Genomic DNA, 65961 nt, shown 5'->3' with positions numbered 1-65961 from the left:
TGTTTTTCTCATGGTAATGCATGGGGTTATGTGTTATTAGGAGGAAGACCAAAGAGGTGAGGTGTCCTCCTATTCTATCAAGGGTACACGCTGTCAACATGACTTAGACCTTGACAACTGGCTGAGGTGGTGGTTGCCAGGTCGTCTAAAGTTAATCTTCCCTCCCCCGTACTGTCATACTGCACCATGTGCAGCCCGCACTTAAGGGATGGGAGTTATGCTCTCCTGTATCTTTTTTTTTTTTTTGAGACGGAGTTTCGCTCTACCTCCTGAGTTCAAGCAATTCTCCTGCCTTAGCCTCCCGCGTAGCTGGGACTACAGGCGCGTGCCACCATGCCCAGCTAATTTTTGTATTTTTTTTTAGTAGAGATGGGGTTTCACCATGTTGACCAGGATGGTCTCAATCTCTTGACCTCGTGATCCACCCACCTCGGCCTCTCAAAGTGCTGGGATTACTGGCGTGAGCCACCGTGCCCGGCCTCTGTATCTTATTTTTGTAATCGTGTTTTAGTACTTTGAATTAAAGCAATTAGAAAATCTGGTTCAAAGGTCAGTTTGTCACAATACTATATTTAATGGCTATCAAAGCTGAAAGAGTTCTTGATTATGGTGATAATTTCACAGGTGTAGATAAGTGTCAAAACTTACCAGATTGGACACTTTCAATACATGCAGTCAATTATATTTCAATCAAGCTGCTTTTAGTTTTTTGGCTTGTGTGTGTGTGTATGTGTGTGTGTGTGTGTGTGTGTGTGTGTGATGGAGTCTCACTCTGTCACCTGTGCTGGAGTGCAGTGATGCAATGTCAGCTCACTGCAGCCTCCACCTCCCCGGTTCAAGAGATTCTCCTGCCTCAACCTCCCATGTAGCTGGGACTACAGGTGCCCACCACCACACCCAGGTAATTTTTGTATTTTTCGTAGAGACGGGGTTTTGTCTTGTTGGCCAGGCTGGTCTCAAACTCTTGACCTCAAGTGATCCATTCACCTCAGCCTCCCATTTGGGACTACAGGCATGAGGCATACTGCACCTGGCCACAAAAAATAATATTTGTATTTCATGATCAGAAAAATTAACATATATTACACCATGAGAGGAGCTACATTAGAAACACCGGTGCTTTCATCCAAACCTACCATGCTCTAAAGGTTGTTTTTTACGATATCTTCTAAGAGTATTTACTAACAGAGCCGTGGATTATAGTATTGCCATATCCTTTTCTGTGTATCCTTTCAGCCACTTTTACTGTGGCAAGAAAAAGTGATTCCACCATGGTTTCGGGCCTTTTGCCTTTAGCATTTAATGAAGAAATCTCAGGCTGTGCATTTGTCATTTCTTAATGAAACTTTGTAAATTACTAAATCGAGGTGCATGACTTTAAGCACTGAAGAGATTGTAGTAGCTTGTCTACATGTACTGGACATTTAAATTTTAAGTCTCATTAATCACATTGGCCTCATAATATTAGTTAATACCTCAAGACCACACTTAGAGTGAAGAATATCACTATTAATAGTAATTGTAAATCCATGGTCTTAATAACTTAAACTTTTTGGGGAATGACTTCTTAGATGGCAATTGCTTTCAGCTGAGGACTGAGCTCAGCATGTAAACAAGTGAGTCGGTGGACTTCGATTTTAATGAAACCTGTGTATACCCTACGCAGCACCCTGGGTCAGGAAGCAGGCTGAGCCAAAACTACACGTATTAGATGGAAGGAGGGATGAATTTGGACGTGCAGATGATGTGGATAGGGCAGAGGAAGTCAGAGAAACACAGAGCATCACACAAGTGGCCCATGGTGAAATGTGTTTCCAGAACACTCTGAGGACACGCTCCCACACTTGACTCACATTTCTGTGCATCTGCATTTACCCAGCTTAGGGATACTCCAGTGTCTTTTGAACAGCCCTCCTAGATTGGGAGACTTTCCATCTTTTGAGTCCTGCCTACCTCAGGCAGAAACCAGAACTCTCCTTCTCAGCTTCCTTGCAGGTAGGGCACAAACATGTAACTGAGGACTTAAGGAGATGCACTTGCAAGAGACTTAAGAGGGAACAAAGAAAGGACACAGGCACTGCAGTGACCCCACTTTCTGGTGGGGTGGAGGTGGAAGTGACCTGCTCCTGGGGCAGCAGCGGCAGCAGCGCTGGTGAGTGGGGGCTGGGCTCAGGGGATCAGCTCTGGCGGCACCTCCTTGGGTGGGAGCAGTGGGAGCGTCCCTGAAGCCTTGTGGTGTGGCTGGGGCCTCGTTTCTGGCTCTGTTCCTCCCACACATTCTGTGAACCTCCTAACAATTTTTAAATAATTTCCTTTTTTCTCCCTCAAATTAGCTATTCTGTTTTTTGTGAGATGCAAGTTGACAAAAATTCCATTAAGTGCCAATTTACTGAACTCTAATGGAAAAGTTGTACCTGTTGCCTTCATTTGATAAAGAAGGCAGGTTTAAAAAGAAGTGATGTGAGAACAAGAATTCTCAGTGTCAAAAAGAAAATACAGATCCCAGCTAGAATAAGTCAGTACTCCGTGATCCTAAATTAGAATTGGGAGTATCAATAGGAACAGGATGGGTGTTTTATCTCTTTTCAAAAGTCCTGGCTTTCACTACTAAAAGCCCCAGAAACAAAGACTAGGTAGAAATGAACATACCCTTGGAAGATCATTTTTCACAAGAAGATATTAGGTTGTCTTAAAGAAATGGCTGATTGCATGTGTGGGCAGGAAATGCACAAGGTAAATCTGCAACGTCATACCAGAAAGCAAACAAAAAGATCAAAGATGATAAGAATTGTGTCAAAAGGACTCAGCTGACTTAAAGAAGGTCCCAATGGCCAAACAGGGGACACTTTGAACATTAATAAGAATAAAAACAACAACGAACACAGATATATCAAAGCTCTTAAGTCCAAGAGTTCATAATAATACAAAAGCAAGCAAACAAACACCAACTGGTGCCTTTGGAAGGTGTTAAAGAATTAACTATTTTACACCAGCTAAATAAAGGGAGAGGGAGGGTGAGGTGGGTAGATGACCTGAGGTCAGGAGTTCGAGTCCAGCCTGGCCAACATGATGAAATCCCGTCTCTACTACAAAATACAAAACAATTAGCCAGTCATGGTGGCATGGACCTGCAGTCTCAGCCACTTGGGAGGGTGAGGCAGGAGAAACGCTTGAACCTGGGAAGCAGAGGTTGCAGTGAGCCAACATCATGCCATTGCACTCCAGCCTGGGCGACAGAGCGACTGAAAGCAAACAAACGAATGAACAAACAAATAAATAATTAAATAGAGGCTCAAGCATTTATCCTTCCTTTCCTATACAAACCTTATCACCGGGTAACCAAACAGATGATGAGAAATTTCACTTTCTAGAAGTATTCCAGAAAGTGAATAAGCAAGGGATGAAAAATTGAAATCTTGCTGTTCCCATTTCCTCATGAATTTAGAATTCAAGCACAGAGCTCACAATATGAGACAACCAGACATGTCATGTGTTGAAGAACACACCTCCCACTGTGAAGTCATCTTCCTTCCCAAAAAAGCAAGCCTTTATCTGCTTGTGCCTCTAGATCTGACAGTTTGCAGGGATTACAAAGGACAAGGAACCCATGACATAGACTCCACTATGAGAACACAATCAGCAAAATCCTAACTGCAGGAAAGTCTCCAGAACAAATGATCTAGTGTTTTCAGTAAATAAACTGTTAAGAGGTGTGAAAAGATGAAGTGGGAATCTATAGATTAAAAGTGACCAGCTGGGCACGGTGGCTCACTCTCGTAATCCCAGCACTTTGGGAGGCTGAGGCAGGTGGATCATTTGAGGTCAGGAGTTTGAGACCAGCCTGGCCAACACGGCGAAAGCTCTCTCTATTAAAAATACAAAAATTAGCTAGATGTGGTGGCGTGAGCCTGTAATCCCAGCTACTCGGAAGGCAGAGGCAGGAGAATTGCTTGAACCCAGGAGGCAGAGGTTGCAGTGAGCTGAGATCGCGCCATTGCACTCCAGCCTGGGTGACAGAGCCAAACTCTGTCTCAAAATAAAATAAAATAAAATAAAAACAAGGTGACTTACGCCTGCAATCCCAGTACTTTGGGAAGCCAAGGAAGGTGGATCACAAGGTCGGGAGTTTGGTACCTGCCTGGCCAGCATGGCAAAACCCCGTCTCTACTAAAAATACAAAGAATTAGCCAGGTGTGGTGGCGTGCATTTGTAGTCCCAGCTACTTGGGAGGCTGAGGCAGGAGAATCACTTGAACCCAGGAGGCGGAGGTTGCAGTGAGCCAAGATTGCACCACTGCACTCCAGCCTGGGCAACAGAGTGAGACTCCGTCAAAAAAAAAGAGAGAGAAAAGAAAAGAAAAAGAAGCAGCACTTTGAGTGGCTGAGGTGAGAGGATTACTTGAGCCCGGGAGTTCAAGACCAGCCTGGGCCACAGGACGAGATCCTTTACCACTGGGTGGGGGAATCTTTCTATGCAAGATGGCCAAAAAACCAAACAAACAAAAGTTAGCTTGGCATGGTGACTCACGCCTGTGGTTCCAGTAACTCTGGAGGCTGAGGTGGGAGCACTGCTTGAGCCTGAGAGGTTGAGGCTGCAGTGAGCCCGTGATTGTGTCACTGTGCTCCAGCCTGGGCAACAGAGAGAGACCAATTCAAAAACCAAACCAAACCACACCAAACCAAAAACCAAGGAAGTAGTAAACTGCCATCCATGTCAGTAGAGTGGTCACTCTTACTAGTGGGAGGAGGGATTGTTTTGGGGACGGGCACATGGAGGGCTTGACAATGTTCTATCTCCTCTCACATCTGGTCTTCTAAGGAGCTGCCTTATGATAATCCAGTAAGCTGGATATTTGTTTTATGCTGTTTTTATGTTTGCACCACATTTAACAATAAAAAATTGGTGACAACAGAAAACCAGAAAACATTTACTTACGTTTTTCCATATTCGTGTAGTCTTTGAATAATTTAACAAAGACTGATTGAGTGCATGCTGGGGATGCTAACTGACACTGGTCCTTGCCTTCAGGAGCTTTGTGCCTGGAGAGGGGACCTTTCTCCGCCACCACAAGGCCTGGAGTGGGGCAGCGAAGATGGAGAGCTTGCAGGGCTGTGTGTCGCCCAGGGAAAAGATGATAGTGCTGTGGGACAGGGACACAGCAGGAGGAAAGAGGAGACTCAGACAGATTCTAAACATTTTTGAAGGTAGAACCGACCGATTGTTGATTTGCTTGTGTTTGTTGTTTGTGGGTGGGTGGGATAAGGGAAGAAAAGAAGTCAATGATGTCTTCAGGAACTGGTTGACTAAATGGATGATGAAGCCCTTTGCTAAGATGGCTAGATCCAGAGTGCCATAAACAAACAGGCATTCCTGGCACTCAAACCTGCTATGCTGCTATAAAAGGAGGGGTCATCTTGTCCCCCACATCCCCAGAACATCTTCTTTTGTTTAAAGATGGGGTCTCACTTATGTTGCCCAGTCTGGAATACAGTGGCCATTCACAGGTGTGATCATAGCTCACTGCAGTCTATAAGTCCAGGGCTCAGAGATCTTCCTGCCTCGGCCTCCTGAGTAGCTGGGACCACAGGTGCACATCACCAAGCCTGGCCTCCTAGAGCACAATCTTTTATCTCATAGAGCTGAATGGGTGTCTTGTCCACAGAAGTGCTCAGTGCTGTCATTTGAATGCTATACATATGCAATGCATCAGCTGCAAATCCAGATGAAGAGGAAGCCACACAGAGGCCAAGACCCTCCCCTAGGACTACTGTGCCACACCAGCTCATTGAAGTGCAGGAGCCAGGAGGAAGTGTAGCCATCAACTATTACATCAAACCCATTTGGTTTAATCCTCATTAAATTATGATATGCTGGCCGGGTGTGGTGGCTCATGCCTGTAATCTTAGCACTTTGGGAGGCCAAGATGGGTGGATTACCTGAGTTTAGGAGTTCAAGACCAGCCTAGCCAACATGGAGAAAACCCACTTCCACTAAAAATACAAAAATTAGCTGGGTATGGTGGCGGGCACCTGTAATCCCTACTGGAAAGGCTGAGGCAGGAGAATCACTTGAACCTGGGATGTGGAGGTTGCAGTGAACTGAAATTGCACTATTACACTCCAGCCTGGGCACCAACAGGGAAACTCTATCGAAAGAAAAGAAAGAGAACATCTTAAAAAATAAATAAATAAAAAATAAAAGCCGGGTGCGGTGGCTCACGCCTGTAAATCCCAGCACTTTAGTAGGCTGAGGTGGGCGAATCACCTGAGGTCAGGAGTTCATGACCAGCCTGGTCATCATGGTGAAACCCCATCTTAAAAAAAAAAAAAAATGAAAGAGAGAGAGAGAAAGAAAGAAAGAGAGACAGAGAAAGCAAAAGAAAGAAAGAGAGAAAGAAAGAAAGAAAAAAGAGAAAGAAAGCAAGAAAGAAGGAAGGAAGGAAGAAAGGCAGGGAGACAGAAAGAAATTGTGGTACGCTTTTGTTCCTGAATTCAGTGAAGAGACTCAGCGGCAGAGAGCCTGAGCAAGGGCTTACTCGACAGACACCGATCAGCTCCATGGATTGTCCTCGCTCACTCTGTCTCTAAATAGCATTTTCAGCACTCTTATGTGTATCAGGAAAATCAAAATACTCCATGCCATAAGCCCTAATTTATGGAAGAGATTAATTATTAACTTCTGAGGAAAGATAATAATATTAACTTTGCTGTTTTAGCTGAATTTGGGTCTCACCAAGGGGAAGGGGGCAGGTCAGTGGGGATGGGGTGGGAAGGACCGTGAAGGAAAAGGCAGCATGGCCTCCAGGATACCAAACATCCGGCACTTAGAAAGTACATTTTCCCCACGAAGCGAATTTGACAGGGAAGCATGAGGGCTGTGCCAGCACAAAAGCAGAAGCGGTCCCAGGTGTCGAACCCACATAAACCTTGTTGTTCCAGCGGGTTTAAGCACATTCATGGATGCCAGCTCCATAACCGGTTCATGTGGCTTTATTCTGTTCTGTTCTCAACCTCTCCCACACCTTTTGCTGTTTGCACTTTTCTTCCTTATTGAAGGAGTGTGAGTTGTCTGCGGGCCTGGCACAAGCTGCTGGGGCTGGATTTGGCCCTGGTCTCCCTTTCCTGGGTGGCAGCAGAGCACTGCCTGTTTTACACTTGGGCTGGGTCTACCTGACATGGCCCCACTGGCTCCCACGTTGTCACCAGCTTCAGCCAATGTCTTTTAGCCTGTGGGCAGGTCCACATTTGCATACCCTCTAAGTGGCCCCGGCCCCAAGGACATGGGGGCTTGTTGGATACACCCTTGAGGGGCCCCAGGGACACAGATGTGGATTTCCCAGCAGGCAGTCCCAGAATCAGGAAGAGGATGGCCCCTTGGAGAGAGGAGAGATGACAGATTTGTGATGCTGGGGCCGGGAAATGGCCAGTGAGGGTTGGTGGGGAAGGCACAGTGGGTGGTGAAGGAAGGGTTATCTGGTCATGAGTCATTCTTTCTATAACAGAGAAATGACACTGGCCTCAGGCCGAAATCTGCGCTTGAGTTGGATTTGCTCCTCCTCAGTGTGAGAATCTGGTCCTATTCTTCAGGCTATCTGCTCTTGGCTCCCTTCATTTACCATTTAGGAACAAAAACACTGACATTTCATAATTTTGGGGGATTAGATCAAATGGGATTAATGTGACAACATACAGTTCCAGCGCTTCCTCCATCCCAGAAGTGCACATAGGGTGCATCCAGCAAAGCACCCCAGTGCAGTCATCCTAGGGGAAGGGTCTTGTCCTGCATCACTTTCTCTTTAACTGCATTTGTAGTCAATGCATCGCATTCATACGTCATCCAAATGATGCTGAGTGCCCAGCTCTGCGAGATAACAGATGATGCCCTAGGAAGTGGGGAGATGACGTGAGTCTCTGCGTTTACGGCAGCACGGCAGGTCTGTGTGTCAGGAGTACTGTCTCACTGATGGCACATCCGATCTGGCTTACTTTCCATCACTCACATTAGTTGAAGGATGCTGTGCCATTGGTAATCCAAAGGAAAAATTATTTTTATATATTTTTTCTTTTCTTTTTTAGAGATGAGGTCTCGATCTGTCTCCCAGGCTGGAGTGTAGTGGCACAATCTTGGCTCACTGTAACCTCCGCTTCCCAGGTTCAAGCGATTCTTCTGCCTCAGCTTCTCAAGTAGCTGGACTATAGGTGTGCACCACCACGCCCAGCTAAGTTTTGTATTTTTTAGTAGAGATGGGATTTCACCACATGTTGGCCAGGCTGGTCTTGAACTCCTGACCTCAGATGATCTGCGCACCTTGGCCTCCCAAAGTGCTGGGATTACAGATGTGAGCCACTGTGCCCAGCCTTTTTTAAAAAAATATTTTCTCCTTAGCATTGGAATGCTTTATGTGATGGAAGGCGGCAGATTCATTCTTCTTTCAATTAAATTGACCCAATGTATTGTGCTAGTCATTATGATAGGCTGTGAGGGTGCAAAGGCAGTAAGACGCAGACAGAAAATGCAATGAAACGGCGCTGGTTCCACGAGAGAGAGACAGAGCGAGTTCTGGTTGAGAGGGAAGGAAACTCCTGGGAGGAGGTAGCATATCAGTCAGGACGCTCGAGGTTTGCAGCAATAACAAACAACTCAACTCTAGGTGGCTTAAGGTCCCAAAAGCTGACTGACTCTTCGTTCATGCTACATATCCAGTGTGTGTCATTGCAGTCACTTAGGGTCACAGGTCACAGAGGTCTAATCTCAGAAGAGAGTAGGGAATTGTGCAGTGCCTCCTTATGCCGCTATGTACAAGTGGTGTGTCCCCTTATTGGACATTTTTTTGGCTACTGCTAGCCATACTGCCATACCTAACTTCAAAGAAGAGAGAGTAACACCCTGGCCCGTGCCCAGAGACAGACAGCTAGAAACACTCAATGAACAACACCAAAAAACCCCATCGGCCACTTCGACCCAATATGCAGAGGTGAGTGTGAAAAAGAAGGGCTTCCAGGACAGGAGAAGCTTTAGGAAAGGGGCCAAGGTCAGAAAGGCTGGCCAGAGGGAGAGGCTCCAATCAGGAATGCTGGGAGGCCCGGTGCCAAGGGTGGACAGGGCAGAGTGTGAAGCCAGCCTAAGGAGGTTGGATTTGATTGGAGCTACGGAAAGTCAGAAAGGAGCTGTGGTTTCAGATTTACCTGACTGCTTTGTGTAGCAGAGATCAGAGTGGGGCAGCCCAGAGGCAGATCTTTCTTACACAAAACCAGGCAAAGGGCCCTGAGGGCTTGAATAGGGGTCTTCTGAATGCGCAGGAAAGAAAGGACTATACCTATCAGCTGAGTTCTGACCAGATTTGGAACTAACTGGATAGGAGATGTAAGCAGGGTGAAGAATCAAAGGTGATTCCAGAATTTGAGCCTGGGAGAATGATGCCATTAGAATGAGAGAAAACAGTGGAAGATGGGCAAGTCAGGGAAGGAAGCTGGGGCTTGTTGATCTCAAAACAGGGATTTTTATTTTGTTCACTCCCGTTTCCCTGTACCCAGGACCGTGCCAGCGCATCGTATGTGCTGGTAGTGTTCACTGGCTGTGGAATACAGAACAGAAATGGAGGCGTCCCCAGGCAGAACTGGCACTCCTTGGTGGTGTCTGTGCTGGGAGGGAGGTTTTCGTATCTGAAGCCGTAAGATGAGACGTGCTCCCAAGAGAAAAAGCTTAAAGCAGAAAGGGATGAAACTGAAGGGAGAACTTTGGGAATCACGACATTTAGAGCTAGAAAGTAGGACCTGAATCCAGGGAAAGGGGTCTTCTGAGGAAGTATCAGATGCTGCAAGTGGGCGGGCGGTTCTGGTTTCTCTTTGGTTTTGGGGTGTTCATAAATGCGATTTAGTCTTGTAGCAAGGTGAGCAAGTGAAGGGGAGAGACCAGAGAAGCATGAGGGAGGAGGGACAAGATGGTTGGCATCCAGGAGGTGGATGAAGGGCTGCCCTCCGGGGGCAGGGCCCCTACGAAGGCGAGAGGGGTGGGTGAACGCTGTCTTGGTGGTGGTGACGGCCCTTGCGACCACAACCCGAGTGAGGCTCCCTCACGTTCAGGCCCTGAGCGGAGGGGAGGAGCCTCCCCCAGGGCCGGCGGGGGCGGGCAGGCGAGCCGGGCAGGTGCGCAGGCGAGTACGGCGGGAGGGGCGGGCCGAGGCCACACCCTGAAACTACCTGCGCCGGCCGGGTCGGAGCGTGAGAGCCGGAGCCAGAGCAGGAGCGAGAGGGAGCGGAAGAGAGAGAGCGCGCCAGAGACAGGGCACCGCGGCCGGCCCGGAACCCCGCCGCCTGCGCCCCGCTCCCCGCGCCCCGCGCCCCGCGCCCCGAGGGCCATGGGAGCCGGCTGCCAGCAGGGACCACGCCTCTGAGACCCGCGATCGGCCTCGGGGACCATGAGGAGCGATCAGGCCCATAAGGGCGGAGGGGGCCCGAAAGACTTCGGTGCTGGACTCAAGTACAGCTCGCGGCACGAGGTGAGCGCAGGCCGGGGACCCGGGGCTCGGTGAAGCTCCGCGCGCCTGACCCTGCAGCGCGGCGCCGGGCTCAGCCGGCTCCCCTGGAGTGCCAGTCGGTGGCCGGGCGCTGGGCGCACAGGTGGAATTTCCTGTTCGGCGGGTGCCAGGCCGTGGGCGGGCGGGGCTGGCCGGACCTTTGGTACCGGACAGGCTGCGCCCCGCCAGCGGGGAGGCGGGAAGACCCTGGGCCTGCCTGCGCTCTCCATCCTTCCTCTGGCGCTGTTAGCGCACATCTTGAAGAAACCTGGGGCTCGGAGTGGGGTTATTTGGGCGGAAGTAAAGTTCCAGGGGGTTTTGGAGTCTCAGTCATCCGTGGCCTCTGCAGAAAGTTTCTTTTGTCTTTCTCCTTCCCGGTCAAAAGGCACCTTAGGACCTTTCAGAGGACAACTGGGAGGCCAGGGCTTTGGCTGCTGGAGCTAAGGACTCCAGAGCTGGGATTGCCTGGGCTTCGCGACAGGGGATGAGCCCTTTGGGAAGGCGGCTCTCTGGGAAGAGTTGTGGGAACACATACACGTCTCGAGCCTTTTGCAAGGTACAGAAACAGGAAGCTCTTCTTTGGCAGAAAGAACAATGAAAGACCTATTGAAAGATCTCAAAAAGACTACATGTTCCTGTATGGAGTTGGGGATGGGTCGCTAGTCACTTCATTGAGGACCCACTTAGGTGGTAGTGCCCGGGCGGGACCAGCAGCCAGGTCTCTACCCTCTCTGTCCAGCGCAGATCCCCAGGTTTCCTGGAAAGCCAAAGCATACGAGGTCAGGGCGGCGCTGAGAGGCAGGGGCTGTTTGGCAGAGAGTTTTGCTCCTCTGCAAATGATGGCCTCCCTGTCCTGCCGACCCTCACTTTCTCCCCTCCTCCCGGGTGCCCCTGGGTTCCATAACCTCCGCCGTTGCTCCCAAATCAAACCTGATTTTGGTGCTATCTGAGATCAATTCCTTTTCTCCAAGAAGCATCCCGACTCAGGGAGCTGGCAGAAAATCAGACGCTTGGGCTTTGCGGGCTGCCCTGCACAGACAGGACCTGGGGCTGGCCTCTGTTGTTTTCTCCACTTTTCACCCTCAACAAGGAAGGAAGCTTCCAGTGCATTTGGAAGCTTGGGCCCTTGCCCTGGCAGTGTCTGTGCCCTGCCGTGAGGCAGATTCACCTTCTCGTCCTTGCTCTAATTGCTATATTTGTGAGTCCTTGTTAATTGCCTATCTGAGGCTCTAGACTCCTGCCTCCTCAACAGAGAGCCTGCTGTTTGGAATTTGTTATTTCAGGGCAGTCCCACGTCCCCACCCTACGTTTGTTCTTCATCACTTCCCTTTCTGAGACTCCCCTGCCCACAGCGGGAAAGCAGGGTCTTCCTGGTCGTGCATCCCAGCCTCTTTGAGCCATCTTGCCTCCCGACAGCGGCCAGGCTGGGGCTCACCTTTCACTCTGCCCCAGGATCCCACATTGAACAGACTTCTGCTGTCACCTGCAAGCCCCGGTTTTCGCTTCCTCCTCCTCTGTGAAGCTCATTTGCTCTCTGCACCCTCAGGCTGTTCCTTCGCTCTGCTTCTGTGATTTTCCTTCTCATGGCTTGCTCTTTGTCTTTTCTCCCGCCGGGCTTTACTGAGCTAACTCGGTACCTTGTCCTGGGCCAGGCATGGCTGAAGGGAAGGCTCTCGGAGACTAGTAAGATGTGGTTGTTTCCTTTAAAAACATCCGGTCTGGAGAGCTAGCTAAGAGACGAGTACCACAGTTAGCTGCGAGGTGGAGTATCCAGAGGAAAGTGACCATAGCTCATTTCCACGTCTTACAGATTCCTCCCACCCCGGGCCTCACCGGAAATCTCAGTCCCTGGGATCATCTTATAGTGTGTGTTTGCAGCTGGCATCTCCATCTCTGGCCCGCAGGTGTGGCTGCTGCCCCTGGGTTTGCTGTCTGGGTCAGCAGAGCCTGGCTCACAAGGGTGCTGTTCTTCCTGGGTTCCTTGTCCCCAGCTGCGTCCATCCCTGCACCCCTGTTTGGTGGTACTTGTATCTGACTGTCCCCTTCCCAAGGCCGATGGTGTGACCCCCAGCCCCACCCCCACTGTTCCCATCAAGTGTTCTCCATGGCCTCCAGAGCCCTGATGCACATTACATCTGGGGATGGTGTGAGCCCAGCCTGCAAGCAAGCGGGGGCACAGATGCCACTCTTTATGGCCATTAAAGAGAACCAGGAAGCTTACCTCCCTAGGGTCTTGATTGTTGAATATTTGATGGTGACTATGAAGCTGCCTTGATGTCCACTGGTTCCTTCTCAGGTCACGATTGCCCTAGTAAGACTGAGCATCCCTTAGGCATCAGAGACCAGGGTTGGAAAATTGGATGTTGTGTGGTCAAAATCAGATGTCTGGGGGCTAGGCTGTACAATTCTGCCTATTCAGAGAGTCATCTGCTTGTTAATTGGTCAACCATTCAGGCATTCATTCACATAACAAATATCTGCTAGGTAACCCACTGACTGAGCCTGTGGCAGGTGCTGGGAACTAGCAGTGGGGAAGATCCTAGACTCGCAGCCCTTGCCTTTGGGGCCACCGAGGGTGGTGTGGGATACAGGGAGCTAAATTCTGACTCATGAGTACTAGCTTCTCCATAAGCCCTGGGTGAGCACATGGCATCTCTCTAACCCAGGCTGGAAGGGCCTGGTTGGCCAATAGGGGCTGAAGGCACCTGTGATGTGGGGCAGGAGGTAACATGTGGCTGAGACCCGGGGCCACCTCGTCTAGCCACGCGATCTCAGAGATGTTACCCAATATCTCTAAGCCTTGGTTTCTGTGGCTGTAAAATGGGGATGACATATATGTGCCATGTTTGTTGAAAGGATTAAGAAGGATATTTTCCATGAAAGCCCTTTGTAAGTTGCAGTGTGGTGTTCAAATGATGCAGCTTGAGTTTTCGAGTTGAAAGTGATTTGAGACAAGCAGGAAGGTGATATAGTATCAGCAGGAGACGCATGTCGAGAAACCGAGAGCCCAGGTTGTCAGTGGGGCGCTGACCTTGCAGAGGAGTCTTCCCGCCCTGCCAAACACAGGGAAATGCCCCAAGGATTCAAGGAACCACTTGCCAGCAACAGAGACCTCTTCCTAAGACCTTCTGGTTTTCATTCCCCCCAACCCTGCGCTTAACCTAGCTTCTAGGAGACAGATCTTTCTATGAAAAGAAAATGCGTACCAGCTGTGTATCCCTTTCTCCCTTTCATCCCCTGCCCCTGCCACCTCAGAAAATTAAAGTTCTATTTTGTTTCATTTTTAAGAGATGGGGGTCTCACTATGTTGCCCACGCTGGACTCAAACTCTTGGACTCAGGCGATCAATCCTCCTTGTCTCAGCCTTCTAAGTAGTTGACGTTACAGACGTGGCCACTGTGCCTGCATTAAACTTTAGAGAACTGCCTTCTTTGTTCTCTACAGCGTGTGCTGGGCAGGTGTGTGCAGTGGGTGAGGGAGAGGGTCAGGAAGGCAGAAAGCAGCAGGAAGCTAGGATCGTCCTGTAGGTGCGGCCCCAGCTGCTGGAGTAGACAGGAAGTCTGCCTTCTCTGGGGCTTTGTGGACCCTTCCCTCTGCCTTGGCCCTGGGAACACCTGGAAATTCCTCGTTTAGGAGTTGGGAAAACTGAGGAAGAGAAGATGCCCCTAGCCCGATGGCTGCCTTCACCTGCTCTCAGTGGAAATGGTCAGGGGGTGGATCTGCTCAGAGCCGGCTTGTTGGCCCGATGCCACGTTGTCACAGGCTGCAGCAGGACAACCAGTCACAGCTCTCTTTTGCTACCTGGCCCTTACCCTGCTCCCTGGGAACCAGCCTGCCTACTGCTGTGGCCAGTGGCCTCTGTCCCTGGAACACTTCGGTCCTGGAGTTCCCTGATGTCTGTTCCTTCTCTGGTCTGTGGTTCTGCCCAGACTGGTGGCTCATGTCTCTCTTAAGAGAGAAGTTGTCTTTGGAAGAGGAAGGGAAATGTGACAGAGCCCTCAGGAGCCAGGTCCTGAAGACGGTGTTGCTTCTAACATTGTGCGGTGATTACTAGAGTGTCTAGGATACTAATCATCATTAGCATTTATTGAGCATGGCTGGCCCTTTGTCTTTTTTCCTGCCAAGCTTCATTGAACTAACTCTGTGCCTAGTCCTGGGTCAGGCATGGCTGAAGGGAAGTAAGATATGGTCTTACTGGTCTTTGAGACCAAGTATTACCCCTCTCAGAGACAAGTGCTATTATCATTCCTTTTTTTTTAGACAGGGTTTCCCTCTGTCACCAAGGCTGGAGTGCAGTGGTGCAGTCATGGCTTACTGCCACCTTAATCTCCTGGGCTCAAGCAGTTCTACTGCCTCAGCTTCCTGAGTAGCTGGGACTGCAGGTGGGCACCACCATGCCTGGCTAATTTTTGTAGAGGCAGGGTTTTGCTATGTTGCCCACGCTGGGCTTGAACTCCTGAGCTCAAGTGATCTGCCTGCCTCAGCCTCCCAAAGCGCTGGGACTACAGGTGTGAGCCACCACACCCCGCCTTATTATTATTACTTTTTTATAGGTGAGGACAATGGAGCACAGAGAGGCTAAGTAACTTGCCTGAGATCACAGAGCAAAATAGTGCAGGAATCCGGATCGGAGCCCAGGTAGTCTGGCCCTGCTGTATCCTATGTGGACTGTGACATGTGGGACAGGGCTGTCAGCCCACAGGACTCAGGAGGGGATGACATACTAAAGGTTGAGAATTCATCTGATTTGGGTAAGAAACTGGATTTCTCTTCTCAGGATGTTTCTGAGATGCCTGGGACTAAATTATAGAAACCATTTGGTAGGATGGGAATAGAAACTTCTGGAATTCTCCGAGGTCGTAGCCTGGCCTGGTTGGCAGTGGTGAGAAGTGTGTTTGGCATTTGCTCATAGCTCTTGGGCAGTAGTTGCCCTTTTTGTTAAGAACCTTTCCAGAAGCAGCTCCCTGCTAAAAATTCTGTCTCAGGTGCTCCTATTATCAGAATTTGCCTGTTTGGCCTGGGCTTTGCAATATTTCGGGATTTTTTTCCCTTGAATCCTGTGATAGTTGGCTAACTGATCAAACTCTTGGATCTTTTGACGCTTTTTGGCCCACGTTGGTGATGCGGAGGTGGTGGTGGGGCTGATGACGGTGGTGGTGACGGTAAAAGGTGAAGAAGAATGTGACGACAGTCATTTCTGCCTTTCACTAAATATCTACATTTCAATTCATGACCTCACTTTACCCTGACAACAGCCATGTGGGGAGGCTGGGCTGGTGGCTTTCACCTGTAATCCCAGCACTTTGGGAGGCCGAAGTGGGTGAATCACAAGGTCAGGAGTTCAAGACCAGCTTTGCCAACATGGCAAAACCCTGTCTCTACTAAAAACACAAAAAATTAGCCAGGGGTGGTGGCGGGTGCCTGTTATCCCAGCTACTCGAGAGGCTGAGGCAGGAGAATTGCTTGAATCTGGGAAGGGGAAGTTGCAGTGAGTTGAGATGATGCCATTGCACTCCAGCCTGGGTGACAGAGCAAGACTCCATCTCAAAAACAAAACAAAACAAAACCAGCTATGTGGGTAAAAAGAATGCCCACTTCACAGATGAGAATACCGAGGCTCAAAGGGTTTGTGTAAAGGCAGTAAGAAGTAGAGCAAGAACTCAAACTTAGATCTGCACAACTTCAAAGCCTGTGAGCTCATCACGATGCCATTATAAAACTGTATTCCAGAGATGGTGGTGATGGTTATGTATCCCCAGAAAATGGTTAGAACATGTTATTCACCAGAGAGCTGTGAGCACATAAAAAGGAAGTGGCGATCACCTGGCGCCAGTGCTGGTGCGCTGCAAACATCATAGAAAACCAACTTGTCTGGTTTCCCCTTTTGATGCGGTTTCTTAGCTGGTGGACCAGGAGCACAGCTGGAGATGCAATTTCAACAGGCTTTACATTGATGTCGCTTTATGTATTATACATATGATTAAAAATTATGGGGGAGGTTTTAAAATGAAAAACGATTCACCCACTCATGCCAACAAATCATTTTTCACACCTCTTTCCCTTCCTTACTGTCTGTGGTTCAGCGTATTGAGTTGGTGGTTGTGCACATATCCCTTGTATCGTGGGCAAGGTGTTTGATTGGCTCCTGTCTGCTGGGCCCGAAGCCCTGGGTGCTGGAGGATGGAAGGTCTGGTAGGCTTGTGTCTGTTTGAATGGCTGTGCCTAAGTGGGGACCGTTCCTGAGTCCACATCACTTTGGGTGGTGATCTCAGGCTGCCCCTCACTCCTTCCTGGGTTCTGTGCCATTTGTTGTTTAGTAACAGCTCAGATGAAGACCTGGGACATTTGTCTATCAGCTCGTTAGATGACACCAGCTGGGAGGGAAAGGCCGATACCTTGTATGACTTGATTATGAGTCAGAGCATCTGGACAGCCTGCCTGATAGGCTGCACTGAGCAGCATGTATCCATCTGGGTCAGGAGTCAGTGCTGTGCTCATTGCACCACCTCCCTCAAACGTGGAACAGAAACCAGGAGATCCAGGGTTCTGAGTTGACAGCGAGCCCAGGAGAGACCAGGCGTGGAAGTGTGACTGCCCAGAGTTGAAGTGTGTTTTCTTCCCCTCCTGTTTTTATTTGGTTATACCTTTGAAAAATTATCATCAAAAGAGTTAATATGTACATATTTAAAGAAAACTTGGGCCTGGTGTGGTGGCTTATGTCTGTAATCTTAGCACTTTGGGAGGCCCAGGCGGGTGGATCGTGAGGTCAGAAGATTGAGACCATCCTGGCCAACAAGGTGAAGCCCCACCTGTCTCTACTAAAATACAAAATATTAGCCAGGTGTGGTGATGTGCACCTGTAGTCCTAGCTACTTGGGAGGCTGAGGCAGGGGAATCTTTGAAGCCGGGAAGTGGAGATTGCAGTGAGCCGAGATCACACCACTGTACTCCACCCTGGGTGACAGAGTAAGACTCTGTAAAAAAAAAACATTTAGGAAGGTTTTTTTTTGGTCACACAATATAGAAATGTGCAATGTAAAATGTGAAATTCCTCTAAAATTTCCTCTCCCAGATTTTAGAACCTCTGTAAATTGTTTGGTTGATATTCTCCCACAAGTCTTATGTGCGTGTTCTGCTGTTTGTGTGCACATCTATTCTCCTCCAAATGGAGTAGTCACTAATTCCACTCTGCAGTAAAGCCATGATTGTGGTTAATGAACTTATTAAACATTCATTAGATATCATACCTCATGATTGCATTGTGGAGCAAGACAAACCTCCTTCCCTCCCCTGTCACAGGAGGCTGGAAGGGAAGGTGTTGGGGAGGGATCTCCCAGAGTTACTCCAAGGAAATTCCTCAGCTGAGTTTGAAGGGCAGAAGTGACTATTTTTTCCTTTCTGAGACAGGGCCTCACTCTGTCGCTGAGGTTGGAGTGCAGTGGCACAATCTCGGCTCACTGCAACCTCTACCTCCTGCTTTCAAGCAATTCTCCTGCCTCAGCCTCCCAAGTAGCTGAAATTACAGGTGTGTGCCACCGCACGCGGCTAATTTTTGTATTTTTGGTAGAGACGGGGCTTCACCATATTGACCAGGCTGGTCTTGAATTCCTGGCCTCAAGTGATCTACCTGCCTTGGCCTCCCAAGGTGCTGGGATTGCAGGCATGAGCCACTGTGCCCAGACTATTTTCTTTTTTTTTTTTGGAGATGGAATTTTACTGTTGTTGCCCAGATGGGATTACAGGCATGTGCCACCATGCCTGGCTAATTTTTGTAGTTTTGTGGAGACAGGGTTTCTCCATATTGGTCAGGCTGGTCTCAAACTCCCGACCTCAGGTGATCCACCCTCCTCGGCCTCCCTGTCTGCTGTTGCCCAGACAGGGGTGCAATGGCGCGATCTCGGCTCACCCAAACCTCCACCTCCCAGGTTCAAGTGATTCTCCTGCCTCAGCCTCTTGAGTAGATGGGATTACAGGTGTGAGCCACCGTTCTTGATCCTATTTTTTTCATTTAACGTTCTGTCTTAGATAGCTTTTCCACTTTATTATCTACTTTTTGAAAAAATGTTTCTGATTGCCTCATGGGCTTTCATCAAGGGAACACATCATTCTTTCTTTCTTCCTATAATTGTTTTATTGTTTGAGTGTGTTACTTGAATGCATTATTGGACAATTAATGGAAAAAGAGCACAGACAGAATGAGGGAGGTAATTAGCAGGCAGCCCCTGTGGAGGCCACGATGATTAGACCTCTTGTGGGTTATGCTGGTGAAATCTGGAAACAGTGCCTTCAAGGGAATATGGCTAAGGGTGAGATTGAATCAGATGGCCAGAGGTTTAGAAAACATTTTGTTTGAATAATCAGAGGAGTTGAGGATGTTTAGCCAGAGGAGGTGCAGACCGAGAGAGCCACCAGCACCAATGTAGACCTTCCACTGGAGTGTCTCCTGAGCTGGAGAAACTGGGCTGCTTCTGTTGCAGTGCTAATTAGTGCAGCTGTGATTGCGGTGCTGATCACGGTGGAAGGAAGAGTTTCCTAATACTGGTACTAAGGAAAACGCTATTTCCTCCAAAAGAATCATCCCGGCAGGATGAGCGGTGGGTGACGTGGCCTCTAGAATCTGTTCCAGCTCTGAGAATCCAGTTCCAAGGGTAGACCCAGCAGTTATCCCTCACTTGTATCCTATTCCTTGTATCCAGGAGAGAGTCTGGTTCTAATAGAGGACACAGACCTCTCAGTGCCCCCCCCGGGGGCCCGTTTGCATAGTTGGTCCTTTTCCCAAATCAGGTGCTCAGATTTGTAGCCGTGGAAGGGTGTTTCAGAACCTAGCCAGGCTGAAGGCGGGCTTGGGTCTTTCCTGCTAGCTTCTGCAGATCCCTGGGTTCCCCAAGGCAGAAACAGATGGTGGCACCTCCATGCCATGGAATTCGACTCAGCCATGAAAAGGAACAAGCTGATGGATGCGACAACTTAATGACCTCCAGGGAATGTTGTGCAGTTAAAATAAAGCCAACAGTGCCATACATACTGTATTATTTATTTATATAACATAATTTTTGAAGTGACACCATGTTAGCAGCAGGGACAGATTGGCGATTGTGGCGCTGAAGGAGTGGGGAACAGGAGGGAGGTGGCTGTGGTTACAGAAGCCACAGGACATCCTCTTGTAGGGGCTGTTCAAATTTGACTGTGATGCTGGAGAGGAGCCTCTGCTAGTGATGACATACATAGAACTTAATACTCACATGCGTAGCAGTGAGACGGGAAATCTGAATAAGATCTGCGGATGATACCGCTGCTGTGGTATCGTGGTGTAGTTTTATGAGGTGTGACTATTGGGGGAAACTCGGCCAGCTGTACAAGTTCGTACAACAATCTCCACAATCTCAGTGTTATTTCCTACAACTGCATGGGAACCTACAAGTATCTCAATAAAAACATCAATAATAAAAGGCGCACTAGCTCGTGAAATCAGAATGTGGATTTAGTAAAAAGTCAAGAAAATGAATGAAAAGAAGTTACGAGGCACTGGCTGCAGCTCTTGTTTCTCTTGTTGGGTTTTGGGGGCTCTGCCTGCTGTGTGACTTGGGGTGGAGGAAGGGTGGAGGAAGGTGGGGTGGCTGGGCCGGGAAGTGGGTCTGTGGCACATAAGGAGGGGGCTGGTGTAAACGGTGGGATTAGAGAGTCAGGGATGGAATTCTCTGGCCAGAATTAGCAAAAGAGGTTATGTCCTGGTGTGTGTGTTTTGGGGGCGACGCACTGAACTGAGGCCCAGGAGAGGAGGCGATTGGGCAGAGTCCAATCTTAAATGGGGTCTGAGGACAGTGGGTGGCCAGGCCAGGTCTGACCCCAGAGAGCTTGGGGGACTGCCAGCAGAGCCCTGAGGTGTGGACCGAGTATTTTCTCCCCTTTTTGGTTGAAGGCACTTGGCACCTGGTGGATTATTCCAGCCTGCCCTGGGGAGGCTGCCTAAATCTGGTTATGAGGAGAGAAGACCTTCCATCAATCCATCAATTAATCAATCAGGTGCTACCTCTGGGCAAGGCCAAGGGTGGAGGGGGAGGGAGAAAGGCAGTAGGAAGAGGAAACCGGGGCACCATGACCACCTAGGGCTGCCAGATCCACCCAGCATGGTGCAGGTTGGGGAGGAGGTGAGGCCCCTGGGAGAAAGTAGTGTGACTTGGTGTGGTCCAGGGAGGATTCCTGGTGAGGCTCAGCTTTGGCCTGTGTGCTCGAAGGCAGGCAGGGTTCTGTAGGCAGTAGGGGAGACTAGCCATTGTGAGCAGACAGATCGGACTGCCTAGGAACCTCTTGGTTCCTAATAGGCTTGGGGGACCACCTGGCTAGACCCGAGGTCCGAGTTGGGGGAGCCAGTGCCCGTGGACCAATGTTGAAGGGTGACAACCCATTTACAGTGATGGGGGCAGCAGGGGTCTGTCTCTTGGGCCCAAAAAGTGAGCTTTGTAGTAGATAGAGTTTTCCGGAGTATTCCTTCTTTTCTTTTGAAATCAACACTGTGTTTATTGATTTAGACTACTTTATCGAGGTACAACTGATGTACAAAAAGCCGTACCTATTTAATGTGTACAACCTGATGAGTGGACGTATGGTGACACCAGGGACACCATCACCATAAGTTAGGCTGTAAAAATATCTATCACCTTCCAGAGTTTCCCCTGCCCTCTTATCTATTATTCTATTTATCTATAATAATACTTATTTTGTGGCAAGAACACTTAATACGAGATCTCTTTTTGAATGTATAGACTGCCTTTTGTCTATGCATTCATTCGCTAAGTTTGTTTCCACATCTTGGCTTCTGTGAACGGGATGCAGTGAGTACGGGATGCAGCTCTCCCTTCAGGGTCCCGGTTTCAATTCTTTTCTTTGGATGAATACCCGGAAGTGGGCTTGCTGGGTCAGCAGAGCGTGACCTCTCTGGGCTTCAGTGGACTTTCCTGCAATATTGGCGGGGAGGTGGGGGGTCTCGTGAGTGGTGCAAGGTCAGAGATAACGAGGTGCCTGCACGTTTGTGCCTTTCCACAAGGTCAGACTTTTATTGATGCAATTTCAGTCATAAAAGCCACGAACCACATGGAGCTCTCAAAGAGACAATTCTCCTTAGTACTTCCTGCTCACTCGGAGTCAGAGCCTTGGGCACACGGGCTGAGGCTGCGCCACAAGTCAGCCAACACTGCAAACCATACATAATAATATACTTAATCAATATATAAGTGTATAGATTAAACATTCCACATCAGAGTAACATTTATCATCAAGAGAAAGGGGTTAGGAAAAAGGGCTAATGAACTAGTCCAGGGAGAGCCGGGAAGACAAAAAGAACCTCCTGCTCTGGCCTGGGCAGTCTGTCAGTTTCATGGGAAAGAGTTTCTGATGTCGGCAGAGGGTTCGCTGGCAGATGCTAGGTGCTTATCACGAATGACAGCAAGATAGTGTCCATTAAGACAGCCATTTCAGGCTGCTGAAGTCCTGCTCTTTTCTCTTGTTTTGTTTTTCGTTTCTTTTGTTTGGCTTTTTTGTTTTTTTTGCCAGGGTCTTGCTTTGTTGCCCAAGCTGGAGTGCAGTGGCGTGATCACAGCTCACTGCAGCCTCGACATCCCAGGCTCAAGTGATCCTCCCACCGCAGCCCACTGAGTAGCTGTGCCACCATGCTGAACTAATTAAAAAATAAAATTTTGTAGAGATGGGGTCTCACTGCATTGCCCAGGCTTGTCTCAAACCCTGGGCTCAAGCAATCCCCCCACCTCAGCCTCCCAAAATGCTGGGATTCCAGGTGTGAGCCACTGTGCCTGGCTGTCCTCTTTTTATGGCCACAGAGTCCTCTACTGAGGACTGACAGTAGAGGAGTATGCTTGTGTATATCCTTGTCTGGTTGGATGCTGTGTTTATTTATCTGCAGGACGTCTTGTCCCTGCTGACAAAGCGAAACGTAAGATGATGTCTTTTTCTAAGATGGAGTTACTTATGTCAAGGGTGCTCTGTGCAAGCCTCACACATCTGCAATGGGACCCTGTAGGGGAACAAAGAACTGGCTTCAGGCAGGACTGCCTGACACAAGTCTCTTCTTTCCTTTCTGGGGGGCCGGTGCTGGGGAGGGTGTGGTATAATCAGGTGAGTGGTCAGGGCTGAGAGCCTGACTCGTTGGGGTAAATACTTTTCTCGGTGCCTCAGTTTTCCCCTCTTAAAAGTGGGTTAATAACCCCTTATGACCTTCCAAATAGAACATAATTAGCTAATTCCTGCTAATGACTGACGACTACCTACTATATCTCTTTGATTTTAATTTCTCCACCCACAGTTCACCCATCTGCCCGAAGCCAGGCAGCCCCATTCCTCCCTTTGGTCTGGTGGACCAACTGGAGTTCAGATTCAAACTTCAAAACAAAATGAAAGCTGGGCACGGTGGCTCATGCTTGTAATCCCAGCACTTTGAGAGGCCGAGGCGAGCGGATCACCTGAGATCAGGAGTTTGAGACCAGCCTGGCCAACATGGCAAAATCCCATCTCTTCTAAAAATACAAAAATTAGCCGGGTGTGGTGATGGGCGCCTGTCATCCCAGCTACTCGGGAGGCTGAGGCAGGAGAATTGTTTGAACCCGGAGGCGGAGTTTGTGGTGAGTTGAGTTAGTGCCACTGCACTCCAGACTGGGCAACAGAGTGAGATTCGGTCTCAAAAAATAAATAAATAAATAAAGCCCACCCAAAATGAAAGACCTTAACAGCACAAGTCTAGTGTGTGGGCCTCAAAGGCCAGTGGGGAGTGGCCTGGCAGGCTGTCCCAGGAGCCCAGGAGCCAGTCCTTGGCTGGCCTGCATCCACCCACCTTTGCCACTCTGCCCCGACCCATGCTCCAGAGGGGCTCTGCTGCTGTCCCGCTTCCCTGAAGCCCCTCCATCCACTGAGGATGCAGGGACTGGCCTCCGGGAGAGAGAAGAAGGCCAACCAGGGTGCCCCTACCCACTCATGCCCATGGGTGATTTACCCCACAAGGCCAGAGAGTGCTGGCCAGGTCACAGCGTGCTCTGGCCTCAGCTTACACATCAAGCTTCTGGTAGTTTTCAAAAACATTTTTTAAAACAATGAAAACCTTGTTTCAAATATATTTTTTTGCAAGCCCTCAAAATAATGCAACAATTGGCTTGAAGCAGGAGCAGGGCACAGAGGGTCTCTGGATCATTCCTTAAGACAAGTTGGGGACACAGACAGACCCTGCATGGACAGACCCTGCAGGAGGTGGGAGACTGCAGCCCCAGGAGCTGCTCTGCCGCCTCTGAGGGCTCCCAGGGGATTGTGAGGGAGGCGGCGGCGCAGCAAACACACTCATTATTTTGGACATCTCTGTGCCATGTAGGTATTTTCAGTAAATATCACCTCTAATTCTTACAGCAACTAGGCTTGATTTTCAGATGAAAAAAGGGTCAAGAGGCTTTATCAAAAACCCAGATAGCTGAAAGTGTGGCAGAGCTGAATTTTGAACCCAAATCTATCTGACTCCAAAGCTAGTGTTGCCCCCCAACCCGCACGAGGCCCTTTGCTGCTTCTCCTGGGGGTGGGGTGTGTGGGTGCGGGGCGGGGTGGGGTGGCAGTTATGACCAACTCCCTATATAGAACCACCCTTGACGTAAGTAACTCCATCTTAGAAAAAGACTTCGTCTTACATTTCATAGGGCACTTTGCCGACAAGGACAAGGTGTTTGCTTGATAAATTTAAAGACTGCTTCCATCCAGACAAGCACACTCCTCCACTGTCAGTCCTCACCAGAGGACTCTGTGGCCATAAAAAGAGCAGGACTTTGGCTGTTCAGCCTCTGTTGTCACTGGAGATAAGCACCCAACATCCACTGCCAAAGGCTCTGCCCACATCACAGACTCTTCCCTGAAAGACTGATGAACCGCCCAGCCCAGCCCAGCCCAGACTTTTTAGTCTTCATGGCTCTCCATGGACTGGTTCATTAATCCCTTTTCCTATCCCCTTTCTCTTGATATGTTTCTCAGGTTTGCCATAAGTGTTACCTCATGGTTCCTGATGATTACAAGTCTGGTATATCTTGCATGGCTCTGCATGCCGAGAGAGCATTCATGTAGGAGAACTGCAGGTTACAGAAGTGTTCTCTGAATTTCATTTATGGCTGGAATTTCCAGCTGAGTGGCAAATTCATTATATCTGTCACATACCGTCCCTAAGATAGCTGATTTTCTTGGATTTCTTTGTCCCTGTGTTAGATTGTTCCAAGTCCATCTCCAGATTTTGTTGGGTCTAAATATGGGTGCACAGCTCTCTAGGCTGATGTGATCCAGTCCCAGAGGGCTAGAACACATCTTGGCTGATTGGTTTCTTTTCTTTTCTTTTTTCCTTCTTTCTTTTTCTTTCTTTCTTTCTTTCTTTCTTTCTTTCTTTCTTTCTTTCTTTTCTTTCTTTCTCTTTCTTTCTTTCTTTTCTTTCTTGCATCTTTCTCTCGCTCTCTTTCTTTCCCTTTCCTTCTTTCTTTCTTTCCTTTCTTTCTTTCTTTCTTTCCTTCCTCTCTCTTTCTTCTTTCTTTCTTTCTCTCTTTCTCTCTTTCTCTTTCTCTCTCTCTCTCTCTCTCTTTCGAGACAGTCTTGCTCTGTCACCAGGTGCCATGCTAGAGTGCAGTGGCATGATCTCAGCTCACTGAAACCTCCGCCTCCTAGGTTCAGCAATTCTCCTGCCTCAGCCTCCTGAGTAGCGGGGACTATAGGTGCGTGGCACCATGCCCAGCTAATTTTTGTATTTGTTAGTAGAGAGGGGATTTCACCATGTTGGCCAGGATAGTTTTGATCTCTTGACCTCGTGATCCGCCTGCCTTGGCCTCCCAAAGTGCTGGGATTACAGACGTGAGCCACCGCGTCCAGCCTTCTTTCTTTTTTTTTTTTGAGACAGAGTCTCTGTCTTGTTCAGGCTGGAATGCAGTGGCGCCATCTCCGCTCACTGCAACCTTTGCCTTCCAGGTTCAAGAGATTGTCCTGTCTCAGCCTCCGAGTAGCTGGGAATACAGGTGTGTGCCACCACACCCGGTTAATTTTGTATTTATAGTAAATAGGGGGTTTCACCATGTTGGCCAGGCTGATCTCAAACTTCTGACCTCAGGTGACCCACCTGCCTCAGCCTCCCGAAGTGCTGGGATTACAGGCGTGAGCCACCACACCCAGCCTTGGCTGATTTGTTGATGGTTCTAATGGTTTATGATTTGGTAGTTTTATAACAGTTCATGACGTTTCCTGCTTGTGCAGGGATCCGAGGCGTTTCTGTGCCTGATAGTGCCATGGTGTCTGCTCCATTCTCCCACAGATGGGGGGACAGTCCGATTGTGCTCTGTCTTTGGCAAAACTCCGTTCTTAGTTTTAGTGACTCTGCTGTGGTGTATTCTCTGTCCTCGCTTGTGTCCTGAGGTCTGCGATTCTGATAGTTATCATCGATAACTCTTTCTCTAGTTATTGTAGGTCCTTCTGTATATACACACCCCAGTGGTCATTGTAATCTAAGTTCTCTGCAGGGGTTCCTCCCTAAAACTTACCTCTGACAGGGATTTACTTTTCCTTAAAATTCTTTGAGCTGGCTCTTTTCCTGTCTGGCAATCTGTGAGATATTTTGCATTAAAAGTGCAGGGATTTGTTTCCCCTCAGGGATCAGACAGGGAGTCTTTCTGACTTCCAACTCTATTTGGGCAACTGTTCGATTTCCCACCTTGGTCAACTGTGTGAGTGGGGATCATGCAATAATTGGCTTTCTCTTCTTTCAGACGAGTTAAAAATTTGTTTGGCCAATTCCCATCTCCTAAGTTGAGACCATGCTTACTATGCGCCTTTCTGGCTGCACCAGCTTCCTAGCCTGGAATCAGCCGAGATCGTGTCAGCTCTTGGAGCTATAGGATGTGGGTAAAGAACCCCATCACCTGAGGGTTTCCTCAGGAAGCCAGACTTTCAAGGTGAAGTGAGATTATGTTTCTTTTTCGAGAGGGCGGCAGTTTGTTTTTTCAAACGGCTCGATTTCTTGAACTCCCGACCTCAGGTGATCCGCCCGCCTTGGCCTCCAAAGTGCTTGGATTACAGGCATGAGCCACCACGCCCAGCTCAAACGGCTCGATTTCTAATTTAAATGTTAGTGCAGGCTTTGGCCTTAGAATCCACTGTGCCAGCTATGCCTGCTAAGCTGATTGTGCCAATTCTCATGAGTGGTGCGAGGTCACAGACAACCAGGTCCGTGCACCTTTGTGTCTTTCCACAAAGTCAGAGATACTGATGCGACTTTAGTCACACTTGAGCCGCACGGAGTTCCCGAGGAGACGGGTCTCTTTAATACTTCCTGTTTACTCCATAGTCAGAGCTCAGGCACACAGGCTCCAACCACTCCAGCCAACACTGCAAACCATACATCATAATATGCTTAACCAATATATCAAAGTATAGATTCAATATTCCACATCAAAGTAACATTTAACATCAAGAGAAGGGGGTTAGGAAAAAGGGTTAACACACCAGTCCAGGAAGAGCCACAAAGACAAAAGCAATCTCCTGGTCTGAGCTGGGCCGTTCGTCAGTCTTGCAGGGAAGTTTCTGATGTTGGCAGAGCCTTCGTTTGTAGATGCTGGGTGGTTATCACGAGTGACAGCAAAACGCTGTCAGTGAAGACGGCATCTCGAGCCTGCTCTTTTTATGGCCACAGAGTCCTCTGGTAAGGACCAACCGTGAAGGAGCGTGCTTGTGTGCTCTTGTCTGGATGGATGTGGTCTTTATTTTGTTATTGTTGTTTTTGGAGATGGAGTCTTGCTCTGTTGCCCAGGCTAAAGTGCAGTGGTGCGATTCTGGCTCATTGCAACCTCCGCCTCCGGGGTTCAGGCAATTCTCCTGCCTCAGCCTCCTGAGTAGCTGGGATAACAGACGCATGCCACCACACCTGGCTAATTTTTGTGTTTTTAGTAGAGACAGGATTTCACCATGTTAGTCAGGCTGGTCTCGAACTCCTGACCTTGTGATTTGCCCACCTTGGCCTCCCAAAGTGCTGGGATTACAAGCGTGAGCCACCATGCCTGGCCAAATATAGTCTTTATTTATTAAGCAAAACGTCTTGTCCCTGTTGGCAAAGTGCCCTATGAAATGTAAGATGAAGTCTTTTTCTAAGACGGTGTTACTTATGTCAAGGGTGCTCTGTACAAGGCTTCTGGTCCCTTGGCTGCATGGGGAGGGCCCTGGGAAGTGCTGGGAGTTGGGACAGGACCCCGACTTGAAACCTGCAGGAGCCGGCTGCTGGCTGGCAGAGACCCACTGGGTTTCTGTGTTGACGAAGTCCTCACAGCAGTCTTCACAGCCGGCTGACTCAGAGCTGGGGGTACTTTCCTTCAGGCTCCAACCAGGTGTGGAGACTTGTGGTTTACTTCCTTCTGTGGGAGTTCTGGGCTGTGGGTCAGCTTTGTGTTCCCCTGATGGGCTGGAGTTACAGATATTTCTGGATCTTCCTTGGGGCCCTGCAGCCCCGTTCTCCAGCAGCTCCTTCTGGTGAGGCAGCTGAGGGCGGTGACGGGTCAGAGGGAAGGTGGGCAGGCAGGGGTTTTGGGGTGTCCACTACCAGCTGGCTGGGCCTGCGGCTGGCCCTGTGCTCTCCCGGGAGGACCTGGAGTGTGTGTCTCTGGGAAAAGTGATAGCTTTGGGGACTTCTGGGACGATGCTTATAACCAATTGTGGGAGGGTCCCCAGGGCATGGAACAAAGTTCGACCTGGCACAGCAGCTCCTCTGGCATCCCAGGTAGTCGCTCAAAATAGACCAGCTGAGGCTGTAAGCCAGCTCCTCCTGCTGGTGATGGGAAGGGGTGAGCCTCCTGGAAATGGTGGGTGGTGTTCCTCCAACTTTCAGGTTCCCAAGAATGACGTGGGGCATTTGATAAAACCTTCGGAATCCCAGGCCCTGCTCCTGACTCATGACATCAGAATCTCCAGGGAGAGGGGCTTGGGAATCTGGATGTGGAACAAACACTTCGTTTGTTTAAGTTGATTTTTATTGTTGTTTTTCATGACCAGACAAGTCCGAGAAATGCTGGGGGTGGCGATCAATGGGAACTTTAGGCTCTTGCAGGTTTCGTGAGAACTGGCTCCTAGAGAGATCGATTGCCCCTGGTTGGGGAGTAGGTGGGAGGATTCCAGTGTGGGCTTTCTTTTCCTTTCTCATTTGTCCCTGGGTCATCCCCAGATAAGCACTCAAGTGTCCTCTCTTATGAGACCCGGTGCTGGGTCCTGGACTGCCGTAAGTGGCAGGTGGGGTGAAGTCCCGCCCTCAGGAGCCGGCAGATGGGCTGACCGCCGGTTCTGTGCACAGTTGCCGGAGCTTTCCAGTGGCTGCTGATTTAACTGGGGAGGGCCTGTCTGCGTGGGGCCCCTCCTAGCTGGAGACAGGTCCCTTTTATAATCAGCAGCCTGATGAAGAGGCCTTCCTGTAACATCCCTCTGATATCTGTCTCCGTTCAGTATTGCCCAGGTGACAAAAACAGTGTTCATTCTTGGCAGTCATTCCCTGCTGTCATCGGAGGTGGGCCCTAGCTGTGCTGGGTTTCTGGGTAATCTGGCCAGGATCCAGCACAACCTTGTGTCTAATCCAGCAGGGAGCGGCCATGGGGTTGTACTGGCTCAGCCTTTCCCTTGCAAAGGAAGGCATCTGCGGACTGCCACAGAATGCTTTCTTCCCCAGCAAAACCCTTGCAGTTGCTCGGGCAGTACTTTCCTTTCTCGCTTGAATGATTACAGGGGTAGTTTATGGCTCTCATGACCCTGGTGGTGGTGATGACGTCATGGGATTGAAATCCGTCTCACCTGGTGGGTGGGTACACTGAGTCACTGAGTGTGTCAGTCAAGAGCATTGGCCACAGATCAGTGGCACTTGGCAGCAATACACAAATCCAGCCACCCCTATCCCCGCCTCAGGTCTCAGTGGCACAGCTGGGTCCCTAGCCTGTGGCATCGCCCCTGCCCCTTGACCTTGATCTTCAGCCTCAGAAGCAGGTTACCCGTTCCCATGTGATTGCCCTTCACGGTCCCTCCCCGGGATTCCAAGTGACCTCTTCAGGTTTCCAGTTTTAGCCCCTTCCATCCCAGCCGATCACACTCGACCATAGCCACAGGAGGAGCAAGCTTTAGAAAAGGTCTGGCACGAAGCTTCGTTTTTCCCTGTCTGCTTTGGCTGGAATCTCGTGTGGGTTTGCGGGTGGTTGGCAGTATTTTGTTGTTTATAAGTATAGGGGCTCTTCCCCGTTGCTTTTCTCTAAGAACAACCACGCTCTGAGCTACCCATGGCAAATTCTGGCTTTGGACTTGTTGATCCCCAGAGCCAGTGGGGTCATGGGCCCTGGAGGATTTGCACCCAGTGACAGGTCTGAGTGTATATTTAAGGAACCAAGAGAGTGTTCCTCTCAGAGGGAGGATTCTCTGGTTGACTCAGACAGAGTTTTGTTAGCTCAGCATTTAGCTTTCAGCCCTGGTGAGTTTCTGACTTATTGAGAGTAGGCTGGCCGCAATAATCTTTCCTATATTATCAAATAAAGTAGGTCTCTTTTTTGGCCCTCTAGAAATCAGTGTTTTTTCTTTTGGTTTTGGAGAGCTCGGCTTTGGGGAGGATATGCATCAGTTGCTCTAGTGTGCTTAAAGCAATGAGATAAGATGAAATAGGACTTCTCCACTCTTCCTTCCTGGGTTTCTGGATCTGACCCCTCGCTCCCTGTGGAAAGTTGGGTGGGATGGTGATGGTCAGATCTCCTCCCTGCTGGGTGGGATGGATGGTGGTCCCTGCTGGGTGGGATGATGGTGGTCCCTGTTAGATCCTGGCCCTCTGGGGTCTGTACCCTGCATGTCCTGAGCCCTTTATTCCCAACCACCCTCCTGTAAGTCATTCCTCACCCCCTTGTTGGACTGGCCTAGAGCTGAGCTGTGTTTCTGGGCCCTTTGGCCAGGATCTAACTAGAGCGGGCCAGTAGGAAGAGGCTGTGATAGCCACATGGCCTCTCTCTGTGTTTAGTTTATGGTAAGCAGACACCTGGCTTCATAGCACTGTTTTATGTGTGCACCTGCAAATGTGTTTACTTTTAAGAAAGAGAGACAGGAGAAGTGAAAGCAGGCACAGGCATATATTCTCTCCTGTCAGCTCTGTGGCCCCGTAGAGAGGTGTTATGTCTACAGTTGAGCTGGGTTGGATGGGAGCTCCCTGAGACCTTCCTTTCCCCTCCCCTGCCCAGGAGTTAAAGGAGCTTTGCTGCTTCACTGACTTGACTAACTTTGTGGCCGTGGATAGACCACTCCCTCTTTCAGCCTCAGTGTTCTTATCAATAAAATGATGGGATTATGCAATACTCTCTCTATTACACTTGAAAATGCAGCCAAGAGCTAAGGCTATAAAAGGAAGCAGCCCAGTTACTGATTAGATGGCACTTCTGGGATGAGTGGAGCCACAGAACTCACACCGCAGGGAGGGCGGAGGACCCCCCCATTCAGCTAGCGCCACGGTGACAGCCTCGCTCCATGGCAGAGCCTGGGGTGACCCTGGATCTACTGTTAGTGCCCTCAGCCACCTTCCCCCTTCTCATGGGAGCCGCTGCCTACTTTTCTGTTCCCCTGAATTCTTGCTCCCTGAATTCTGGAACCTAACCATGCTGGGAGGCAGAAAACCAGGACCAGATTCTAGATCTGCCACCAAGTGCTGGGTGACCTTGCAAAATTAGCATTCTTCCCTGCCTTCCCTATATAACAGCGGTGATAGCACCAGAGAGTCTTTTTTTTTTTTTAGACAGACTCTTGCTGTCTCCAGGCTGGAGTGCAGTGGTGCAATCTCAGCTCACTGCAACCTCTGCCTCTTGGGTTCAAGCAATTCTCCTGTCTCAGCCTCCCAAGTAGCTGGAACTAAAGGCACGCACCACCACCCCAGCTAATTTTTGTATTTTTAGTAGAGTCAGGGTTTCACCATGTTGGCCAGGATGGTCTCGATCTCTTGAGTTCATGATCCACCCATCTCGGCCTCCCAAAAGTGCTGGGATTACAGGTGTGAGCCACAGCGCCCAGACGCACCAGTGAGGCTTGAATGAGTCACAGGATTGTTGTGAGGATCCAGTAAGAAAATAGTTGTGAAATTACTCTGTGAATTGGATATACATCTAAATATAATAAATTATTATTTTGTTACATTTCTATCTTCCTTTTTTTTTTTTGAGATGTGGTTGGAAGGCTTGCCCAGGCTGGAAGGCAGTAGTATGATATGATCGTGGCTCACTGCTGCCTCAGCCTTCCTGGGCTCAGATGATCCTCTTCCCTCAGCCTCCCGAGTAGCCAGGACTATAGGTGCATGCTGCCATGCCTGGCTAGTTTTTTATATTTTTGAGGAGATGGGGTTTAGCCATGTTGCCAGGCTGGTCTTGAACTTGTGGGCTCAAGGGATCCACCCAACTTGGCCTTTCACAGTGCAGGCATGAGCCACCGTGCCTGGCCCTTTTGTTAATTTTTTTTTTTTTTTTTTGAGACCAAGTCTCACTCTGTTGCCCAGGCCGGAGTGCAGTTGTATGATCTCGGCTCACTGCAACCTCTGCTTCCCGGGTTCAAGCGATTCTTTTTTTTTTTTTTTTTTTTTAATTTAAATTAAAGACAGGGTTTCACCATGTTGGCCAGGCTGGTCTTGAACTCCTGACCTCAGGTGATCCGCCCATCTTGGCCTCCCTAAGTGCTGAGATTACAGGCGTGAGCCACCACACCTGGCCTGAAGCGACTCTTATACTTCAGCCTTCTGAGTAGCTGGGACTACAGGTGTGCACCACCATGCCTGGCTAATTTGTGTATTTTCAGTAGAGACGGAGTTTCACCATGTTGGCCAGGCTGGTACCGAACTCCTGACCTCAGGTGATCTGCCTGCCTCTGTCTCCCAAAATGCTGGGATTACAGGCATGAGCCACCACGCCTGGCCGCTTGTGTTACATTTCTTGTACATATATACACATACATGGTTTGTTCAGAGTCTAGCTGAAGTCTGTTTTCTCATTCTTAAATATGGTTAGACTACCAGAGGCCACCACATGTCTAAAGAAAAACTAGCCTGAAAGAAAGAAAGAAAATCAAAGGCGAAGTTCCAAAGATAACATAAAAATATCTAGTTGCAGCTGGGTGCAGTGGTGCACCCTGTAGTCCCAGCTACTCAGGAGGCTGAGGCAAGAGCCTTGAGCCTGGGAGTTCAAGACCAGCCTGTGCAACATAGCAAGACCCTGTATGTTTTTTTTTTTTTTTTTTTTTTTTTCCTGAGGCAGAGTTTCACTGTTGTTGCCCAGGCTGGAGTGCAATGGCTTGATCTCAGCTTACTGCAGCCTCCACTTCTGGGTTCAAGCAATTCTCCTGCCTCAGCCTCCGGAGTAGCTGGGATTACAGGCATGCGCCACCACACCCAGCTAATTTTGTATTTTCAGTAGAGACAGGGTTTCTCCATGTTGGTCAGGCTGGTCTTGAACTCCTGACCTCAGGTGAAACGCCCACCTTGGCCTCCCAAAGTGCTGGGATTACAAGCATAAGCCACTGGGCCCAACTGACACTGTATCTTAAAAAAAAAAAAAAAAAAGATTGCATTGAATCTATAGCTAAATTTGAGAATAGATATCTTAATATTGAGTCTTCTAATCCATGAACAGCATATGTTGCTCAGTTAATTTAGGTCTTTCAGAATTTCTCCCAGCAGTGTTTTGCATCTTTCAGTGTACAGGTTTTGTGTACTTTTTTTGGTCAGATTTACCTCTAAGTATTTCATATTTTTGAAGCTATTGTAAATGGTATCTTTTAGTTTTAGTTCCCGGTTGTTCATTGCTGATATGCCAGTACAAAGCTACGGGAGTGTTTCTAGCAGCTTTATTTGTAATGGCCTCAAATTGGAGACACTCCAAATGGTCATCAGCAGGTGAACAGGTAAACACATGCTTGTGCATCCGAACGGCAGCAACTGAAAGGAATGCACTGCTGTGCACACAGGAACCAGGGTGAGTCTCAGAGGAACTGTGCGGAGTGGAAGAAGCCAGATGGAAGAGAGCGCACACTGCAGAATTCCATTTACATAAAGCTCTGGGAGAAGCAGCCTGAGGCAGATCAGTGGTTTCTTGGGGAGGGGAAATGGATTCAGGGAGGAACATGTGGGAAGGGCCAGGAGGAGACTTTGAAGTCTATGGACACGTGCATCATCCTAATTGTGGATGGTTTCATGGGTGCGCATGGATGCCCCAAATTGTACCCTTAAATATACACACTTTATTTTATGTCAGTAATGCCTCAATGAAGTTATTTTTTAAAGTCAATGGAAGGTTTGCAAAAGCAAGTCAAAAAAATTCCCAAAATAGAACCAGAGGAAGAAACGCAAAATACAGGAGAGAAAAGACGACAGCTAGAGGCGTAGAGGATCCTTTCTTTATCCGTGATGTTCTGAAATGTCATCACAAAGCAGTGGGTTTGGCTACGTGTGCGGTTTCATTTGTCTTTCTCACCATCACTGAGCCTTTGCATTGAAAGATTTATGCCTCTCTTCAGCTCTCGGAAATATCCTTTTGGTATTTCTTTGGTAACGTTCTCTTCTCTGCCAGGCTCAGAAAAGATTGGGCTCAAGTGTTTTAGAAGACAGAGGTGAGACAAGAAAGGGCATTGTTAGAAATCCCCAAATCTCCACCTCGGCCCCAAGCAAAAACACAGATACCCCAACAGATTCCCGGAGCAGATGGGTCAAATAATCTGGAGAGATCGAATCAAAGACTATCTGGACTTGAGGACTCCAGGTACAGAGAAGAAGCTGTGCTGAGAGGTGAAAAGAAGGGGAGTGAATCTTGTCTACCTGTTCCTGAAAGCTGGTGGCTGGGTTTAAATCGCTCCAGCCAGGAGGTTAGAAAATTATTCTCTGGAGCAATGAAGCCATCCACAGAAGGATGTAGACAGCCTAACAGTTGGGAGTGCCCAGAAAACAAATCTGTTTAGCCACTTACTTTTGTCCGCCACCCCCCCCACCCCCAGCCCTGCAACCCCACGGTGAAACCAGTTACGGCAAGCCATGTACACAGAGCTTCCAAAGGGCCTCTAGGAGCTTGTTTCTAAATAAGAATAACCACCAAGGATCCCTCAGCATTTGAGGAAAGTCTTCAACGTGGAAGAGAAAATCAAAAAGAGAAAAGGCACTCACTGGAAATATAAAGATGAGAAGGTTTTGCATTCATGAAACAAGATGCCAGAAAAGAGGAGAATTCAAAGAACAAGAAAGCTCTTAGAAATTAAAACTTTGATACCAAAAATGAAAAACTCATTTGAAAGGTTAAAAATAATGACATGGATAAAACAGAGAAAGAAAACGTGGAGGATAAATATAGCGAGGGTTGAAGAGTGGCAGCCCAGAGAAAATGAAAGGGAGACATAATCTAAAAGCTATGACAGGAAAATCACTTTGGGAGGCTGAGGTGGAAGGATAGCTTGAGGCCAGGAGTTTGAGACCAGCCTGGGCAACATAGCAAGACGTTGCCTCTACAAAAATTTTGTAAAAAATTCACTGGACCTGATGGTGCACAGCTATAGTCCTAGCAACGCGGGAGGCTGAGGTGGGGTGAAACCAAGACATATCAGCTTAAACTTACTCTTAAACTTGAATTATGAGATCACCACCAGAAGAACGATATCAGGAAACCGTTAAAAGGGCCGACACCTGTGAGCTTGGGATGGGCCATTGCTTTTGTTGTGAGCGGTATTGAGTGGGTGTGAGGGAGGTAAGCCTAAGGTGCCACTGCACCAGGCCATGGTGCGTCCCCAGGATTCAGGGCGGGCAGATGGCATGCACTACAGGCAGAAACCCTTGCTGGCCTGTCACTGGGTGCAGCAGACACCTGCCTCCCCCCTCCCTATTCTGGGTCCTCATCCTGGATACCGTTGGCAGAGAGGAACCTGGTGAAGTTGCCAGCCTGTTTGTTGGGCGTTCTGTTTGCTTGCTTTCCTTCTCTTGGGGCTGTGCATGGGTGTGGATTCCACAGATACCTGGCCCTCTCAGTGTGTCGTGAGGTCTGGACTGGGGTGCCCAAGGTTAAAGGCAGAGCAGCTTTTTCCATGATGGCACTGCCTTTTTACTTTTGGCTGGTTCCACATTGGCAGGGCAAGGCTCTGGGTAGGGTGTACAGCTGAGTGCTGGCCACAGGCTTCTGGGCCAGGTGATGGGGGGACTGAATCTGGTAGGGGCTGCATCAGAGGGAGCAGGGTCTGCTCTTAGAAGTCTGCACAGGGACCCCATGGTTGTCAGTCATGGCCCTGGGCTGGGGCCACTCTCTACGTCAAAGGTGATCACTGAAGGGGAGACATCAACGAATGGGTTTAGACAGCCCTTCGTTGTGTTTTAATTTAAGCAAACAATTCTTTTTTTGCTTTTCTTTTCTTTTTTTTTTTTTTTTTAAAGATGGGGTTTCACCATGTTGATCAGGCTAGTCTTGAACTCCTGACCTCAGGTGATCCGCCCACCTTGGCCTCCAAAGTGCTTGGATTACAGGTTTGAGCCACCGTGCCCAGCCTAAGCAAACAATTCTTAAGCAGTGATTGCCTGGTGTTGTCCAGACACTGGGACGTGTGGTTGGGAAGGCTGACCTCATGTTCCTCCCAGAGCATGCCCAGGATTCACGTCCCAGAGTCTACGTTCTGGGCAGTGGTCCCCAAGCCTCTGAGGGAAGCCCCTTCTTCTCACCCAAGCCCCTGCTTTCTTCTTCAAGCCGGATCTCACAAAATGTGAACATCTTCCCCAGCGGGGAGCGGGGGGTGGGGGGAAGAGGGGGTGAGAGGGTCTGAGTGGCAGCGCCTCTCTCTGCAGGATGTGAATGGCTTGGAGGAAGGTGTGGAGTTCCTGCCCGCCAACAATGTCAAGAAGGTGGAGAAGCATGGCCCGGGGCGCTGGGTGGTGCTGACAGCCGTGCTGATTGGCCTCTTCTTGGTCTCGCTGGCAGTCGGCTTCCTGGTGTGGCATTTCCAGTGTGAGTAAAGCTGGGGCTGGCACTGGGGAGGGCGACGCGTGGCGGCTGTCCCTCCTCCCTCAGCGGACAAACCTAGGGCCACCTAGTGAGGACACAAGGATCTCTCAGCTTCTCTGGAACCCCATGGGAAGTGATGGGAAGGTCAGGGATGGCCCATGGCCCCCTCCTGGCATTCGTTCCCCATTGTGGACGGGGGTGGTACCACCTCCCCTGACTGAGCACCTTCTGGTCTCGAACAGACCGGGACGTGCGTGTCCAGAAAGTCTTCAATGGCTACCTGAGGATCACAAATGAGAAGTTTGTGGACGCCTACGAGAACTCCAGCTCTACTGAGTTTGTAAGCCTGGCCAGCAAGGTGAAGGACGCGGTGAGTGCGGCCTGCCCAGGGCCCTGCCAGGCTGTCTGCCCTGGCATCCCACCCACCCAATAGGGGGACATGCCTCGCCTGGGATGGGGGTGGCCTGCGAAGGGGGCCCAGGCCCTGAAGGGGAGGGAGTGGCCTGGGCCCGGGGCAGGATCATCGCTGTGCGGAGCCCGTCATGAGTCTCTGCCCTTCCTCAGCTGAAGCTGCTGTACAGCGGAGTCCCGGTCCTGGGCCCCTACCACAAGGAGTCGGCTGTGACGGCCTTCAGGTGGGTGCGGGGAGAAGGCTCAGTGGATGCACCCAGCCTGGCTAGGAATGTGATCGGCTGTAGTGTGCGGGGCAGAAAGCAGGAGGTGGTGCTGGGGGTCCTGGCCTGGAGAGCCAAGGAGGGTCCTTGCTCTGCCCTTCTGTGTATTACTTGGCAGCCTGACTCTTCTGCCCCCATGGCAGAGGTGACTGTAACTATTGCTGTGATGAGCTAGCTGCCCAAAGGCCTGTGAAGTGCTTGGCACGATGCCAGGAACGGCCACGGGTCTTTATTGTTTTTGCAAATTTGGGTTTGGGGGAGTTGGGGTGCTCAGGCAGGTTTCAGTGAGTCCCACGTTTTCTGTGCTTGGGAAGTTTTTCATGCATCCTTTTGTTAAAAAAAAATAGACTTTATTCTCAAAGTGCTTTTTATGTTGTCTGTTCATTTGAACCCTGGAGAATGCTGCGTGGCAGGTGGCATTCCCCATTCCTTTCTCAGGTCAGAAAACAGGCTCAGGAAGGTGGCACTGGGTGTCTCCTTGCTTGTGGCCAAACTCCAGTGGGATTCTCCCCCTCATTACTATCCCTGAGCGGGCCCCAGAATCGGTCTGGTTGGGGATGAGACGGTGAGAGCAGAGGGCAAAGTGGCAAGGCCTCTTGCTTCGGGGTGGAAAGATGGGTGCACACAAAAGAGGAGCTGGGGCAGGGCCCCTGCAGATGGAGGCCCAGGTCAGCCCCCACGGGAGGCCTGAGCGGCCCACATGCCGTGGAGTCGCTCTGGGCCAACGTGGGGGGAGTGGGGCCTAGAGCTCCGCCTCAGGCCCCCGTTCTCTCCCCAGCGAGGGCAGTGTCATCGCCTACTACTGGTCTGAGTTCAGCATCCCGCAGCACCTGGTGGAGGACGCGGAGCGCATCATGGCAGAGGAGCGCGTAGTCATGCTGCCCCCGCGGGCGCGCGCTCTGCAGTCCTTTGTGCTGACCTCAGTGGTGGCCTTCCGTGAGTCTGAGGGTCCGGAGTGGGCATGGGACTGGCCAGCCTTCCGTGGAGTGGGGCTGGGCACTGGACCACAGCAGGGAACCGGCACTCCCAGGACCCGGTGCCCCAGAGAGAAGACTATGTGCTGGCCGGGCACCTCCCTTTAGATAATAAGGAAGCAGGAATAAGGAAATGGATCCTATCAGTAAACACTTTATTCCCCCTCTTATTCTTCAGCCACTGACCCCAGAACAGTACAGAGGACCCAGGACAGTAAGTATCATGTCCACCTCCTCCTCTGGGTGTGGAAGAGGGGGGTGTGGCCAGAAGCCCTTGAGCCAGTGGAGTCCCCAGAAGCATATCCCTCTGAATGAAGTATATTATGATGGTCTTTCCAGGCCCTTCTGAGAAACCCCCTTCCTGGTTTCCCAAGGCCCAGCGCAGCCTGAGGCATCTCAAAGGGGCCAGGCCTGAGGTGCACGCCCATGGGGTCTCAGGTTCTTCCCTCAGTTCTGCGCAGCCCTGCCCCCCTGACACATGCCTTTCTTCTTGTCTCCTGTGCAGACAGCTGCAGTTTTGCCCTGCACGCCCGGGGCGTGGAGGTGACACGCTTCACCACGCCCGGCTTCCCCGACAGCCCCTACCCCGCTCATGCCCGCTGCCAGTGGGCCCTGCGGGGGGATGCGGACTCGGTGCTGAGCCTCACCTTCCGCAGCTTTGACCTTGCGTCCTGTGACGAGCGCGGCAGCGACCTGGTGATGGTGTACAACGCCCTGAGCCCCATGGAGCCCCACGCCCTGGTGCAGTGAGTAAACCGGGGAGTGGGTGGGGCTGGGGGAGCTTGGCTGCTGCCCCGATGGGAGCTAGCCTCTTCAACGGATTGTGGCACAGGCCTGGGATCCAGTTTATGACTCTTGGCCACAGTCCACTGCCAGACGTCCAGGCAGCAGGAGCCACATGTGGTGTGATCCTCAGTGGGAGCTCCAGCAGAGCCTGGGAGGTGACTGTCTCAGCCATGGCAGGGTGGAGGAAGGCCCAGTGGTCCTCAGATACCAAATCTAGCCTGTGCAGGGTGTGATCCCCTGAACTGCCAGAGAGAAGGCACTGCCTGCAGTTGTAAAATGTAAGCTTTGTTATGTAGGTATGTGAAGGCCAACAGATCAGGAGATGATTGTCCTTGAAAAGACAATTTTGTTGGCCGGGCATGGTAGCTCATGCCTGTAATGTCAGCATTTTGGGGAGGTTGAGGCAAGAGGATCCCTTGAGGCCAGGAGTTTGAGACCAGCCTAGGCAAGCAAGACCCTGTCTCTATAAAAAATAAAAAACTTAGCTGGGTGTGGTGGTGCGTGCTATTCAGGAGGTTGATGCAGGAGAATCTCCAGCCCAGGAGGTCGAGGCTGCAGTAAGCTGTGATTGCACCACTGCACACTAGCCTGGGCAACAGAGCAAGACCCTGTCGTCTCAGACCACATGAGGAAGCACCAGGGTTGGGCAAGGGGTAACAGGAAAGAGGAGAAAATGTAAGCAAGAGCTTTTATTATGGGCTGGGCACAGTGGCTCACTCCTGTAAGCCCAACACTTTGAGAGGCTGACGTAGCTGGATCACTTGAGGTCAGGAATTCGAGACCAGCCTAGCCAACCTGGTGAAAAATCAGCTGGGTGTGGTAATGGGAACCTGTCATCCCAGCTATTCAGGAGGCTGAGGCAGGAGAATCACTTGAACCTGGGAGGCAGAAGTTGCAGTGAGCCGAGAATGCACCACTGCACACCAGCCTGAGTGACAGAGCGAGACTCCATCTCAAAAAAAAAAAAAAAAAAAAAAAGCCTTTATGTGATTTACACAGAAAAGGCAAGACAAATCAGGGTGACAGGTTTAAAATTGGCTTGTTTGAATAATTTCAGTTGGCTCTGAGGCATAGGAGCTGTCCTTGGTTCTCTGATATTTGGGCCTGGGGTGCTTACGGCAAGGAATAGCGGCCCTGAGTGTGAGATCCTGATGGAGAAGGTGGGGCTGGGCCCTCCATGGGTGGGTTTGCACAGGGAAGGTTTGCTTGCAGGTGAGTCTTTTCCTATTTATAAGCATTGGCCAGCCCCAGAGGGCAGTTCCTCCAGTCAGCAGGTCCCAGATGTCAAAGCACCCGCATTATAGAAAACAGAAAGGTGTGGTTAATGCACCTGTGGGTTGCCCACGTCAGGGTGGAGTGTACCACGCAGAGGTGCCGCGTGGCAGGTGAGCCGCCTCTCCTGCACTCACTGGGCCAGAGCCTTCTGTGGCTGTCTATGGAAATGAGCTGGGCGGGCATTTCATGATTAATAATGGGCTAAAATTCAGGCCAAAGCCAATCTAGAACCATCTGCTGCCACAGCTTTGCAACCAGGACTTTTTTTCCATCTCTTTAATTTATTAATTATACAACAAAGAAGTACATGGTCCCAGTGGGAAAAAGAAATCAACAAGCAAAAGGAAGACTAAAGTCACTCATCTCTTACTGCCTAGAAATAACCACTGTTAATATTTTTTTAAATTTTATTTTGAGACAGAGTCTCACTGTGTCACCCAGGCTGGCGTGCAGTGGTGTGATCTCAGCTCACTGCAACCTCCTCCTCCCAGGTTCAAGGGATTCTTCTGCCTCAGCCTCCCGAGTAGCTGGGATTATAGGCACATGCCACCATGCCTGGCTAATTTTTGTATTTATTTATTTATTTATTTATTTATTTTAGCAGAGAGAGGGTTTCACCACGTTGGCCAGGCTGGTCTTGAACTCCTGACCTCAAGTGATCTGCCTACCCCAGCCTCCCAAACTGCGGGGATTATAGGTGTGAGCCACCGTGCCCAGCCAAGTTAATAGATTTAAGAGCACCGAGAACAATGCCAGGCATGTTCTTCTTCTTATTTTTATTTTTTGAGTCTCCTGGTCACCCAGGCTGGAGTGCAGTGGTGCAATCATAGCTCACTGTAATCTTGAACTCCTTGGGCTCAAGCAATCCTCTGACCTTGCCTCTGAGTAGCTAGGGCTATGGGTAAGCACCACCATGCCTAGCTAGTTTTTTGATTATGGAGATGAGGTCTCACTATGTTACCCAGGCTGGCCTCAAACTCCTGGCCTCAAGCGATTCTCCTGCCTCCCTCCCAACATGCTGGGATTATAGGCCTGACCTTGGCATGTTCTTAATATGTTGATTGAGCCCCCAGTTTATTTAATAAATCCTCTGTCATGGGCATTCATTGTTTCTAGGGTGTTTTGTTTTGTTTTGATTTTGACGGAGTCTTGCTCTGTCGCCCAGGCCGGAGTGCAGTGACGCAATCTCAGCTCACTGGAACATCCACCTCCTTGGTTCCAACGATTCTCCTGCCTCAGCCTCCCGAGTAGCTGGGATTACAGGCGCCCACCATCACATCCAGCTAATTTTTGTATTTTTAGTAGAGACGGGGTTTCACCATGTTGGCCAGGCTAGTTTCGAACTCCTGACCTCAGGTGATCCTCCCGCTTTGGCCTCCCAAAGTGCTGGGATTACAGGCATGAGCCACCGCGCCTAGCCAGGTGGTGCTGTTTTAAACAAAAGTGAACCGTTTATCACTAACTCCTTCCAGCAGTGATTGTGTGGGGAAGGACTTAGCTGAATAAAGGTCTTTTTGACTCCATTCTTAACCCTCTGTGGATGGGACCTGGCTTAGGGATGGGGTCCTCAGGCCCCTCTGGAAGCCTGGACCAGGCGTGGGAGAAGCTTGGGTTCTGTCTGCTCTTCTTAATGCTTGCCCTCTGCCCCCACAGGTTGTGTGGCACCTACCCTCCCTCCTACAACCTGACCTTCCTCTCCTCCCAGAACGTCCTGCTCATCACGCTGATAACCAACACTGAGCGGCGGCATCCCGGCTTTGAGGCCACCTTCTTCCAGCTGCCTAAGATGAGCAGTAAGAAAGGGCAGGGCAGGGTGGAACTGCCCGTGGAGAAGGGGAAGGCCTTAGTGGGGGGTGACCTGAGCTTAGGAGGCCACAGGCTAGACCCTGTGGCTGGCAAGCTGGCCTAGGTCAGCAGCAGAGGCTGAAGCTTAAGCCAAAGGCATCTGGCTGACCTCCCGGGTCAGGAGCCCTCCTGAAGCTTCGGTCCCCAGTGCCCGGCCCTTCTGGCTGTGCACTTGCTGTGCAGCGTCCAGGTGTCCAGAAGGCAGCTCCAGGCCTCAGGCTGCAGAGCCCTCGTCTGCCTGCTTGGCCAGGCAGTTTCCCGATCCCCATGCTTTCTCCCACCTTTCCTCTCAGGCTGTGGAGGCCACTTACGTGAAACCCACGGGACATTCACCAGCCCCTACTACCCGGGTCACTACCCACCCAACATGGACTGCACATGGAACATCGAGGTAGGAGCTATGGGGGGGTGTGTGTGTGTGCATGTGTGTGTGTATGCTCTGTGTGTGTGTGTGTGTGTGTGAGAGAGAGAGAGAGAGAGAGGTGGATGGCAAATGAGCAAGGCAGAAGAAAGGAAAGAGCAGCTTCTTTATCACCCCCAAAGAGGCAGCCCGACGTGGTGACTCACACCTTAATCCCAGCACTTTGGGATGCCAAGGTGGGAGGATCGCTTGAGGCCAGGAATTCAACACCAGCCTAGGCAACATAGTGAGACTTCATTTCTACCAAAAAAAAAAAAAAAACAAAAAACAAAAAACAAAAATTAGCCAGACATGGTGGTGCACGCCTATAGTCCCAGCTACTTTGGAGGCCGAGGTGGGAGGATCACTTAAACCCAGGAGTTTAAGGCTACAGCAACCTATGGCAGCGCCATTGCACTCCAGCCTGGGCAGCAGTGAGACCCTGTCTCAAAAAGCAACAAAAACACACTAACAAACAAACCCCAAAGAGACCATGTGTCTGAGGACCCAGGGTGGGGTCCAGTCTTCCCCTGCAGTGTCAGGCAGACCCACACTCTTATCCTAGCTCCTTGTCGGCAACTGAGGGACCTGGGCAGTTGCTGAGGCTCCCTGGGCCTCAGCTTGCCCCTAGATGAAGTGAGGGTAGACCCAGGGTAATGGCGCCTGGGTCTCAGAGGTGCCGTCAGGAAGACATCAAAGAAGGTGTGTGAGACAAGAGTCGCCCATCCATGCCCCTCACGCCGTCCCAGCCAGAGCCACCTTCCTTTCCTTTCGTCACAAGCGCCGGGAGAACTTTCCAGCCTGCCTTGGTGATGGAAGGCATAGTGTCTCTCCCTGCTCCATGCCACCCCTCCCCTGTGATGTCCTCGGGTTCAGGAAGGAGGGAGGGAAGCCACAGATTCCCAGCAGCCTCTCATCCCTCAGGTGCCCAACAACAATCACGTGAAGGTGCGCTTCAAAGTCTTCTACCTGCTGGAGCCCGGTGCGCCTGTGGGCACCTGCCCCAAGGACTATGTGGAGATCAACGGGGAGAAGTGAGTCCCCGGGGGTATGGGGGCTGCTGGTCCCATGGGGCAGGGGGAGGGCTCCCACCAGCCCCCCAGTGCCCCGATTCTGAGCTGTCCTTCCTCACCTTGTGCTCCCTACCCCCCGCTTCAGGTACTGTGGAGAGAAGTCCGAGTTCGTCGTCACCAGCAACAGCAACAAGATCACAGTTCGCTTCCACTCGGACCAGTCCTACACCGACACCGGCTTCTTAGCTGAATACGTCTCTTTCGACTCCAGAGACCGTGAGTGAACGTCGTCGGGAGGAGGGCTGGCGAGGGCCTGGCCTGCATGTTCTGTCTACCGTGCTTCTTGTTAGCATCGTGCTTTGCTGATTCTAAAATGCTGGAGAATGTAAAAGTATCTCACCCCTCCTGAAGCTTTGGGAGGAAAACCTGCTACCTTTGATGTATTAATCAAAGCAGGCTGGCTGTGAGTGCTGCTACACTCTGTGTCCTTCTGGGTTGCAGTCACAGCATGAGGTACCGGTGGCTGGAGATGCCCCTCACCTGAGCTCCCCCAGCCATCTGTCCCTCAGGCCACCTTCACCGTGACTTTGACCTTCTGAGCTTGCCTCTGTGGCCTGTTAGCACCGTTAGGATTAATAGTGTAATTTTGAGACACATTAGGAAGTACTATTGGCTGTGAGAGCAGTGGTTCTTTCATGTATATGATGTGGAATACATCGTATTCATAAAATAGCTTTGGGAAGACGTGTAACCATGCTTAGGAATCCAAATTTAAGGTAAAATTCAAGGGCCTGGCTCACCACCCAAAGTGCACTCGGATGAACCAACACCTTTGATCTAAACACTTACCTGTGACTGAAGTGTATCTGTGCCGAGGTGGTGACAATGGCCTCCTTACAACTTTGCCATCTGCAAAGCGGTCAGATGACTCCTGACTTCAGAAACTTTGAAATGTGGAAAATGTTTAGAGTGAAGGAAGCACGCAATGCCACGCTGCATTTGGATAGGACATGTTCAATGCATTGGGGACCTGCTGAGCGTCACAGGCAGGGCCTGGCCCTCAGGGGCACCAGGCGGCCCAGCACACAGGGCAGGGCAGGGCAGGTTCTGCGACCAGCCGGCATCTCTGCAGGGTGCCCGGGGCTTCCTGGGCCCGGGTCCTCAGTGGTGGGGAGGGACCCCACCAGCCCAGGTTGGGGTCTGTGGCCAGCCCTCCACCACACTGGCTGCAGGTGCAGAAACCCCTTTGTCACAGCTTGGGCCTGGGCAACCCCTGCCCTGGGCCACAGCGCCTGCCCTGCTCCTCTGTGTTTGTGGCTGGGAGGTTGGCCTGAGGCCGGGAGCCAGGAGCCAGTGGAGGGAGGCGGGTGGGTGCCGGGGGTCTCAGGTCTGCCTGTGCCCACAGCGTGCCCTGGGCAGTTCACGTGCCGCACGGGGCGGTGTATCCGGAAGGAGCTGCGCTGCGATGGCTGGGCCGACTGCACCGACTACAGCGATGAGCTCAGCTGCAGTGAGTCGGGCTGGGAGCCCCGTTCCCCACCCTCCTTCCCAGCTCGGCCTGCATCCCATGGACCTGCTGGGCTGACTGCCGAGGCAGAAGGGCCAGAGGTGGTGGGAGTTTGCTCTCGGCCCTGTGTAGAGACCTCTGGCCTCCCTCCCCACCCTGGCGTGTGGAGATCTTGGCTTCTGTGGGGCAGGTGGTGGGGTGTCTGGGAAGTGCTGAGGTCAGCTTGGTAGCTAGTGGGGCAGGGGCACTTGGGCCTCTCTGCAGATGGGAAAGTGGTCCCCAGGGAGCTCTGAGTGCCTATCCTGGGGAAGCAGTGAGGAGGGCCTCGCGGCTGACCCTCCCCTTACCCCGCTCCAGTTTGCAACGCCACCCACCAGTTCACCTGCCAGAACAAGTTCTGCAAGCCCCTCTTCTGGGTCTGCGACAGCGTGAATGACTGCGGAGACAACAGCGACGAGCTGGCATGCAGTGAGTGCAGGGGAGGGTGCCGCCGGGGTGCGCAGGTGGCCGGGGCGGGCGGGTGGCTCCTGGCAGCTGAGTCCCCGTGCCTCTCCAGGTTGTCCAGCCCAGACCTTCAAGTGTTCCAATGGGAAGTGCCTCTCGAAGAGCCAGCAGTGTAACGGGAAGGACGACTGTGGGGACGGGTCCGATGAGGCCTCCTGCGCCAGGGGTGAGGCCGCCCCATCCACCTTCTTGCTGGGAGGCTTCGCCCCTGGGGGAGGCTGCCCTGAGCACACCCACGTGCAGGGTGCCCCAAGTTTAATAAACACAAGCCACCTGTGTGTTCGCTGATGAGAGAGGGCGCCAGTTGGGGGAGAATTTTCCGGAAGGTGGAGAACCTGTAGCAGGGCGAGGAGGCCAGTGGACATGGGTGGGGCAGGCCTGGTGAGGGGTAAGGTGCAGGGATCATGAGTTGCCACTGGGGGTTTCTGGCTTCGGGTGGGATGCTGCGGAGGAATTCATTCCCTCCCTGTGTCCTCCTTGAACAGTGGACGTTGTCACTTGTACCAAGCACACCTACCGCTGCCAGAACGGGCTCTGCTTGAGCAAGGGCAACCCTGAGTGTGACGGGACGAAGGACTGTAGCGACGGCTCAGATGAGAAGGACTGCGGTGAGCGGGGCATCCGAGTACGGTGGTTCAGGTTGCTCACTGTGTCAGTGCTAAGTGAGCAGCTCACGTAACAGCCTCACTTAGCAGCTCTGTACTTGGGTGAGAGGGTGTGTCTCCTGGAGGAAAGGATAGCCTTGCCAGTTGGCATGAAGGTACCACTCCATGGGCTGACTCTGGTCTTAGAGAACAGCCTGGGCAGCCAGCATCTCAGGGCTTCTGTGGCATGGCGAGGTTGTGGCTGCAGTGTGGGACTAGTCCCAGCTCTGTAGACACAGCTGTGGGGGAGTAACCTGGGGAAGAGCAGCCCAGCTCACCCAAGCCCAAGGCAGGGTCTCACCCTTGCCCACCCATACTTTAATTTGCAGTCTCCATGTTTCAGAGGCATTGGCTGGCCACAGGTTAGATTTGAGCACAGCTGCCGCTAGTCTGTGTCAATCACACCACTGGTTCATTCGTCCCTCTGAGAACTGTGCCCTTCAGCATTCAGACAAGCCTCTTTCTGCCACCCCCTCCCCTGTGACATCCCAAAAGATGTCAAATCAGGCAGATGACACCCAAATCAAAGTGAAGCTGACCAGATGGCCTCTGGAGGCCCTCTCTGCATTTGTGTGGGAGGGGGAGGTGGGAAGATGAGGGTTTGAATTTGGGAGCGGGGAGAGGGAGGGGCATGGTGGGAGTCTGTGAAGCTCAAAGATAGTTTTGGGGTCCCTCGTGCTATGGCCGCTCCAGCAGTGCTGTGCACGCCAAAAGCTGGCTTCCCCACGTGGGGTCTCCTGGTACCCACCGTGTGTCCCCTCAGGGTTCGGTGTCCTCACCTTGACTTGCTGTTCTCTCTGGTTCTCTGCCCCCTCTGCAGACTGTGGGCTGCGGTCATTCACTAGACAGGCTCGTGTTGTGGGGGGCACGAATGCGGACGAGGGCGAGTGGCCCTGGCAGGTGAGCCTGCATGCGCTGGGCCAGGGGCATGTCTGCGGTGCTTCCCTCATCTCTCCCAGCTGGCTGGTCTCTGCCGCGCACTGCTTCATCGACGACAGGGGATTCAGGTGGGTCATGCAGCAGGGAATCTCCTTGTTGGCACTTTGCGTCTGGGAGTCATGCCAGGGTACTGGTTGGCACTGGGGCAGGGCATTGGAGGGGTGGGCACATGTGTTAGTCCATTCTTGAGTTGCTCTAAAGAAATACCTGAGCCTCAGCCATTTATAAAGAAAAGAGGTATATGTGGCTCATGGTTCTGCAGGCCGTAGAGGAAGCGTGGTGCCAGCCTCTGCTTCTGGTGAGGGCCTCAGGGAGCTTCCAACCATGGCAGAAGGTGAAGGGGGAGCAGGCACATCACACGGCGAGAGCGGGAGCAAGAGAGAGCAGGGGGAGATCCCAGACTCTTAAGCAGCCAGCCTCCTGTGAACTCAGAACTCACTCATCACCATGGGGAGGGCACCAAGCCATTCAGAAGGGATCCGTGACAAAAACACCTCCCACCATGCCCCACCTCCAGCACAGGGGACCTGATCTTAGCATGAGATTTGAAGGTGACAAACATCCAAACCAAATGAGCAGATATCCCAGGACGGGGCTTCATAACAGCAATGATAACAACTCACTGTGTCCGGTGCCCATTCGTAGCCAAATGCTGTCCCTGAACCTCTCCTAAAAACCTCCTAGCAAGTTAGGCAGGTCGATTGTATCCTCATTTTACAGAAAGTAAGGTTCAGAGAAGTAGGGACACTTGCTGGGGGTGGCACCGCTCTTAAGGGGCAGAGCCAGACTTGAGCACCGGTGTGGTCTCCAAGTTGCGGTGAGCCTGTGCTGCGTGACTCCATGGGATCGGCCAATGTGAGCTTTGGAGTCATGCTTGCTGATGTCAAGTCATGCTTGCTCTGACTTGCCGATGACTTGGGCAGGTTATTCAAACTTCCTAGGCCTCGGGCTCTTCACAGACGATGGTGATAGTATCAGTCCCTACCCTAAGAGTTGTGAGAATTAAATACGATGCTGTACTTGAGACACAGCGCTGTGCCTGGAGCACAGAAGGTGTTCATGATGTCATGGCCTCAGACACACAGGCAGATGAGAGGCCTGGAAGGGTCACGTGGGCGTCGCAGGAACGGGGGCACAATGCTGGGCTGAGCTACTGTGTCTTAGCTCCCGGCCTCTCTGTGCGTCTGGCCATTGGTTGCAGGAAGGAGTGTTAGGGCCTGGCTTGCTCTGAAGAGTCAGGTGCAGGGGCGTGGCCCTTCCAGGAGAGTCTGCCCTCAGGAGGAGGGGATGGGCTTCCTGCTGGCAGCTCTGGGAGCAGGCTACCCAGGCCCTCAGCTGCCCTTAGCAGGGAGGAGAGATGGGCTCACAGCAGAAGGGAGGCCTGCGGCACAGGTGGAGTGCGCTCAGACACATGCAGAAGGCTCAGGTGATAAAGATGGACAGCAAGAGCCTGAGGGGAGTGGAGCCAGCTCCGTGGTCCCTGGCCTCACTGGATGCTTGACATATGGCTTTGTCTAGCCTGAGACTGTCCCTTGTCTCATTTTGTCACACTCAACTCACCCAGAGCAGGAATGATTTTCTTTTTGGAGTATTGGGAGCTTATGTGAAGTGGTGCAAATCATAGCTCACTGCAGCCTTGAACTCCTGGGCTTGAACAATCCTCCTGCCTCAGCCTCCCAAGTACCTGGAACTACAGGCACATGCCACCATACCCAGCTAGTTTAAAATTTTTGTAGAGACAGTCTTGCTAAGCCTGGCCTCCAACTCTTGGGCTGAAGTGATCCTCCCATCTTGGCCTCCCGACGTGCTGGCATTCCAGACATGAGCCACCATGCCTGGCCTGACCAGAGCTCTTGAGGTTGGCTTCAGTGCCTCTTTGACATGCCCCATTCTTTCCTTTTTTGAGCCACATCCTTGCTTTCTGGCACTACCAGGTACTCTAGGCTCATCTTGTGCTTCCCCAGCCCAGTCCTAGGATCAGCCATTTCTCCAAAGAGTCCTTTACTGGGGATGGTATTTAGAGACCAAGGTCTGCGTGCTCAGTGTGCTCATTGTCACCATGGTGTCATGTCTAGACACCGTCAGCAGGTGGAGCTAGGAAACGGCTGTGTATATACTAAGAACTGCCCTGCCGTCCTGCACTGCTTCCTTTTTTCCTTTGCTCCATTATTTCCTTTTTCAATTCCTTCTTCTTCATCCTCTATTGGTCATTAGTCATACTTCTGCCAATGAATAGTGCAATTAATATTCAACACCCACGGTCACTGTTGGCACTAGAGAGACCAACACTTGGTCCCTGCAGATTATGCGTCACAGACTTGTGAGGGTAGGGACAAGACATGACACCCACACACAGTAAGTGCTGTGCCAGGGCTGTGTCCAGGCCCCCTCGGGCCCAGGATGTGAAGTTTAGAATTCTAAACCCACATGCCTGAGGGGCTGGGGAGGGTGACTGTTGGTGACACCCAACAGGGGTGTCTGAACTGAGGGTTGAAGGTGAGGGTGTTTGTCAGCTTGACCAGGTGGCTCAGACCTTCCAGACAAAGGGACTGTCATGTGCAGAGGCAGGGAGATGTGAGGTATGCAGGGGCCTGGTGTCAAGGGACCCTGAGCACGTGGCTAAGTCATCACGCACTCATCGGGCATTGCCGGGAGGCAGCATCACGTTGTGGTTAAATGCACAGGCTGCCTAGGTTCAAATTGTGGCCTATGACATGTTAGCTATATGATCCTGGGCAAGTTACCTTCTCCATGCCTAAGTCCTCATCTTAAAAAGGGTGACCCTACTTTGCAGGGCTGTTTCAGGGATAAAACAGTTTACTGTGTCAGCATTGAGAAGAATGCATGGGACATCAGAAGTTCTACCTGAGCACTAGCAATTCCCAACTGCACTCCAGCCCCTGGTGGTCACCATGGGGAATACTGGTGGCTGCATCTTCACAGCTGGTCTCTCTGCTGCTGGTAGACGTGCATGCCTTAAACAATTAGAGGCTGAGTCTGCTGATGTAATCAAATATTGTTCGACTGATTGATGTTGGTTTGCAGAGAGAGCTTCGGGAAAGCGGGGTCTTGAGCCGAGGTCGCTGGGCGAATGGTGTGGACTTGGAGGAGCAAGGTGGAAACCTGCAGGCACAGGGCAAAGAGCTGGATGGGGGCATCTGTGCTGGGTGTTGGGGTCATGGGGAATGGAGCCAGAGGGACGAGGATGGCTCTCCCCTCTGCCCCATCCCATGACACCCTTTCAGCTACATCCTCGCCTCCTGAGTTCCTGAAGCACCTCTGCTGTCTTTCATTTGCACTGCCACCACCTTGCCTGTCCTAGCTCACTGTAGCCAGGGCAACTGCAGCGCCTCTCCCCATCTGCTTCCTCCCCTCTCAGCACTCTGGTCTGTACCACGCAAGCCCAGCATGGTCTTCCCAAAATCTGGTCACGCCAATCTCTTGCTTCAGTGCCTGCCACGGCTTGCAGTATAAAGCAGGATCTCCTTTATATTGAAGAAGTTCAACTCCTTCTTTTTTCTTTTTTTTGAGACGGAGTCTTACTCTGTTGTCAGGCTGGAGCACAGTGGCGCAGTCTCGGCTCACTGCAACCTCCGCCTCCTGGGTTCAGCGATTCTTCTGCCTCAGCCTCCCAAGTAGCTGGAACTACAGGCGCATGCCAAATGCCTGGCTAATTTTTGTATTTTTAGTAGAGACGGAGTTTCACCATATTGGCCAGGATGTCTCCATCTCTTGACCTCGTGATCCGCCCACCTCGGCCTCCCAACAACAACTTCTTTATTCTGAGTCCGTCCAGCCTCAGTCTCCAGTCCATTCTCACCTTCCCCATGTTCAGTGTGGGGGCTTCCTAAACATGCGTTTGCTCTCTCTTTTTTTTTAAGATGCAGTTTCACTCTTCTTGCCCATGTTGGAGTGCAATGGCACCATCTCAGCTCACTGCACCTTCCCCCTCCTGGGTTCCAGGAATTCTCCTGCCTCAGCCTCCTGAGTAGCTGGGATTACAGGTGCACGCCACCACGCCCAGCTAACTTTTTGTATTTTTAGTAGAAATGGGACTTCATGATGTTAGCCAGGCTTTTCTCAAACTCCTGACCTCAGATGATCCACCCGCCTCAGCCTCTCAAAGTGCTGGTTTTATAGGCACGAACCGCCTTTGCTCTCCTTCAACATGCAGCATTCTTCACCCCTGCAGGCCGGGGCTGGCCAGGCCTGTGTGATGTCGAGGCTTGGTTCATAACTTGCTTTGTTTCCCAGCTGCCAGCCTGTCCCCCTCCATAGCTTTCTACCCAGTCCTCTGTGGAACCCTTCACATCGCCCTGTAGTTAGTGGTTTTTACATCTCTCCCTATGTACACTGTGAGCCTGAAGATTGGGTCATAGATTGCATCACAGATGCCCAGGGATTTGTTGAGGGAATGAGCTGACGGGGGTCTGGGGGTGAGTACGTGGCTGGATGTGAGCAGGGCTGGGGCACAGTTAGAAAGGTCAGGCCGATATATGGTGAACGCAGGCCTGGGTGGGTCATAAGGCCTTGCCTCGCAGGTCTTAGGAATCCTTTCAGGGTGTGGAATGAGATGAAAAGGCGCTCACAAAAGCAGCTTTTGGGAAGTCATTTTCTGGTGGCAACAGATTACATACAGTGAAGTGAGATCGGGCATAGCCCAGGTTGGAGAGCTATGCTTTGGCCTAGGTGTGTGGTTCTGTGGGGAGATGGCTGTAAGAAAGGCCAGAAGGGGACCGGGCATGGTGGCTCACACCTGTAATCCCAGCATTTTGGGAGACTGATCAGCATTTTGGCAGGCAGATCACCTGAGGTCAGGAGTTTGAGACCAGCCTGGACAACATAGTGAAACCTCGTCTCTACAAAAATTAGCTGAGCATGGTGGCGCGCACCCGTAATTCCGTCTACTGGGGAGGCTAAGGTGACAGGCTTGCTTAAGCCCGGGAGGCTGAGGTTTCCGTGAGCCCAGATCATGCCACTACATTCCAGGCTGGGCAACAGAGCAAGACTCCATCTTAGAAAAAAGAAAGGCCAGAAGGGGATGGATGCCGAGGTAGCGAGAGCGGACCAGGGCTCGGGCGGGCACGGGGGGAGACACGGAGGCAGAGGCTCTGTTCAACGCTCCAGGGTGAGGGAGGTGCCTTAGCTGAGCCGTTCAGTAGCTTCTTGACTTTCCTGAGAGGTCAGGGAAAATCAAGCGGCTCTTCATGCCTTTCTCTTGCCACACACATTTTCTGTGTTAAATATGTATTTTTCCAATGTTTTATTTTGAAATTTTTTAGGCCAAGTAAAATGTTGTAAATTCAATGAAAGAAGAAAAGGACTAGGACAGTGAACACTCTTATACTTTTGATCTACATTCAGTAATTGAGTTAACCACGTTTGCTTTCTCTCTGTTTGCAGAGCACGTATTTTTCAGAACTGTTTCCTAGTAAGGAGGAACCACTGTGAGGCTTCCCGCCAGGTGCCTCCGCCTGGTGGTACAAGGCCAAGAACAAGGACGTTCTCACACGCTGAGAAATGGCGGCATTGCTTTGTGCTGTGAGCTGGCATGCTCGTCATAAATGTCCTCCAATCATGCCCAGCATGTTCTTTTTTAGAGCTTTTTTTTTTGTTTTTTGAGATGCACTCTATTTCCCAGTCTGGAGTGCAGCGGCATGATCTCAGTTCACTGCAACTTCTGCCTCACAGATCCAGGTGATTCTCCTGTCTCAGCCTCTGGAGTAGCTGGGATTACAGGTACGTGCTACCACGCCTGGCTAATTTTACCATTTTTAGTAGAGACTGGGTTTCACCATATGTTGGCCAGGCTGGTCTCCAACTCCTGACCTCAGGTGATCCACCCGCCTCGGCCTCCCAAAGTGCTGGGATTACAGGCATGAGCCACCACACCCGGTCTTCTTTAGAGCTTTTTAAAAAGTTCTAGGATGCAGTGAAAGTTCATGCCTTGTATTTGGTCATTAGGTTTCTTTACTCTCTTTTTAATCAAGAACGGGTTCTCTAAGCCTTTTATTTGTGGTCTTTTATGGCATGATTTTTTTGAAAAGTCTTTATCTTATGGGATGCCTCTCAGTTTGGGTTTTCCTGACTGTGTTTTCATGGTTGAGTTAGCAAGCAGCGCCTGGGTGGTGCTGTACCCTTTTCAGGGAGTGCATGATCCCTGGTTGGATCCTGAGTACCTGGCTGGGGGCGCCCAGCAGCTTTTACCATCATAAAGGGGCTTCCCCTTGGTTGTAAATACATCATCGCAGGTGATTCTTTCAATCAGCCTGAGTGTCTCCTTCCCCAGCCATATTTTACCCGGTGTCCCAGTGTCTGTTGGTGATTCTCACGCGTGTTGTTTATTACTGTGGCAGGTACGAATATGGTTACTTATTGTACAATTTTTTCAGCATTTAGGGGCTGCTTTTTCTTTTTTTTTCTCTTTCTCTTTCTTTCTTTCATTTCATTTCATTTTTTTGAGACAGAGTCTCACTCTGTTGCCCAGGCTGGAGTTCAGTGGTGCGATCTTGGCTCATTGCAACCTCTGTCTCCTGGGTTCAAGCAATTCTCCTGCTTCAGCCTCACGAGTAGCTGGGATCACAGGCATGCACCACTGCTACTTGGCTAATTTTTGTATTTTTATAATAGAGATGGGGTTTCCCCATGTTGGCCAGGTTGGTCTTGAACTCCTGACCTCAGGTGGTCCGCCTCAGCCTCCCAAAGTGCTGTGATCACAGCTGTGAGCCACCGCGCCTGGCCAGGGGCTGCTTTTTCTCTGTAAAAAATAGCTTTCTTGCTCCCCTTATAAATTCTTTTGAAATTACTCTTTAGATTCAGGGTGGTCCAATGGATTCTCTCCACCCTTTTTTTCTTATTCCGGCTGTGTAGTAGTAGTGTCATTCTGTCACTATTTATTCTGGGGATCTTATCGTCCTCACTTTAGCTAGCTTTGACAGACGGGCCACGTTGGTGTTGGAGTGCTCATTTGCTTCCTGCAGAAACAATGTTCCAGGTTTTCTTTATCCTTTCCTTTAAGCCCCAGATCTGAAATCAACCATTTTTCCAAGGACCCCTGGTTCCTTTCAGTGGAGAAGGATATTTAGATACTAAGTTCTGGGTGCTACTGGGGAGAGCACTGCTTTTAGGCCAGTTTTTATAAATCGTGAGCCGGCCAGGCACAGTGGCTTTTGCCTATAATCTCAGCACTTTGGGAAGCCCAGGCAGGCAGATCATTTGACGTCAGGAGTTCAAGACCAGCTTGGCCAACATGGTGAAACCCTGTCTCCACTAAAAATACAAAAATCAGCCAGGTGTGGCTTCAGATGCCTGTGGTCCCAGCTACTCGGGAGACTGAGGCGGGAGAATTGCTTGAACCCAGGAGGCGCAGGTTACAGTGAGCCAAGATCACGCCACTGCACTCTAGCTTGGGTGACAGAGTGAGACTCCGTCTCAAAAAATAATAAATAAAATAAAAATCATGAGCATTTCCTGATACCTCGGATCCCATTCCACATCTGCGCCTCCCTTTCCCCATGCTGGGGTGGGCCCTGGCTCTGCAGTGCACATGGCACAGCTTCAGAATCGCCACACCTGTCCCATAGCCAACAGCAAACCTAGTAGATACAACTCAACATAGTTTTCAGTTCATTTTGGTCTCAGGATATATGCCACTGCATTAAAAATTATTTGGATTGATTTTTCTGTTATTCCTCCTGTGAAAGATCAGGTTCATAACATACCTATTTTTTGGTCATCAGATTAAAAATGTATTTGAGGAGGGGGAAAAGAGGTCAAGAGGGGTTTCGCACTGCAGCGGGAGGCACTTAGTACTTTCTAGCTTAGGGTCAAAATCGAGTAAGAGCTGGCCCCGTGGTCTTCTCTCCACAGCTGCTGTGCCTCATCTATGCGCAGTCCTCTGGGAACACACAGGGTTGCGGCGCCGGGTGCACAGACCCGAGTGACCGCGCCGTCTCACGGTGGCTCTCCCTCCCAGGTACTCGGACCCCACGCAGTGGACGGCCTTCCTGGGCTTGCACGACCAGAGCAAGCGCAGCGCCCAGGAGGTGCAGGAGCGCCGGCTCAAGCGCATCATCTCCCACCCCTCCTTCAACGACTTCACCTTCGACTATGACATCGCGCTGCTGGAGCTGGAGGAGCCGGTGGAGTACAGCTCCGCGGTGCGGCCCATCTGCCTGCCGGATGCCTCGCATGTCTTCCCTGCCGGCAAGGCCATCTGGGTCACGGGCTGGGGACACACCCAGTATGGAGGTGAGCTTCAGGCTGGCCCAGGGCTCAGGGGCCTGGGGCCTTCCCCTAAAGGCCGTGTCGCCTCTGCGTGTCCAGCCTCGGGGCTGGGGGCTGCCCCAGTCTCTCTCTGCCTGGCAGGATGAGGCTGTCCAGGGCGGAATGGAGGCCTTTAGTAAAAGGGGCATGGGATTTGCAGGCCTGCTTTGCGTCTAACTACCTGAGTGACCTTGGGCGAGTTGCTTGAACTCTGATCCCGCTTCTTCATCCGCAAAATGAGGATGGCCACACCTTAACCCAGTGGTGCTTAAGGCATGTTGGGGGTGGGTTTGGAGGGAAGCAGGCCATTCGTTGACAAACGCTGGATTGAAAAAATACACTCTATAGCATTTGTAGACTTTGGAGAGGGAAAAGAAAAGGAAACGGACGCCCAGCTCTAATGCCCTCCCAGAACCCCGGGGCATTTGTGGCGCCTTCCCTCAGCCTCTCTTTTTCCTCACCCCTGCTTGCCACATGGCATCTGTTCCATCTCATCTCGCCTGGCAGATCTCAGCATGCCCCCTACTTTCTCTAGGTGGCTGCTATTGCCAGAGCCCATTGGGTAGATGCGATTTACCCGTTTGTCAACCCCTGGCACCCTGGCATCTGGGCTGTTCCAGAATTTTGCTAGGAAAATGGCCTGTGGGGAGCGTTGGATGACGCTGCTCCGCCGCAGCCTGGCTCCCAGCCCCGTGCTGCCCTCTCCCCAGGCACCGGCGCGCTGATCCTGCAGAAGGGTGAGATTCGCGTCATCAACCAGACCACCTGCGAGAACCTCCTGCCACAGCAGATCACACCGCGCATGATGTGCGTGGGCTTCCTCACCGGCGGCGTGGACTCCTGCCAGGTGCGCCCAGGGGCAGGAGGGAGGCAGGTGGCCCCGGGAGAGGTGGGGCAGGGGACTCACGACAGGGCTTGTTTCTGCCCAGGGTGACTCCGGGGGTCCCCTGTCCAGCGTGGAGGCAGATGGGCGGATCTTCCAGGCCGGTGTGGTGAGCTGGGGAGATGGCTGCGCTCAGAGGAACAAGCCAGGCGTGTACACGAGGCTCCCTCTGTTTCGGGACTGGATCAAAGAGGAAACTGGAGTGTAGGGGCAGGGGCCACCCAAATGTGTACCTGGGGACCGGACAGCTGACTGCACCAGCTACCCCAGAACAGAGACTGTGAATTGCATCCCTGGGACTCCAGATCTGCCTAGAAAACCTCTCTGCTTCCTCAGCCTCCAAAGTGGAGCTGGGAGGTGGAAGGGGAGGACACTGGCGGTTCTACTGACCCCACTCGGGGCAAAGGTTTGAAGACACAGCCTTCCCCGCAAGCCCGAAGCTGAGCCGAGGCTGCTTTCTGCACGTCTGCCTTCTCTATCTCTAAGGAGCAGCGGGACCCGAGCTTTGGGCCTCGTGGTGAAGGTGGTGGGGCTGCGGGCTGTGGAGCCCTCAGCAGCTGGGCCACGCTCTTCAGGAAGCCCAGGCTTGGAGGACCCTGGAAAACAAACGGATCTGAGATTGGAATTGTTTCACTGGCTCCCAGGGTGGGCTTCAGTGTGTGTATTTGTGTATATGAGTAAAACATTTTATTTCTTTTTAGGTAAGCTTTTTTCTTCATGGAGTTGAGCCCTCCTTCCTCCTTCTTCCTAGCTCAATTTACAAAAAATTGGTCTCAAATTCCCTGAGTACAGACCCTGGAGTCAGGCTGAGCGGGGCCACAGTGCTGTTGCCTTCTCCAGGCCGGCAAGGGGCGGGTTTTGCTCTGACCTGTAGCTTCCAAGACTAGGGGCCTGGTGCCCTTGGTAGGAGGGACATGCGGGTTGGTGACACAGGGAGAGGAAAGTGTGGGGACAGTGGAGAGGGGCGCATTGGCTGCCCAGGCCTAGGTCCAATCTAGGGGGGTGAAGAGCTTTGTCAGAGGAAGATGGGCAGAAGCGAGCCTTCGTGTTTGGTGAGGAGGTGGTCATGTGAGCAGTGTATGTGTGTGTGTGCGTGGAGGGTGGGCATGCTCGTGCGTGCACTGGCACAAGTAGGAGGCTGTGCATGGATACCTATCTGTCCAGCAAGGACTGAGCAGATGGGTCATCCCTCTTTTTTTTTTTTTTGAGTCAGGGTCTTGCTCTGTCACCCAGGCTAAAGTGCAGTGACATGATCATAGTTCATTGCAGCCTCAGTCTCCTGGGCTGAAGCCATCCTCCTGCCTCAGCCTCAGCTGAGGGACTAGAGGTGCCCACCATCACACCCGGCTAATTTTTGTGGAGACAGGGTCTCACTATGTTTCTCAGGCTGGTCTTGAACACCTGGGCTCAAGTGATCTTCCCACCTTGGCCTTTTGCCTTGCCACATCCCCCAGCCTCCCTTGATTTTTACTTATTAATTTAAAATATTCCCTCTTGCTGGGCATGGTGGGTCATGCTTGTCATCCCAGTACTTTGGGAGGCTGAGGCAGGAGGATCACAATGTCAGGAGTTTGAGATCAGCCTGGCCGACATGGTGAAACCCCGTCTCTACTAAAAATAAAAAAATTAGCTGGACATGGTGGTGGGAGCCTGTAATCCCAGCTATTCGGGAGGCTGAGCCGGGATAATCACTTCAACCTGGGAGGCAGAAGTTGCAGTGAGCCGAGATCGCACCATTGCACTCCAGCCTGGACAGAGAGACAGAGCAAGACTCTGTCTCAAAATAAATATATATGGCCAAGCGTTGGGAGGGCAGAGGGTAGCCGTGGCTCACCACTGAGTCCTCAGCTTAGGCCTGTTCCTGGAAGATACTATGTGTTTGTGCAGTGAATGATCTTTGCCTGCCATGAGTTAATGAGGAAACAAAAGGGAGGAAAGACAGTCTGATTGGAGCAGTCCTTCAAGGCTTCTCGGGGGAGGTGGGGTTTGCACTGCCTCTTTCATTTTGGCCTGAGCATTTTACTGTTTTGAGGGTGGGAGTTTTGCCTAGAACCTGTGCGAGCATGTGTGTTGCATTTCCCTCCAAGGGGAGGGAAGGAACATCTGATCTTACCAAGGCATGGGAAGTGGAAGGACTGATGACCTGAAGGGCTCCTGTGTGGTTGCTGCCATGTTGTAAATGCCATTCCTTTTCTGCCTGATGTGGTCATTCCCTCCTGATTGCACTGGACGGAGGTGCCCAGTGCAGGTCCTGAGCTATGGCCTATGTTAAATGCAGAGATTTCATGGGGCCTGTGTGTGGTCTGGTTCCTAAGTGTGCATGAGTCTTGGCAGCCAGGGCTTGGCCCAGGTGTAGACACGGTCACTTGTGCAGTGGGATTCAGGGAGGCCAGCCCAGCCCACGCAACCACAGCACCCTCAGCTCCATTTGGCTTAACAGTCTCTGGACTGCTGACTCCCCCAAGTCAGATTCTTGCCTGGGGAGCAGAGTGAAAACACAGATGGCTAGCCTTCAGGGTCACTCCACCCTTTGGACTCTCTGCAGGAGGTCTGGGTGGGACAAGATGTGTTGTCTGTGGGGAGATCCCCTGGGACTCCTAGGTGCAGTCTCATGCTTCACCCAGACCTGAACAGAAACTGGGGGTCCGCTGGGTGGGGCCAGCAGCCTGTGCTCTAAGAAGCGTTCCCGTGAGGTTGGAGAGCACCATTTCAGCAGTGGGTCATGCCACTCCAAGTGCCACAGAGCAGCACATCACCAAGTGCTCCACAAGATGCCCAGGGCTGCGGTTTGCAGGACGCCCTTGGTCCTGTGGGATCCTGGAAGCCTGCCTGAATGTACAGAAACATTTGATCCCTGGAAAATCAATCAAGTGTCAATGCCTTTTAAAAAGATTATGGGGCCAAATCCTGTGTTACTTCTGGCTGGAGATCAGAAGATCAGGCTGAGAATCCCTAACTCATCGGAGGCCAGATACATCATTAGGCCCAGTGCTGATAGCTCTCAAGAAGACGGAAGTCTCCTGTCCAAGAGCCTGAGCTGACGGGATGGGAATGCCAGCAGGCTGTAGCCATTCCTTCTTGCTGAGGATGGCAACACAGCTCTGTAGCGGCTGGGAGGGGCCAGAGGCCTGCGTGGGTCTGCTGCTGACCAGCCTTTCCTTCAACTGGGTGAAGACGACAGCTGAAGTCTGAAGGGTTAGAGGAGGAGGTGGGAGGGCCAGGCCGAGGCTGGCCTCACAGGAAGAGCGCCGGGCCACCGCTGCGCCCCCACAAGCTCAGTGCAGCCCCCCTACAGAGACTTTCCCCTACTGACCAGCTGTTTTTGTTGCTGAGATCTCCAGATAATCCGTCTGTCTTATTCCCCAAACTACCTTGTATTGCTGTTGTTTTAGCTTTTAATCATGTAAATTTAATGAAAATTTAACTCAAATCCTGCTTATTGCAGCCACGGAGAGTCCTACTCAGAACTAGACTCTGCAGGAATTGCAGTGAAATTTAGGATGAACTTTATGGAAAATGTAAGGTTTAAAATCCTGGGCCCAGTTTGGAGGTTTCCAGAGAACTTGAGCTACAGACTCCAGGGTCTGAGAGGCTGTTGTTTAGACTGTTGGCCACACGGTGGCGATGTTGCGCTGTTCCTGGGCGCGGGCGCTCACGGGTTGGGCGGGGTGGCTGGGGCCATCTGATCTTGCAAGGCTGCCTTCTGCTGCTTCCCAGTCACCTTTCAGGGTAGTGAAATCGGTGCCTGGCTCAGGGTGAGCATCAAAGAGGCCCCCAATCTGAAGCTTTTCCTGGCCAGCCCTTCAGCCCCTTTAGTATCTCCACCTCCAGTCTGTAGCCAGGACCTGCAGGCTCTCTGGCTCTGGGGCCTGGAGGAGGACCTATTCTCAGGGCAGGCTCTAAAGATGGCTTTTCAGATTGAGGAGGACAGAGAGAGGACCTGTGCACCCAGGTGGGTGCCATCTCTAAGTGTGGAACTTCATCCCACGAGACACAACCGACCTCATAGACAGCTTCACAGGGAGGGCCCTTTACCATGCGTGGCATCTGTCCATACCCATGTACACAGACAGGTGTTCTGGAAGCAGCAGGGTGTGTGTGTGTGTGTGTGTGTGTGTTGGGGATTGCGCAGTCCTGGAATAGACAGATTAGAATGTCCCAGAAGAGCATGACCTGGCTGCTGCACAGGATGCCCTCTCCCGCTACAGGGGCACCTGAGGTGCCTAAAGACGCAGGGTCAGGTGCCTGTGATCAAACATTGCTTTTCATTTTTCATCAGTTTTCCAGGCTTGAGGTAAGTATGTGTGTTTGCGTGTGTGTGCATGTATGTGTTTGTGCACATATGTGGATGTGGGCATCCATGTGTGTGTGCATGCGTGCGTGTGTTGCCCACCTGCGACCACACATGAGGTGTGTGTGCGTGCATGTTATGTGCCTGTGTGTGTGCATGCATGAGTATATGTGCATGTGTGTGTTGTGTGCGTGCATGAGTGTATGTGCATGTGTGTTTGTGTGTTGTGTGTGCGTGAGTGTGCATGTGTGTGTGTGCATAAGTGTGCATGTGTGTGTGTGTTGTGTGTGCATGTGTGAGTGTGTGTGTGTTGCCCACCTACAACCACACATGCGGAAAATTGGATCTTCAGCCAGGGATTCTCAGACAATTGAATTTCGTGGAGCGGTGAGCTGAAAGGAGAAACATGGCCCAGCATATCCAGCATTTATGAAGATCAGCTTCCAAGTGCTCTAAGTGCTTTCTGAGTCTTATTTCATTTCAACTTCATAGCAGCTGCATGGTCTTTCCACTTTATAGATGGAACACCAAGGCACCAAGAATCTGAATAACCTGCCCAAGGCCCCACACTCAGATGTATAGTATTGGATGTAGGAATTGAATGCCAGTGATCTGGCTCCGGAGCCAGGACTGTGCTCTATCATGTCCATATATATCATGCATATATCATATACATATCAGCACCGTGCTGTATCGTACACATCCACACCGTGTACTATATACCAGTCACACACTGTCACCAGCATTTCATAAAGGAGATTTTAACATGCGAACTGCAGGAAGGTCATACTGTTGGTATAAAAGACAGTGTTGTAATGCTGGGCACAGTGGCTCATGCCTAGAATCCCAGCACTTTGGGAGGCCGAGGTGGGTGGATTGTTTGAGCCCAGGAACTCAAGACCAGGCCTGGGCAACAGAGTGAAACCCTGTCTCGAAAAACGCAAAAAAATTAGCAGGGCATGGTGGCAGGCACCTGTAATCCCAGCCACTTGGGAGACTGAGGTGGGGGAATCACCTGAGCCCAGGAGGTTAAGGCAACAGGGAGCCAAGATTGGGCCACTGTACTCCAGCCTGGGCAAACAGTGAGACCCTGTCTCGAAAAATTTAAAAAGCAAATGTTTTAAATGTTTTAATTTTTGTGTAAACACTCAAAACTGTCTCAGCAGCAAATATGTGTAGACCAGCATTTGGGAATTGTCCTCTAATGCGTCCTCTTTCTTTTGGGAATCCTGCAAACCTTCCAGAGACCTTCGGGCTGTGAAATGTTCCGGTCAGAAGACCCATCTCCCAGGCTGGTCATGCACTTGTCTTCCATCCGCATTGCCGTTCTCAATGGCATTGCTTCTTGCGTTCTGGAGTCCACTCAGCCAGATGGAGGACGATTTTCATTAGCCATAGTGCACCTCAATTTGCGCAGTGAGGACAGTTAACGGGGACAGGAAAGGGAGGTTGAAGGCGGTGAGCACGACAGCTACCTCAGGCCAGGCCACCGGGCCATTCCTCAGAGTGACAATCAGGAAGGGAGCTTGGAAAGGCCTGAAACACCACTAAGAATGATGAGACCAAACCCCAAAGAAGAAATGGGAGTACTTTTCCCTGGTTTTATATCTTTGGACTGCCTAGAAGATGGTTCAAGCTGCTGTCCCATGAAATGGCCAGCACAGTGTTGGCAGTAGGGAAGATGTCAGGGCAGGCGTTCCTTTAGGGGCATAGGGGCACAGGATCCTGCAACGCACAGCCAGAAGTGCCAGCAGGGGCTGGCCTGGCTCCACTCCGGGGCTCTGGCCGGCCACCAAAGGGAAGCCTGTGTGTAGACACTGGTTTCTTCTGTGACCTGATATGCCTACAGCGAGGACATTGCATTTTGATAAAGAGATCCTCTTAGGATTAAAATGGGCTTAACTATCCTCTTCCTTTTTTTCTCTCCTTTTCTCCTCAGGAGGAGTGTCTCCTCCCAAGTTCCACCGTCCTGCGCCAGCTCGGAGACCGTGTGTCCATTCCACCCTTTCCGCACCCTCCCATCGTTTCCTAAAAAGCCACCGTCCAGGGCTGTTTGCGGGCGGAGGTGGACTCTGCTCCATTGTCTGTTCGTTCCATAGTCTCAGCATCTTCCAGCAGGAGGGACCTGTGTGTTTTCCTGGGATGGGAACTCAGCTTTCCCTTGGCCTTGGCTGGCTGCGGCTCCCTCCCCCACGTGCTGCGTTCACCTTGGAGGTTATCACTGTTTCCCCTGCCCACACCCCTGGATCGAGAATAACCCAGCCTCTGTGCCAGATGCTCTGGAACTTCATATGGTCTTGTTTAACTCAATAGGGAAAGAGCTCAGCAGGGAAATTCTTCCATCCTCAGCCTGTGCGCTTTTTCCGCAGAGCTCTGAGAACACAGTGTCGGGGAGGGGGTCGAGGGATCAGGCCCACCAGGGAAGGGTGGAGAAGATCTGACTCTCCACGCAGAAGGACATTCTGAGAACGGCTCCCAGAATACACCAGAGCATCTGACACCTCTTCGCAGCTCATAATCCACTTCCGTCCAAATCCTGATGAAGACAAACAGGACAGAAGAAATGTATAGGTATCGGCTAGGAAAAAAATAAAATCTGTTTAAAAAAAATAAAATGTTGCAAAAGAATGGGTAATATGCTTATTTGTATGAGCTGAGGGAAAGGATGAGAGAAGCGGCCGCTCACTAATTTGACAGATCAGCCGTCTGTGACCTGGGAATGGGCACCCGGTGTAGGCTGGGGGGCACTGGGCCCCCTGTGAGGCAGACACTTGGGAAACAAGGTCCTTGGCATGTCCAGGTGGGGAAAGAGGTCACATTCCTGGCAGGTGAGGTCGGGGTCTGGCCAACCGGCCTGAGCCGAGAGCAGGAAAGGCGCCTCTGCCTGGGACCTTCTGGGGTGTGCGCGAGGGCCTGTGTGACCCTTCACGGCTCAGTGGAGAACCTATTTCCCAGGCCAGCAGCTGCCTGAGGGACATCCTTTCAGAACTGGTAGCTCACGGTTGGAAAGAAACTTACATTCAAGGTGACCTGTGCCAAATGCCAGTGAGGCATTCTCATCCCCTCCTAGTGTGGGAGCATAGATAGGCCCCGTCCAGCCTGGGACCTCACTGTGCCTCCACCCCAGCTGCGTGCCCCTGATCTTGCTAAGTGGGATGCTAAGCGACCTCCTTCTGTCTCCTGCGCTGGATGCGAGAGCTGGAGAGCACCTGGAAGAATGACTGCTCCAATCTTTATGTCAAGTGTCGCCTTCATCACAGTCCTAGGAAGTGGGTGCCATCATTCCCAGCTACAGGAGAGGACACTGTGGCCGTATGGGGGCGAGCCTCCTGCTCAGGGTTCCTCAGCGGAGGAAGAGAAGAACACACCTTGGCCGCTGGCTCCACTCGCATGTACGATGGATGACAGACTGCACAGCCTCCTGCAGCCAGTGCCTGCTCCACCTGGGTCTTTAGGGGCTGGAGCCAGGCAGGACCTCTCCCTCTCAGGTCATAAACTCACTGGCTTAGGCACACGTGGAAAAGGCCCAGACAGACTTTCACTAGCTGGATTCCAACCCGGCTTCATCAGCATTTCAAAATCTACCCCACCCTTTCTTTCCTTGGCCGCCCCCAGCAGCCCCTGGGCATTTCCCTTTCTAAGGGGCCAAACCATCTGCTTCCTCTTACTCCTCTGCCTGGGGCAGTGTGGACTGGGGAGAGAGCATGTTTCCTTGAGGTCTTGGCTGTGGGCAGTGGAACGACATGTTCTGTCCTCTGATTCAGGAGGATCAGCCTGTGACCCGCGTCTTCCTCCCTGAGCAGTTCAGTTCTGCTGAAGGCTGCTTGGCCTTGTTGGAAACTTAAGCAAAGGGAACAGAGGCCAGGGGTGGTAGGGCGGGGGCTCGGCCTGGAGCCTCAAGGGAGAAGAGCTGGAGAGAGATTCTGCAGGGCTGGCCTCTGTGCCCAGATTTTCCAGTCCCAAAGAAGACCCAAAAACTGAACCTGTGTGGGGGGACAGAAATATTTCTGCATCACCAGTGACAAGGATTTTTCACTGGGACCTGGGGACATGTAGCAAGACCCAAGCTGAAAATATAATTCCATTTTGTTTGAATTCAAAAGCTTCTGAAAAATGAACAGTTAACAGCTTGAACTTTTTTTGTTGGGTATTTATTTTAAACAGAAGGCATTTGATTTCCTTTTTGAGATGGAGTCTTGCTCTGTTGCCCAGGCTGGAGTGCAGTGGTGAGATCTTGGCTCACTGCAACCTCCGCCTTCCTGATTCAAGTGATTCTCTCACCTCAGCCTCCTGAGTAGCTGGGATTATAGGCACCCGCCACCATGCCCAGCTAATTTTTGTATTTTTAGTAGAAATGGGGTCTTGCCATGTTGGCCAGGCTGGTCTCAAATTCCTGACCTCAGGTGATCCACCTGCCTCAGCCTCTCAAAGTGCTGGGATTATAGGAGTGAGCCACAGCGCCCGGCCTGATTTAGTTTTCAAAAGAATATTTTGTAAGTTTGGGTTGAGTAAAGAAAGGTGATGTGGGCCTGGTTCAGAGTCCACTGTGGGGCTCACTGCTGGTGACGGCAGCAGGGACACGCATACTGTGTTTCAGCAGGACCAGCCGGGCAGCAGGGCAGGATGGACGTGTGGTTCAGAAGGCGGCACTGGGCAGCCCACCTCACCCACAAGCCCCTGCCCGCACGGTTTAGGGTGCATCTTGGTGAAGCATAGATGCCAAACACCTGTGCTCCCATGAGTGGAAACATCAGGCTTGGGACACCGCTGTGAAGGTGGCGTTCCAGGGGCTAACCCCACTGCCTTCCTGTGCCCTGACCTTCACCCTGGGTGCTTTGGGCATAGAGTGGGGAACCCACTGTGTCTTGGAGAAGCTGGCAGACACAAGTCCCCCAAGTGTTTCCTGAACACTTGACCAAAACACTCCATCACTGCTCACCTGGAATAGGCCTTACTTCTGAGACCCTGGAGAGTGCTAAGGGCTGGAATCACACAGGAGTCCCTGGCACCTTCCCAGGTTGGAGCAGTTTTATGGGAGGCCAAGGGAATTTGGAAACATGGTCATGGGTAACCAGGTCCTTTCTCTGCTCTCTTCTCATGGGTATGGAGATGCTGCTGAGACCACCTCTGCCAGAGCTTTGACCACATCTTATGTAATGTACCTGGAAGCCTCCACGTCTCTAAGGCTTTTCTTCTCCAAGGTTAAATATTGCTAACCAGCTATGTTCATACTAAGGCCTAGGGAAGCGGATGAAGACTTGGGGTGGGGATTGCTAAAGTCCTGCAGAGCTGTCACGTGGCACCACTTCCGGTATGGGGGCACCAAAGAGCACCCCGAGCCGTGAAGAGCTGGAGTTCTCTGCGGACAGCTCATAATTGGTGCTCCTTCGTTCCTGAAAATGCCTGAGGGAGGAAGTGTATTGATGCTCATATCAT

The 65961-nt window shown here is 51.3% G+C and overlaps 1 protein-coding gene and 1 long non-coding RNA gene across 2 annotated transcripts; one reads left to right on the top strand and one right to left on the bottom strand.

Moving 5' to 3' along the window:
- The first annotated feature begins 10246 nt into the window (after positions 1 to 10246).
- Positions 10247 to 56934, top strand: ST14 (suppression of tumorigenicity 14). The gene is made up of 19 exons (XM_032284970.1): positions 10247 to 10498; positions 36369 to 36528; positions 36768 to 36895; positions 37090 to 37160; positions 37978 to 38135; positions 38352 to 38387; positions 38679 to 38919; positions 41888 to 42027; positions 42373 to 42470; positions 43404 to 43513; positions 43638 to 43768; positions 44898 to 45002; positions 45357 to 45467; positions 45556 to 45669; positions 45989 to 46111; positions 46968 to 47154; positions 55062 to 55336; positions 56062 to 56198; positions 56281 to 56934. Exons 1-19 carry the CDS (start codon positions 10418 to 10420, stop codon positions 56440 to 56442), a joined length of 2568 nt encoding a protein of 855 aa, XP_032140861.1. The 5' UTR covers positions 10247 to 10417; the 3' UTR covers positions 56443 to 56934.
- On the bottom strand, positions 25727 to 27271 carry LOC116556032. The gene is made up of 2 exons (XR_004270797.1): positions 26630 to 27271; positions 25727 to 26542 (listed from the first exon to the last, which is right to left on the bottom strand). It is a non-coding gene; the product is annotated as an uncharacterized LOC116556032 (long non-coding RNA).
- Positions 56935 to 65961: the final 9027 nt, after the last annotated feature.

Source organism: Sapajus apella, unplaced genomic scaffold, assembly GCF_009761245.1.
Source record: "Sapajus apella isolate SASKATOON/1434 unplaced genomic scaffold, GSC_monkey_1.0 scaffold16, whole genome shotgun sequence".
Lineage (NCBI taxonomy): Eukaryota > Metazoa > Chordata > Mammalia > Primates > Cebidae > Sapajus > Sapajus apella.
The sequence above is the reverse complement of the archived record's forward strand: the minus strand, read 5'-3'. Positions and strand labels throughout refer to the sequence as shown.

Excerpts from the sequence above, each read along its gene's own strand:
- ST14 (XM_032284970.1), top strand. The coding sequence starts at position 10,418 with ATGAGGAGCGATCAGGCCCATAAGGGCGGAGGGGGCCCGAAAGACTTC. Across the intron at positions 45,468-45,555 it reads CAGCGACGAGCTGGCATGCA|GTTGTCCAGCCCAGACCTTC; the intron begins GTGAGTGCAGGG and ends GTGCCTCTCCAG. Across the intron at positions 56,199-56,280 it reads GCGGCGTGGACTCCTGCCAG|GGTGACTCCGGGGGTCCCCT; the intron begins GTGCGCCCAGGG and ends GTTTCTGCCCAG.